Here is a 72,089-nt window from a genome sequence, read left to right as displayed (position 1 = left end):
ATCAGAGACTCCGATTCCCTCACCACATTCCAGTCCCGCCTCAAAACACATCTTTTCTCATCTGCTTACCCGTAGCCCCCTCCTTCCCCCTCCCCATCAGTCCGTGTGTATGGATGTGATTGTGCCTGTGTATGTCGCTTTTTGTCGTTCGTCTCCTGTCTGTCTGTCTCACACCGTTTTCCCCCCCGAATATGTTAAAGCGTCTTTGAGATTACTATAAAGCGCTATATAAATCCAATATATTATTATTATTATTATTCTGATCTCTCCTTCACTCAATGCAACATGTGTTATCAGCTTTACCAGAAACTCTGGTCTGTTTTGGGCCCTTTTGGGATTCTGTGATCTTTGTGTTTTGTTTGTTGAGAGTGTTGACTCCTAGTTGGGGAAACAAGTTAAGTGCCAACCAATTGTGTTACCTGCACTGGGACCTGCACTGGGACGTTTAGGTACTGTTTGTGCAGCGATCTGGCTTGCCTTACAATAGCCTAACGCCTGCAGGCTGTATTTTTGTATTCTATTCATTTGTTGATTTTCAAAGAAACCCTTTATACCCATTTCTTTTAGTGTATTTTATTTGGGAAAACTTTAAAGGGAAAACCACAAACCAATATTTCAGTTTCCTTAATTGTTTGTTAATATAGAGGCATTTGTTCATTATTATTATTAAGAAGGCATTTTATTTTATATTATTATGTGGATGGGAACTGTTTTTCAGTCGTCTGACAACTAAAGTCTGGGGAACTCAGTACTACACTCGTTTCTCTCGCTGCCAAGTTTCTACGTCAGCTCAGATCCCCATGCAGGGTTCACAGACCTCTCTCTCTCTCTGTCCTGCATCTCTACTATCTATCTGTCTCTCCGTCTCTACTATCTACGTTACCACACAGTTGGCAGTGTGACCGCTGGCTTCAGGTTATTTTAATGACTCACTTGGCAGAGCAGATGAAAAGGTTGCATGAGTTACTGCTGTGTCATAAAGCGGAGATGTGACGATGAATGAGGTGATGAAAAAATGTCCTGAACCGAACTGAAACAGATTCTAAAGATCATACGAGTGATTTTACCAACCCATTACCTCCCTTCATTTCACCAGTTGACCCACTAAGTATTTCACTTATATTTTATTACACTTTTGTAAAGTCACAACTTTACGAGAAAAAAGTCGTAATATTACCAGAATAAAGTCATAACTTTGCGAGAAAAAAAGTAATTTCCTCCTCCACAAAAGAATCAGTTTCCCCATCAGGTCCGTGTGGCTCTTTCTTCAGAATGAACTCAGTTTCTTGCACAATCTTTTCAAGGTCCTGATACTGATGATAATGTGCTGCTGATGTGCCAAAAGATGAAGTATTTGGTTATTTGTGAAACCTTAATTAATGTATAACTTCACAAGATGTTCCACGTTCCTCATTTTTACACTATTTCCCCTCTAAAATAACACGTAAAATTACTACTTTATAATATTATGACTTTATTCTCGTAATATTATGACTTTATTCTCGAAATCTCAGATTTATTTTTTCTCCTCAATGTGGCCCTTATACTCCATCGTAAGATCAGAAATCAGGCACAGTATTATTTCTTTGTACATTTCTGTCAAGTGTCACTAAACTGTCAAAAAGGCTAATGTGAATTTGGTTGTTTCTTGCCGAATTCATCAGGTTTTCTTTGTGTTTCTTGAACACACTGACTAATTTTTGAGTTAATAAATGTGACACTAATGATAAAATAATGAGTGTAAATATAGAGCACTACATATTAAATAAAGATGATGTCTCAGTGATGTGTTGGAGGCCTCAGGCAGCAGCAGGATTTTCCTCTACATCACCTGGAGTTCCCTGACAGCAGCGACCAATCACTGGCCAGCCCCGCTCCGCATCACTGCTGACATCATCCAGCGGGTGATTGTCCGACTGGACCCTCCGTGATGTCACTGTGTCACCTCTTGCAGCTGTGTAGCCCACTAAGCAAGAACACACACACACACTGATAAGCCTTCAACTTTGATGCCCGTCGACCTCTCGTTGCACAACTTCCCCTCCTGCAGCGACTCGCTTCACGCTGCAGCTGATGTTTTTCCTTTTTCCATGTGACGCATTTTGGATGTTTTCTTATCAGTGCAAACAGCCAAAAATCTGCATGTCTTGATATTTTTAAAGTAAAGTAATTTCTAAATATGGAGGACGGAAGCTGCCAAAATCCAAAATAAATGACTCGATAAATAAATAAATAAGTCATTAAATGTAGCAAAAATAATATTAAAAATAAATCTAGCCATTATTTAATTGATAAAATGTGACAAATTGTAATTTCTGTTTTAATTTTTTCTTTAATTATATAAATTTGTAATAATTCCCTTATTTATTTATTCATGTATTCATTTTTATCAATTTTTAAAACTATTTATTCATTGTTGCATGCTTATTTATTTATTTTATATCTATCTTTAAATGTATGTATTTACGCATTTATTAATTTATTCATTTCTGCATGGTTTTCCCCTTTTTATTTCACCACTTACTTATTTCCCCAAGCTTATTAATTTCTGTATTCTTTTCTTTTTACATTTCTTTATGCATTTCTGCCACATTATGCAACTGAGGGGGCTGTCACTCAAAACTCAATAAGTAAATAAAACACAAATGAATGAATACATTTTAAAATAATAAAAATAAATACATACATAAATAAGAGAAAAATTAAACAGAACAGTAAATAAATAAGGGAATTAATACAAAGATAAATACATAAAGAAGCAAATTAAAACAGAAATATCCATTTATGCCACATTTTATCAATTAATTAATGGCTACATTTTTTTTATATAGTATTTTTGCTACTTTTAATATATATTTACAGATATTATATATACATATTTATTTTATTTTTTGAATTATTTATTAATTTATTTTTGATTTTGGCAGGTTTGTCCTCCATATATAAACTCCATGAATATTTCCAGTATTAAAGTATGAGATTGATCCTGAGTGTCCGTCGTAATGTTTGAAGCTTTGTCAGTGGACAAAGCTGTGATGATAGTGATGATGTTAGCGCCGACACCCAAACAAACAGCTCTGGCACATTTTACTGCTGCTAGTGAAAGTTATCTTATATGACAGTTGGCTGGGTCACCTCAAAGTCTACGATTGTGCCTTATTTGATGCTTCTTATATGACCTTTAGTGCATGTGCTATCCACAAAGGGAAGGAAGGGAAATAATGAAACCACAGCAGAACAATATACCAGGGACTCAAGGTTAGGTCAAGGTGAATTATCTGGGTTAACCTCTATCACTCCTCGAGGGCGTTGCCGGCCGACTTTTCAAAGGCATTAGCAGGCTCAGTAACAGAGATAGAGTGAAGATACTGGTATGAAGGCTAAATAACGCTACCAAGTTAGGCTAAATTTTGGCAAGGATAGCCATTTTCACAGGGGTCCCACGAGTCTCCTCTTTACAGACATGCCCACTTTATGATAATCACATGCAGTTTTCATTCAGTATAAATGTGTTATTGTCTCCTATTCTAAAATGATGTATTTGAATATTTCTGCATACTGGGGTCCCTAAACAGTTTTAGAATTACATAAATTGTGTATCACTGTAAAGCTGAGACTCTTGTGGATCCAATGAGCCCAACTGTATTCATGTGTGATGATGTTAGTCCCCATAGGAGACATGTATTTGAAATTTGACATCACTGTTTAAAATGACCTTTAAAAAATAAAGGCAAAAATAAATAACTACATTTCAAAAATAATAGAACTAAATACATAAATAAATAAAAGTGAAATTAAACAGAATAGTTAATAAATATGGGGAATAAATAAATGAGCAAATTAAAACATTTGTATCAATTAATTAATGGCTTTATTCATTTATGTTTTATTTATTTATTAAGTGTTCAGTGACAGCCCCCTCATTTGCATAATGAGGCAGAAATGCATAAAGAAATGTAAAAAGAAATGTTAAAAGAAAAGAATACAGAAATAGTAAGTTTGGCTAAATAAGTAAGGTGAAATACAAAGGGTCGTGCAGAAATAAATAAATTAATAGATGCATAAATACATAAATAAATACATACATTCATTCAAGGAGAAATATAAAATAAATAAATGCAAAAATAAATAAATACATTTAAAAATTAATAAAAATAAATACATAAATGGGGAAATTAAAAAGAGTAAATAAATAAGGGAATTCATAGAAAAATAAAGCAAATTAAAACAGAACTAACAATTTATGTAACATTTTATAAATTAAATAATGGCTTCATTTATTTTTAATATTATTTTTGCTAGATTTAATGACATTCATTATTTATCGAGTCATTTATTTATTTATTCATTCATTATTTGGAATTTTGGCAAAAATCCGTCCTCTGCATGTTTTATGAGTCAGTTGGCAGATTTAATGAATGAAGTCTAATAAAGTTCAAATCTGACGTTTGAATGAGGTGATTAAAGAATGTAGGTCGGACTCCAAAGGTCGTTAAAAGCCAAGTTGATTAGAAATTAAGGAAGCAAGGCAGTAGGAGAGGGAGCAAGGAGGTAGGGAAGGAAGGAAGGATGAGAGAAAAGACTAAAACTTTGACCTGTTATCAGTGATATTGTGGCGGTACTGAGTTCCCCAGACTTTAGTTGTCAGACAGACGACTGAAAAACAGTTCCCATCCACATAATAATATAAAATAAAATGCCTTCTTAATAATAATAATGAACAAATGCCTCTATATTAACAAACAATTAAGGAAACTGAAATATTGGTTTGTGGTTTTCCCTTTACCCTCCTTTAAAGTTTTCCCAAATAAAATACACTAAAAGAAATGGGTATAAAGGGTTTCATTGAAAATCAACAAATGAATAGAATACAAAAATACAGCCTGCAGGCGTTAGGCTATTGTAAGGCAAGCCAGATCGCTGCACAAATAGCACCTAATCGTCCCAGTGCAGGTAACCCAATTGGTTGGCACTTAACTTGTTTCCCCAACTAGGAGTCAATACTCTCAACAAACAAAACACAAAGATCACAGAATCCCAAAAGGGCCCAAAACAGACCAGAGTTTCTGGTAAAGCTGATAATACATGTTGCATTGAGTGAAGGAGAGATCAGAATGACACTGGGTGTGCAGTTTCCCTCCTCTTTTAAGCCCTACAGAAAGGGCGTCGTTACACCCTGATTGGCCAAGAGGGGAATGCACCAAGCTGCTCTCAACTATCATTTAAGAGCCAGTCCCCACACCCTGCGCAACAGGTGAACTGAATAACCCTCTAATCACTCAGCAACTCAACCAAAAAAACACCAGGGAAAAGGGAAACAACAGCAAGCACCAGAGAATTGGCAGCTGCCACAATATTTCCTTATTGTTTAATTGGAACAGCAGCACACTAACACCTATACTGATAACAGCTGAGGTATTTTATCACCACGTACGGCTGATAAATCCTCCAGAGTCAGCGTCCTGACAGATACCAGCGCTTGTTTTCCTTCTCCAGATGAAGCTGAACCTGTTATTCGTTTTCAGTGTGACAATAAACAACCTTCACACAGTCAGATAACCTGTAAACAGGCAGGAAGGTTGTTGTTTTAACCTCATTTCATTGTGCTAAGCTGAGTGTTTTTTATTTAATGGTATTAACAGCTGAGGCTGAGGTTTATTTCAAGCTATGGTTGAGGAACAAGTTGGATGTGTTACAGTAAGACAACTTGATTTATTCCAGTTATTCCTGCAGAAGAAGTTTTTAGTCTCAGGCTTCTGCGTATGTGGGCCATTTGAGTGACTTCCTGCATTAGCATGAGTATAATTTACTGATACAGCTCGTTGCTTTACTTTTATTGGATCTAAACAAACACCAGACTTTCACCCAAGAGACCGCTGTTCACATAGATGTATATATACATAGACGCTGCATTGGACGCTTCAGCCCTTTGTGGCGATATGTCAACGTGGACGCCATATTGGACCGGGCAAGACTGGCCTGTAACCCTATACAAGTGAGCTGCCGTTTTTCTGGATAAAAAGCGCTATAACGTCACCGGTGTCATTAATAGAGAGGACTTTCTAAAAGTTAAATATAGTACCTTTAAGTACGGAAGTTATGTGACGAATAAATCAATGTTGACTTCTGGTTTCACCTGGGACATGAACGCTGGTCTCCTGGGTGAATGGGTGAATGGGTGATGAGTGTTTTTTCACCCACCCATCCACCGCAACCTCCTCCCTACATTTGTCACTCCTTATACTTCCTGATTCACAATAACGTGGATTAAATCTGCATTGATTTTGTGGGATATATACAAATTACAGTGCATTACCTTTCATAGAAATAGATACGAACAGTGTATAAGAACAACATGAGTAACATTCTTATGGTCGTTACTGTTCGTTATTATTTCAACACAAACCATGATGTTTTTTCTAACCTTAACCAAGTAGTTTTGTTGCCTAAAACTAACCAATCGTTTCACAACGTTAAAAGACCAGTGTGTAACAATGAGAGGGATCTCTTGGCAGAATTGAAATATAATATGTTTTCTTTAGTATATAATCACCTGATGATAAGAATCGTTGTGTTTGTGTTACCTTAGAATGAGTTGTTTATATCTACAGTAGCCCAGAACAGACAAACCAAACTCTGTTAACTTTTCCTGTTTGGGCCGGAGTCGATAACGTTACTCACTCCCGTCGTTCAACATGTTAGCAAACATTTGTCTACTTATGCACCCTGCAGACATGGAGCAATATTATCATTCCTTTAGAGATGTGTTTGTGTCTACCTGAAGAAAGAAAAGGCTGATGTTCACTCTCCTTTTAGCTCTGGTTTGGTCTCCACCAACTTATATAGAATATTTGGTGCTTTAGATGTTTTTTCGCCAGCTCGTTTCTCACTTTGTCAGTGTGCTGTTTGATGCTAGGGAGAAAGCGGATTTGTTAGATCTTGTTTGCAGAAAACAGCTGCAGACTGAACCATGTTCTCTAAAACCAAAACTATGAGCTAAAAAAGGCTAAAAGGCTCCGTAGAGCTGCAGAGTAAGCGATCATCCTCTGTGGGTTAAGACATATTTCATATTGCATAAAGTCAATTGATCTGTTGCTGATATAAAAATGCTTCCTGCAGATTTCTTTTCAGCGTGCAAGAAACTAACCTCATAACCAAACTTCTCACATCTATCAGACACATGGAGACCGTCATATTGTGTTGTTCTGTAATCATGTTTTCCTGCTGCAGAGACACAAAGCTTCATTGTATATAATGCATGTAAGATTTTTATTATAAATGTCATAAATATGCCTCACATGTAATAAAACAAAGTTATGAAACAAAATCATGAAACTCTGGAAAAGTAAAATGGAAGATAAGGAACAATACTGTAATGTCTTTATGGACGAACAAATAACCTGTTCAAAAAAGTTAGATAAGAAATGTGCACGAAAACAGGCGGTTTGAGACACGCAGCAGAAGCATGGCTGCATGCTCGTGAGGTAATTATTTCCTCAGACGAGGTTGATAAAAAACATTCAGATGCTCCGTGGCGTTTGCAGAACACGAGGAGTAAATGATTGTCTCAAAAGGGAGGAGTTCCTAACAACACAATCTGACAAACAACAAGAGTCAGTAACATATGAGGGTTTGTTGAGAGATTAACAGAGTTGCCGCGAACATACAGACACATATTGTTCTAGGTCATAATGTACGTAGAGGACAGGACATCCTGTCTGCATACCACTCTGTTTGTGTACGTATATCTACTTTGATTCTAAAGACTTCACTTCCCATGATTCCTGCATCATCCCTCAGACTTCTATAGGAGACAGAACTACAGATACTCATTATAGTGTTGTGTTAGTAGGCAAATTTATATAAAAAATACGAGTATACGTAGAATCACTGTTCGTAGCTATATCTATGAAAAGAAATGCACTGTTGTTTATATCCTACAAAATCAATTTGTGTACAGCAAACACCGCGTAGGGAGGAGTAAAAATAAAAAAAAAGTAAAAATTACTTGACTTTCGCCCAGTAGACCGGCATTGATTTATTTGTCATGTAAGTTACGTACTTAAGTAACACCAGTCCCGGAGTTATTTTAAGCCAAACCACGATCTTTTCCTAAACCTAACTAAGTATTTTTGTTGCCTAAACCTAAGGAGGTTTATTTTGAAAAGACTGTATGCATGTAACGTGCGGAAATTAACACGTGTTTCTGGACATTTGTAGGAAAACAAACGAAAAAGGAGGAATAACTTTTTCATAAGATATCATACGAACGGTTGCATGAGGATACGTTGGTAGAATAGAACATACACTGCCAAAACTCTGCTTCTTTTGTAGTCGTTTTTTATAAGAACTGAAGAATGAATTCTTGGAGTTTCCTTAAAACAAGTCTGCAGTAAAATAAGTAAAGTAATGAGTAAATGTCAACTTTTGCAGAAGTTCTACGTTTGTTGATTCCTTATTCTTTCTTGTTTTAGAGATTCTCATCTCTAGAAACAGGTGGAACTATTCTTTCTACATAGCAGTTTGTTTTCATGTGAAAATAAGAGGCACAAATATTTTAATAGGATAGATATTTTATGCAATGTATGAGGACTTTTCTCAATCTGTGTTCATGTCTGCATTGAACTCTACTGCACAATTTAATTAAGCTGCAGCTTGACTAATTGCATTTGTCTGCATGCTGAAGTGTATCTTTCCACAATTTTACAACTATCTGGCCTATATCATCCTACATGTTAACAGAGCCCAGAACTATCTGAACTATATCATCCTACATGTTAACAGAGCCCAGAACTATCTGAACTATATCATCCTACATGTTAACAGAGCCCAGAACTATCTGAACTATATCATCCTACATGTTAACAGAGCCCAGCCCCTCATTTCTAAGACGACATAATGAGGCTAACCTGTTAACATTTTCCTTGTTTGAACTGCTGAGCAGCTGATCTACCCCACCACCCCAGGCAGGACAACAACATCCTATGAACCCATATAACAAACTAAACAAGCTGCTGTCATCTATACACACTACTAGACAAGACAAGATCACTATCAAATCAACTGAAACATTGGACTTAAATCAACAATTAAGCACACACAAAACAGTGTTAATGTTGGGGAGCAGGGCCCAGTGAAAAAGGAGCAAGGCGACCTTAAATCAAAAGTCTTCATACATGGATATGTGCTCGACGTCATGCACGACAAATTCCTGCACAATCTGTCGTACTGATTACCAATCTGTAATTGAGATCATCCTCTGACGTAACAGTTCACCGTGTTGTTTGTGTTTCGTCGGCACCGTGGTGTTCTCAGAGGCCTTCAATAAAAAAACACGGTCCAACTTGGGGTGAACACGCAGGATTCAGATAGTGTCAAAAACAAGTAAGTGATGATTAACTTCAGTCGCCGTCATTATCTTCACGTCTTACACAACAGCTGCAGTGAACCAGTGGACAAACACATGTGGCCTCATACAGTCCAACTGATGCGTGCTGCTTATAAACGTATATTTTATGTATTTTGTATATTACAATTTGGACAATAACCACTTGCATGTCTTGCGGATCAAAGCTGAGGAGTTAGTTCTTAATGAAACTGTCGTCCTCTCCACAACTTCTAAACATTATTTTATCGTTTGAGCAGTAGACTGAAATCTGTCAGACTACATGTATATTCCATAAACGCAAAACAACCACAGTTTTGTTTTCATTGTTGTTGGGTTTTTAAAAAATTTTTATCGGCATGGAGGTCATTTTGTGGCAAATTTTCAGTTCAATATGACTTTATATGAAAGTCTGTTTATAATACATGTAACACATTACTACATGAAGAAATGTACTGCATACAAATGTGCATATTCTTTTTCTGTGTAGCTACTACAGTATTGACTTTTCCCAGTAAACTTTGACCTACTGTTGAATTGGAAATCTAAAAAGCTCAGTGTGATACACAACAGCATTCAGCAAAACACAGATTAGTATATGAGAAACATTTCCAGGGTTGATGGTGAAAAAACATTTTGACCAGTACGGCTCACACAATGACAGAATAACTTTTCATTTTGGTGGCATTGGCCAACTTACTGACACAATAACTAGCTTTTGAAGCATGAACGAAGTGTTTTGGGTGAGTTTCTACCTTTTGCAGACACACTTTAGAGTAGTGATGCCCCAAAAAACAGTTGTGACAATTTCACATTTAGAGAAAGTTAAGACAAATGAGACAAAACGACTGAGAAAAACTGTTTTCAAATTTTCCAGCATTGAGCTGCTACTAGACACAAGGCACCTGATTGGACGAATGCTTTCCCTCGTGGGCTGCTGCTCCCAGCTTTCAAACTGGAACCAACATGGCGGCTCGTTTTGAAACTTTCTTCTCTTATTTCATGAAAATAGTTCACCGAAATGTATTTCAGAAAATATTTTATGCCAGAAGTAAGCCATGAGGTTGATGAATCTGTCAGCGTTTAGGTTAAACGGTTAGTTTAAAAGTTTCTGGGAGGATCCAGGAGCGGCAATCAGGGGCCCCTGATTTGCGTAAAGTAGCCTAAACCTCGGACGACGTGACCTCTCGAATCGCGCCGCCACTCTACCAGAATGCATTACACGGCTGCTTACATAGACAATGAATGGGAAGCGTGGAAAGGATGGAGACTGTGGACACGAACCATTACTGGATTTAACATTACAGACATGACCACTGACTATTTCTGTAACAATTTAGCAACAAATTCACAGACTGACCGAACACGGTCCAGCCATGTACTCAGTTTGGACCGAGTCTTGTTTTATTGTTGCTGACAGAAATGGTAAATCTTTGATTTGGAGTTTGTTGCCTTCTCTCTGGCCATTTGTGTTGATTCAGCATTTGAGTGAATCCATTTCATGATGTATTGTATTTGATTAGCCAAGTAAGTAACATTGGAAGAAGTTTGGGGCATTTAAACCTCTAAGCTGTTTGCTTTTCTGTGAGTTTGATTCACAGTTGTTGGTATTTCCAGTAGAATTATGTGACATTTTTATCAGGAGTACATTTGATTACTGTTTGTTTGCAGTGATTTTTACAGCAGGTGATAACTCAACAGGATGTTTTGTTAATATTTGAGTTGCATCTACTCTCCATTGCAGGTTTAAATTTCAGTTTTGTCTATCAGAAATACAAATGATATGCTTCTTTAACAAAACAACAAAACTGGATCCTTGAAAATACCTTTATTGTTCAGAACCAAGAGATACCAACAGTGGTGCTTTCAAATGAAGCTGGTGAGCTCGTGTTTACATCACAGGAAGTCGTGTACACAATATGCGTGGCGTTCAAGTGGTTAAGTCGTGAGAACACTGTTGCTAAGCAACGGCAATATTAACATTACTGTCAGCGTCTAGAAGCAAACAGAGGCTAACAATCTAGCAAGCTAGCAAGTGGGTAACATAATGCAGGAAATGCAAAGACATAATGACAGAGGAAGAAGATGAGGCCGTTGGGAATATCAACATTTTCCTCAGACATATTATAAAATTTCGAAGAATTACAATATACAACTAAAACGACAATATATTAACTCATTGAAAAATGAACCTCCATGGCCTCCGCCATTTCTGAAAACATCAACAAACACGTCACAAGTCGTGAATTCGGCGCTTTCAGAAACTTAATAAAACAACAAGACTGGATCCTTGAAAATAACTTTATTGTTCAGAACCAAGAGATACCAACAGTGTATAAAAATAAATTAAAGACACAAAATAAAGACAGGAACAGAAAACATACATTTCCCCCGTGTTCGGAGGGGTCAAACAACTCTTTTGGTGCCACACAAATCCATATGGCAATGAAAGTATGATGTGCGCTTATAATAAGTTACTATTAAATAGTAGAATTCAGACGTACAGAAGGACAATACACTGGAACAACAGTGTAAGAACGTAGTGCTGTTAGGACAGCATGTGAAAGGAAACATTTCCTATTCAGATCAGCAGTCTTGACTTGGTGCCACGATGAGCACCGTGAGGAATGTTCTACGATTTCTACAAGTTCATTTACTTCATCTCAACATCGCCAGCCCAATTTAAACATTTTCAGAATAATAATCTCACAAAAATGGAAGGATTTCTAGCTAATGAAACAAAAAAAATCATGGTAGAATCAAAATCATTCAGCAGCAAAAAAATTATCAGAGGAGAATTGTTCCTCTTTCAAGAAGTCGTAAGGCTCCCCCCTCAAAGAAGGGGGTCGAGTTCATCGCTATAACAATGACGAGATGTTAGAATTACTGATATGTTGTTCTTGAATTACCAACATTCTCCTTCAGACTTTTTCTCCCCTCTTTACATCTGCTTCACCCTCTGCTCCAGCTGCTCCAGCTGCTGGGCGACCTCGTTGGGCAGGTCGACGTTCACCTGCGTGGTGAAGTATTTCCTCACCTCCTCCACCTCCTTCTGCCAGAACTCCTGATCCAGGGAGAACAGCTCTTTGAGGTCCACGTGGCCCTGCAGCCCCTGGAGGTTCAGGGAGTCGCAGCAGGGCAGGTAGCCCACGGCGGAAGGCGTGGCGCCGGCCTCACCATTCACCCGCCTGAACATCCAGTCCAGCACGCGGATGTTGTCTCCGAAACCGGGCCAGAGGAATCCGGCGGTGGGGCTCTTGCGGAACCAGTTGACGTGAAAGATCTTGGGGAGCTTGGCGCCGGGGCGGTCGGCCATGCTCAGCCAGTGAGAGAGGTACTGGCCGAAGTTGTAGCCGAAGAAGGGGCGCATGGCGAAGGGGTCGTGCATGATCATCTTGCCTGCGGAAAAGAAGGGAGGAGAGAATGGGTGAGTATCGTTTTAGTTTTATCTCCTGGGACACAAATCCAGTGTTGGTCAGGTTGCTCAGACGTAAACCAACCCGTTCTCACTCCCAACCTTACTGATGCTTGGTCAGTGCCCCTCGGCGTCTGATACCGACGCACAGAGGCACCCTTTAGCGTCTGTATGAGACGCAACTAACTCCAATGCAAACCCATCCGTGTCAGTATTAGACGGAGAGCAACTGACTTAGTATTTAACAGTGAGAAGTCTGCTAAGGGTGGGTGGGAAGTTTACGATGGATGGGACAAACAACACAGGACTTATTTGAATAATTGGGAACTTCGAGACTGAAAACTTTATACAAATGAAGTGTTGTTCGAAGGCTAATCAATGTCTTAGCGATCAATCCTTCATATTCTCAGGATGAGGAAACTCCTTAAAATCCATTGAACAAATGGTGGTTAGATTAGAAAACGAGTATCTTGTCATTGGAAAGATTAGAAAACTGACCTTTGTGTTCGGCTGCAGCGGTGGCCTCCGACCTCATGGCTGCTCCGACAAACACTCCGTGCTGCCAGCTGAAAGCCTCGTAGACCAGAGGGACACCTGAGAGGAAGCAGTCAGATTAGTATCATCTCATTATTATCTCATATTCATTGCATCTTCTTCCATTCCCTTCTCTCAGCACATTGTCTCTATCCTCTTCTCTCAGTCTACCAGTGTTCTTTCCACTCAGCTCACCTTGTGGCCTGCGCCCTCCGAAGATGATTGCCTCGATGGGGACTCCCTCCGGGGATTCCCACAGTGGGTCGATGATGGGACACTGCCCGGCCGGAGTGCAGAAACGAGAGTTGGGGTGAGCACAGGGTTCACCTGGGGGGAGAGAGAGAGACAGGAAGGTAAGCTTTATTTCAAAAGACTTTGACCTTTTGTAAACAAAGTGCATGCTCATCGCTGTATAAATTGAGAAAAAGAAGCTCTATGGATGAACAAACTCGTACCATCCTCTGAACTCCAGGGCTTGTTCTTCCAGGAGGTCAGGGTGACTCCCTCCGGCAGTGACTGGTCCATTCCCTCCCAGTACACACCGCCATCGCTGGTCTCTGCAACATTGGTGAAAATGGTGTTCTTGATGATGGTCTCCATGGCGTTGGGGTTGGTTTTGACTGAGGTGCCGGGAGCAACTCCGAAAAAGCCGTTTTCAGGGTTGATTGCACGTAGGTTGCCTAAAGCAAAAATATAAAGAACAGTTAGTTATTATTATTATTTGTAATTTGAATGTCCTCGATGGCAAATTCAACTTCACAAAGTCTCTCACCTTGGTCGTCAAACTTCATCCAGGCGATGTCGTCTCCCACACACTCGACTTTCCAGCCGGGCAGCGTGGGGCAGAGCATGGCGAGGTTGGTCTTCCCGCAGGCGCTGGGGAAGGCTGCCGCCATGTACTTCTTCTCCCCAGCAGGGTTGGTGACGCCCAGGATCTGAGTAGCAGGAACATTTGGTTTAGTCAGGTTGTTGTGGGACGTCCCTTTGATATGTTATCATATGTTACTATTATGCTCATTCCTTACCAGCATGTGCTCGGCCAGCCAGCCCTCCTCTTTGGCGATACGTGAGGCGATGCGCAGAGCGAAGCACTTCTTCCCCAGCAGGGAGTTTCCTCCGTAACCGCTACCGAATGAGACAATCTGCCTACGGTCTGGGATGTGGGCAATCAGCGTCTGCTCGGGGTTACAGGGCCAGTTGTTCATCAAGGGCGCTGAAAGACAAATGATTGATTTGAATCAGTGGAGGACGGAGGAACGTTTGAACATAGTAATCAGTAGAGTAGTAGTAGTAGTTAACTAAAAACCCATTGACTTCCAGACAAGGGAACAGGAAGTGCTAAAATGCTGACTCATTTCTGGGTTTTAGGACTCCTTCCTGTAACACTCTATACAAGTAGTAACAGTAGTGGTAGCAGTACTGACAGCATCATAATCAGTATTAGTAGTTGTATTAGAATGGTAGTAATGTTAGCTACTATGCCTTTATCATTAGTAAATACATTAATAGTAGCATTAAGTCATATTAATTTAACTAATAAGTTAGTTTGTTAACGTACTTTTGAGCGGCAGAGGACAGCCGACGGAGTGCAGACAGCGGACGAACTCGCCCGTCCCCAGAGCGGACAGCACGGTATTCCCCATACGGGTCATCACCCTCATACTGGCCACCACGTAGGGAGAGTCCGTCAGCTCCACTCCGATCTTAGAGAGGGGGGAACCTACTGGACCCATGCTGAAGGGAATCACGTACATGGTGCGACCTGAGGAGAGAGAGGGAGAGAGGCGGAGATCAGCAACGTTTAAGGCTGTTGAAACATTCATTATTGAGTTTAAATATTCTCTAAATCGAGTCGTTCTCTGCGGTACCTTTCATGCAGCCGGGGAACCGCTGAGCCATCGCTTTGTCGAACTCTTCTGGGGACATCCAGCGGCCCAGCTGGCTGACCCCGCCGTCCAGCGGCGTGGGCACCGTGTCCCTCTGGTCCCGGGTCACGATCACAGTCTTACTCTCCACGCGGGCCACGTCTCTCGGGTCGGTCCTGGCCAACCAGCTGCAGGAAGAGGAAGGAATGGAGAAATTGTCATTTTGCGAAATAGAGGGACAAGTTTAACAATGTCTTTTGTGAACCTCACATCTGTTATGCAATATTGCGCCAGCACATGTTCGTTTGACGGCTGCTGCTGCTCCGGTGTGATCTCACTGAACGAACTGGACATACTGGTTTGTCAGTATGTTGACCTTTGGCACGTATGTTGTTTATTACAACAGCTGACGACGACTAAGTGATACACTGACTGGGTTACAGTGAGTTATCACCATCTTGGTTACAGAAACAACCGCAGCTGATCCATTTAAGATCTGTTATTGTTTCACAGACCACATATGTTAATTTCCACCATCCAACCTACCAGTTCTCATATTTGTTGAGCTTCTTGATCATCCCCTGCACCTCCAGCTGGGTCAGGATGGCACGGTTCTCCTCATCGGAGCCGTCGCAGATGTGGAGGGAGTCGGGCTGGCACAGAGTCACGTTGGCGTCCACAAACTCCTTGACGGCCGGGCTGAGGGCGCTGAGATCGCCCTGCAGGATCCTGGGACCGTTCTGGTTCTGGGAGGGAATCTGAGGAGGCATGGTGGTGGTGGAGTCTGGAGAGCGAGCCGATAGGCAAGACGAGAGGAAGTTTAGGAGAGGATGAGCCTGCATGGGGAAAAAAAGAAAAAGAAAGTTTAGCACATGATTCTAATAATGTCACACCTAATAAATGTTAGATTTCACCTCCTTAATTGAATTTTGCATATTAAAGTCTACATCACATTTCAAGGAGCTGCTGCTGCCTCCAGCTCAGACAGACTCAGAGTGATGTAACAGCATCCCTGTACATGATATCCTCTATATCCCTCCTCACATTACACACTACAGAAAACAAAGAGCGTCAGGTTACCTTCAGTAGTTTGTTCGGAGCAGAGAGAGTCTTCAACTCGGCCTCATCAGTTGAGGTGTCTTTGTCGGCTGCTTTCAGAAGAGTTGTTTCTGCTTCTTGGTCAGATGTATCTGCTGTGAAAAGTTTGTTCCTTTTATATCCTGGGATGTCCCACTAGAGGAGGGAGAAGGGAGGAGGAGGAGGAGGAGGGAGGAGGAGGGAGGAGGAGGGAGGAGGTAGAGGTGGAGGCTCGTCCTCTGTGTTATTTGCATGAACCTGTTGTTCCCTGCAGATCTGAAAAACAGCGTGTTACAGGCCGCTGGCCAATCATTTATCAGCAGCGGGACGTAATGTTGTCTTCATGTAACCGGTTCCCTCTCGACGCTGATAGCCAGGCTCACATCCCAAAGAGAGAAAGACAGTTTTGTCCTCGCCAACGCCGGCACTATAATCTCGCTCTCTGGAACAAACTAGTTCCTGAGAGGGAAACGGCAGCCTGATAATGTCTGTGTGTATGTACACTTTGTTCATTCACTCTCTCAAATCAGGCTAAATTTCCGCGCAACCTGGATAAAGTCAGAACTGTACTGTAAAAATACAACATGAAGTAGACATGTTTGATGTGTTCAAACCTGTATTCTGTTCTCAGGTGTAAAAAAAAAGTACTTTTTTTTCCACTTTTCCACTGAATCGGCTCAATTAATTGCCACCAAATTCATAGATTCCTTTACCTTTTAAACTGTTTTTAATAATTAATCGTCTTTCAACGAGAGGATATCGTGGTTTAGCTGTGATCTAATGTGACGAAGCAATTATGTAATATTAATTCTGTCTGTGTGGAAACCTCCCATCCTCTCGCAGCAGCTGCTCTTGACCTTTAACCCACATTACTAAGTGATGTAAATTCAGGGTTTGACATCGTCAGGCCGCTGTGTGATGTGGGCAGAACCTCGGCTTGCCTCCCTTTTTATTGGCTGACAGGCAGAGGCTCGACCTTGTGTGGTCAAAGGTCAGCCGGTTGAATGTATGTATGTGTGTGTGTGTGTGTGTGTGTGTGTGTGTGTGTGTGTGTGTGTGTGTGTGTGTGGACTCTCTGAATGAAGACATATTTAGCCTTTAAAGGTAAAAGAGTTGCAGTGACGTTAGAAGTATTAATAGATTCACTTATCAAAGTAGTAGTGGTAGTTAATAGTAGTAGTTACAGCAGTAATAGTTCTTAAGATCGGACTGAATTAAATATTGCAAAAAAGGGCCACATAAAAAATAAGTAAAAACACAATGAATACAAGGTGTATCAAGGTGTAATAAGTAAAAAAAATCTGCCAATGGAAGAGGTAAAAATTCACTTATAAGATTTCTTGAAATAAGATGTAATATTTAGACCTTTTAAGATAAAAAAAAAATCTTGAAATTAGCTGGGAAACTCATTTTGAGCTACAGTTTATTTCACCAGTATTAGGAAGTGTTGTGTGTCAAAATAAGCCTGTAATGCAAAAAAGTAGTATTTTAAAGAGAGCATATTTCCATGTGTTCCTATTCAATTAGATTAAATTGATCCCTCCTTTATTTAAGTGTACGCATATTTATTTTATTTGTCAAACGTGAATTGAATTGAATTTTTTATTTCTTTTATTTTGAAGACTTTTCTTTCCCCTCTTGGTTTTTTCGTTTTTGATATTATCAGTTGTATTTGTTGAATGCAAATGAATGTGTGATTCTTTCATTTAAATGGAAATGAGCATTTACACAATGGTGTGCTTAACATATAATAATAATAATAATAATAATAATAATAATAAATCAATAAATATTCTTTAAAATCCTTATTATAATTGAAAAAAAAGTTTTAAAAAACTATTCTGATATATTTGAGTGTAATAATATTGTCTCAAAAGCTTTTAAAAGAAGCCATGGTGATTAATTACATATTTATTATGATTTAACTAGTATTATAATTATGCAGCACATGTTTAGTTAGTTATTTATAAATATTGTAGTAGACGTGAAGGTCTGACAGTCTGAGTATTATTATTATTTTATACTGTATAAATATATTATGTATATAATATATTTTATTTTTTGCTTTTTTCATTATGTATATATGCAGAATTATGGATCTGGTTTATATTATGTGTGGTGTTTTGTATGTTGTACTTCTAGTGGTAGCAGTAGGACAAGTAGTTGTAGTTGCAGAAGGAGATGGACAAGTGTCGTAATAGTTTTACTGTCTTGTACTGGTAGTAGCAGCAGTATTAATCCTGTACTAGTAGTAGTACCATTATAGCAGCAGCAGTAGTTGTACTACTAGTAATAGTAGGAGGAGGAGGAGTGGTGATTGTAGTTCTAATTTAGGTACAGATGTTATTTCTGAAAACAATATTAGTGTTAATACGGCAGCTTTTTGGGGATTTAAATTTCATGCTTTGTACTGCTGAGCAGGCCGATGTTGAGGTGCCTCGTTGTGGCGTTTGGACTCGACCTCGACGCCGACGCAGCAGCCAATCATAACTTCACAGAGAGTCTGACTCAACGCTGCACCAGAAGGTGAACTGACAGGAAAGCAACCTGCACAATAATGACACTTAAAGTTACACAACAGCCTCTGCTCAAGTGTTTTATTATGAACAATATTCAGTCAATGGTGCAACAGTCAGCAGTCATAAAACACAGACAGCCAGAAGATTTTTAACCCGGCCGCTAAACTTTAATGACACTCACGTTTGATAACAGAATGATGAACGCTGAAGACAGATGAGATGGTAGCAGCGACAGTATAGTGGGGGATAGTGACATTTGTGCAGAAGTACTTAGAGAACGTCCCAGATTCCCACATGCTATTTAGTATCTTTGAAACCTTAGTATGAATAGTACACAAATTCATAGAAATAGAATTTGGAGTAGAACGGACAGTCACATTCAAATCAACGTAACAGGATGGTCGGAGTTGCAGCCATTTTTATGTGTACCATTGCCATAGCGGCCGTTGTAGTGGGCTAACTACTACTACTACTATTTTGAGGTTTTGCAGTAACGACTAAAACGAGCAGTGGAATTGTAACGTTATGAAGCACAGAGAGCCGGAGGAAATCAATATTCATCCAGCGGAGGAAAGCACAGTGCTATCACCAGCTGAGTGATAACTTTGTTCGGTTCGTTTTCTGTAACGAGTGAGGCGTTGAAGCAAGCTAGTAATTTTAAGCCAAACCATGATGGTTCTTTTATTTACTAAACCTAACCAAGTAGTTTTGTTGCGTTTCTGTTTTGTTTCAATTTGTTAATCACGTGTTTAAGACCGACCCCGTTCTCACTCCCAACTCGTTAAATACCGCCGTTGATTATACGGCATTGTTGAATACTCGATTCTGATTGGTTAATCACGGCATTCTGCGGTCTGTTATTTCTTTATAACAGACCGTTGCTATGTATAACAGACCGTTGCTACGGCGCAGTTCTTAATGTAAAGAAACCCCGACAGGGGTGCAGCATCGCCCTGTCGGGGTTTCTTTCACAACAATGACCCGCTAGCTGTACATTATCCCTTACTTGGTGAGCGCCCCTCGGAATTGGAGACCGACGCACGGAGGCACCCTTTAGCATCAGTATGTGACGAACCGGGCTTTCAACTAACTCCAATATAAACCCACCCCCGGCGTTAATTAACAGTCGGAGCAACTGACGTAGTATTAATAGCGTGAGAGTCCATTCGGGGCGGGAGGAAAGGGAGGGGAGGGGAGGGGAGGGGAGGGGAGATGGATGGGTCAAACACAAGACTTTTAACCTGGATACCGCTGTTCGTGTCCCGTGCGAAACTAAAAGTAACGTTGACTTATTTTGTTACGTGACTCGTCGGTATCGTCAGTCCCGTGAGTCGCTAGTCAGTGAAGTTAACGTCAACCACGACCGTTTCATAACCCTAACTAAGTGGTTGTGATGAGTTGGGAGTGAGAACGTGTTGAATTAGTCGTATGGAAAAAAATGCCCCCCTAATTCTAGGGTAATTTCCTTGAACTATGGCATCACTTGCTTTACATTTGCATTGCATTAAAGTTGAATATGTTCTTCTAATAAAGTTAAACAGCAGGCAGCCCTTTGACCCCCCTGTATCACATACAATAAGACCTCTGTATGGACGGTTTGTCTCTCAGGATTAAAACACGATTCACTCAACAGAGATTTGAACACTTCTCAGCCTCTCTGTTGACGACTTTATCATGCAGCTAGATTAGAAGAACATCAGCTAGTCGTATGTGAGGGACCATACGAGGAAACTCCCCGCTATCTACACAACACAGATATTGCGTTCAAAGGAAATGCTTTGAAAACCGAGGAAGAGTTTATTTATTTAGCAACATGTAGGGGTTCTACTTAAGTAGGTTTACTTGAATTAGCAGCAAAAGCAAATCTTAAAATGAACACTATAAAGGCTTAAAGTGTTAATACTCAAAATCTCTCAAATAACAATTCTAACCACAATGTACTTGTTTAAAAGTACAGCTGGACTTCTACTCCTGTGGAAGACTAGTGGTGTAGAATGTAAACACTTTTGGTTTGTTTAGAAGTGGAATATGAAATTTTTGTTTTTGACCAAAAATTATGCTGAAAATTAATATTGCACAATTATGAACATTTGCCAACAAGAATACTATGCCTCACACGGGGCACCATTTGTAAGGGATTTACAAATGGGACAGGTTTGGTTATTAGCTAATTAATAAATAATATTCATAGAATTATTATTATTAGTAAGAATTATCAATAAACATTAATAATGAACGGGGCACCACCCTGGAATCAGGGACCAATAACCAAAACGTTAATCCAGTCTCATAAGGGGATTGTTCACTCCAAATGCCAGTATTTAAGCACTACTTTACATTTAGGAGATGAACGGTGAAGGGTGAATCCGAGCACTAACTCTCATAACCAGCCGTTATTACAATATGAATGTACAATAAACACAGACAACTGCTATTTAAAATAAGACCATTTATTTAAATATAGTGATCTCAATCAACAATAAACACTCTAACAACATTAATCTAAATCAATAGTTATTACAGCAGTAATTACTAATTAACAACACTTTTAATAAACAAAAGGATGTTCTACAATGCAGCTCTAAGCACTAAACTAGAATTAAACAAAACACAAAGTGAGAGAGAGAGGATGTGTGTGTGTGTGTGTGTGTGTGTGTGTGTGTGTGTGTGAGTATGAGAGGAGGTGTGAAATGGGAGCGTGTGTGTGGAGGAGGAGCAAAGGACGCTCGAGGTGGCGTCACCACGTAAGTGGCTATGTCACGTGAGGGAGGGGTTGCTCGAACGTTACAGATCACGCCCAAACGGGATGTGAAAGTCCCGCGTGATCAGTAAGGTGGGAACGTGAGGAGGCGTATCTACGTGTGTGTGTGTGGTGAGGGAGGAGGTGCTCTGGTGGCGGAAGCGCCACGGAAATTACCGACTGCGTACGAACGGGAGGTTTAAGTCCCACGTGTCGGCAAAGTGTTTGTTTGTATGTGGTAGAAGTGGAGGGAAAGAAAGGCGGGGAGCGCCTCAAAACAGTATCACAGTCAAAACAGTAAACACCGCAGCAGCAGGAATCCTAACTGCCGCACGAGAGATGTACTAGCTGGGTTATTATTACTCAGATGCTCGGCAGGCAAACTCACGTTTGTCAGCCGTGCACTGGTCTTTTAATAATAAACTACAGCTACAGATCTTCACGTTTGGCAGGAGCTAACACAAGGAGCACACAGTAATCAGACAGTCAGCAATAGTAAACAAAGCAACATAAACAAGCAAAGCAAAGCAAAGCAAGTTAAATAAACAAAGCAAACAGACGGACTCGGCGGTCCTTACGTTCAGTATAAATCAACAATAGTTATTAACTTATTGGAATATACAATTTCACTAGTCTCTGCCCAGACACAAGCCTCTTACTTGAATCGCTTCTTCGGAGCGATAGTGGAGTATATCGTCGTTAATTGGTCCGGCGGCGTCGCGCTGGCTCGGACAATAACGGGCCGTTATGATGCTCGTCAGCTGCTGAACGGCAGGCTGGACCTCCGTGTGGCAGCGGAGGGGAAAGCAGCCAGAAATGAAGGAAAAGGCAGTGCGCTCGTTTCCTTTGATGAAGAACGGTTGTCCTCGGCTTCCTTGGTGAAGCCGGGCTGTATTCTTCCTTCTGCAGGGATGTGGATCAAAGTCTGATGGACACAACAATTTCTTAAACTCGTCCAGCGAGGTCAGGAAATTGTGGCTCGAGTCTTAAGGCGAACGCCGCAGCGTTGGGTACCTCCTGTAGCAACGTGAGTCGCAGTGGAAAAAAGGGAATGAGATTCAGGTGAGCGTGCTTATATCTCCTGTGAGATAGTGGGCATTTCACCGGAAAGACCCCACATTTCCTGTTAGCCTCATCCAATGGGAGTCCTTGTTTTGGATTCAACATGAAATCTCGCATGTAGGTGAGAGATTTTCAGAGCTGGCCGTTGGGTCCCCTGCTGTGATCAGGCTTCTGGTTTCCCATGTAGGCCAAGGCTCTTTGTCTCGTGAGGTCCCTACAAACAGTAGATGTGCTGTTATACAGTAGAAGTTCAACCCTAGCTCAGTGTGGTATTAAACTGACAGTTTAGTGCTTCTATTTCACTCTTGTTTGTTCTTGATTCAATCAGTAAGAGGGACAAACTATTCCAAACCGTTTCTTTATAATATTAATATAAATATAAATATATGTAATTTCTTATATGATGAACAGCAAATTAGATTAATTTTCCTGTAAAGTCATAGCTTCACATTTCATATTCAGTCTTTTCAATCACTGGTGAAAACATGTCGTATTAAACGTCCTCTTTCCATAATCAGAAAAACATGAATGACTCCATCACAATCAACATGACCTGGTTGTGTGTGAGAGCGGACGTCGTAGGACAAAATGTTTCCGAGCTGATTACGACCTCCTCCTCCACGATATGTCTGTACTGTATATGTGTAACGTGAGTTTATATATTAGAAACGCCCACTGCGTCAAACATAAGCCAGGGTCTTGTTAAACAGAAAGATATGTTATCTCCACACTCTGCTGTTGATGTTGTTCTCCAGGTTTACAGCTGGAGAAGAAACATCAACATATTGTATCATACGCTCCCGTACGAAAAAGTAGTATACTTCAAGTTTATTTTATGAAGTATACTTAAGTAAAGTTCAAGTATATTTCCCCGAATTATACTTTATGTAGTAAGTATACTAATATCAATGTACTAGAAGTATACTTGTAAGTACTTCAATACTTATTGGGACTAAATTGTCCCACTTTTTAGTTTATAAAAGTAACTTTAAGTGTAAGAACAATAAACTTTGAGTACACGACTAGTTTACATCTAAGTTGTATTTTGTACTGCAATTATACTATGACCTATACTACAAATGAATACTGTTAGTTTAATGTAGCCCACTTTTTAATTTATGAAAGTATACTTTGTATACTTTAACTTATAGTACTAAGCCAATGATTTATGTATTACATAAAAAATACTTGCTCCTTTAGCTATTTGACTTGATGTTTTGTGATGATAAAGAAAATACATATTTTGTTCTTGCATGCCTCCGCGGTGGACGGAGAATCCAAAAATTTAGAACATTCTGGATGAATGTAAGTAAATTCATATCATTTACAAACTCTCACAAACTTTAATAGGCTACTCTGTCAAAAAGTACGCACAACTACAAACCAAGTATACCTCGATCAAAAGATTGAGTACAAGTATAAGCAAAGTATACTTAAGTATATCTCTGATAAGTGAAAGTATACTCTCTTATTTTAAGTTTAAAATAAGTATACTAATAGCACACTTGAATAAACTTCTATTTGGTAAGGGCTGCTGGGAGAAAAGACAGTCAACATTGCAAGAGGTCACGATGCAAATTTCTATGAACAAACATGTTTTTGTCTGAACTTGTTTACAACTTGAACCTGTTCACTCGGCATCACCGTTTGTTGTTTGTATGTGAGGAGCACAGTGTATTTGCTGAACATTTTCTTTAGAGTTAAAACTTTTGAGTTAGACAGTTAACTAACTGGCATGCTCATTTAAAAAAGCAAACCATGGCACGTTGACAAGCCATGAATTGCAGCGATCCGGCGGAGACGGGCTGTTGGAGCAGGGCTGCGGTCGAAAGGTGTCTTTTTCTCTTAGGAAGGTTCCTAAAGGAGTGAAATGACCCAGAAGTATCTCAGTAAGCAGCCATGATGAGAACTGTTCCAATTCTCTAAATGTTAAGCTTCAATGCTTCCTTTCTTATCTCCTTTAGCATATAGGATACACTGGACTATCCTTTTGTTTCACCACGGCAGAATAACATCCGCTGCCATCACATCATAAATACGGAGCCTACAGAGTTTGGTCGGAGTTGGCGAGTGATTGACAGCTGCTCAGAGACGGCAGATTCCAGATCAGCTCTGACTGCTTGTTTTCCTCTGGTCTGTGAAATCTTGCAGATGCCGTACTACTGTCGGGATATAGTGACCGTTTTATAAAAATAACATTTTTTAATCAGATTTGCTCCATTTCTACGCACTGCAGCTTTAACGTCACAACACTATGAATGGTGGATAATTCCCTCGGGCAAAGTATGCAGAAATGTGGACTTACGGGAAGTGTTCATAAAGGGCTCATAATGTCTGTGAGAGAGCCCTGAAGGACTTGATGGTGTGACAGTAGGACAGAACTAAACCCTCATGGCAGCTCAAAGTCGACTGAAGACACACTTGGCGTTGAAACGTTAGTCTAATAAAGTTTGTTACCTTCAATCTGTGTGATCCAGTATACTTTGGAACAAATCTCTGAAGTCTACGGAGAAATGTGTAGGACACAAAATCAAGCAATTTGTCTCATTACTGAGAATCAAGAACGTAAGAAAAGAAACAAAGAACTTAACTTAATCTTTACAAAAATAGCAACTTTAATTTTGTGAGAGGAAGTGATGCCAGATCTTTGCCAGATACTTCTGGGTTTAGTGAACTCTGCTGCTCTTCATCAGAGTGTTTGTGGAGTGACGACAGCAGCAGGTCCAAAACAGACTAAAGTGTGTCATTCAGTCTCGGCCCGAACGTTTCAACCCGTGATTCAAACCTACTGTTCAGCAAACAGCAGCGGCAGTAGAACAGGTTAAAGTACCAAGCACACTGAACCACATGCCAGGGTCTTTGTCATGAGAGTAATAATGTGATTCAGGCATACTTGCCAACCTTAAGACCTTACAAATAGGGAGGATTTCAAAACTAAATTGAGTGTCAGAGACTTTGGTTCCTGCATTCTGGTGACTTTTAAAGAATGAAAATAACGAAATAACAGGAAAGAAAACAAAATAATTCCCGACAGTTGGTGTTGCTCTATTGTCGTCAGGGTGGAAACAGTAGGGATTATACACACTGAAACAGGTTGAGATAACGAAAAGGGAAAAAAAGGTGTGAAAATTTGTCATAAATCGGAAGAAATACGTGAGAATTGTGATCTTTGGGGGGAAACCGGGAGAGGGCGATGAAAAACGTGAGTCTCCCGGTTTGCAGGTATGGATACAGGGTGCAATCTTCCTGACAGTCTGGACATCTGCACAAACATTAAAAGTGGAACCTCACAGTTCCCACCATCAGTAGAGATCCTGGATCTCCAGATCCTGGATCTCCAGGCCTGGATATTAATCTTCCAGGCCTGGAGATGTTGTGAAATGATATTTGGAGCTTTTTTAAAAGTAGGAGTAATTTGAACAAACATGACTGTGATCAGGAATCATCATAAGTTACAGAAGAACAGTACCGGACGATGCTGAGGATGTTTTATGAGTCTGTGGCGGCCGGTGTTGGATGCCAACACACTCAACAAACTGATCCGTTTTGGGGGTGGAGCTGGACGCCCTGACGGTGGCGTCCGAGAGGAGGATGCTGTCAAAGTGACATGTCATCCATTATACATCCATGATTCAGCCCGCAGGCCGTAAACTGTTTAACACCAGTCACACATCCACTCACCAACACTGACTGGCCATTTCACACATTCAGTTTATACATTTTGTTGCAATATTTGTAAATATAAATGATTGTTTGACTTTCCAACACAGCTGTGTGTCCTGACCTAAGAGTCAGGATTATGCTTTTAGAAATACAAAATCACCTTCAGACAGATCAGAGTAGTAAAGACTGACCCCTGATGGAGAACAACAAGACCTGATGTCTTTGATTAGAGCGCCACCTGGTGTCTCTTTAATATAATACAATCCAGTCCAGAGACCAGACACTCACTTTAATAAGACATAATATCCCCAAGCTATGTCTGAACTAAGAGGAATGTTTCCATGGTGACAAACAATAAGATGTCTTGTTCGAGTCTAGTAAAAAAAATTTTTTTAATTTAATTAGGATCATCATATACAGTGGAGGAAATAAGTATTTGATCCCTTGCCGATTTTGTAAGTTTGCCCATTGACAAAGAAAAGAACGGTCTATAATTTTAATGGTAGGTTTATTTTAACAGTGAGAGACAGAATATAAAACAATAATCCAGAAAATCACATCATATAAAAGTTATAAATTGATTTGTATTTTATTGTGGGAAATAAGTATTTGATCCCCTAGCAACCAACAAGAATTCTGTCCCCCGCAGACCGGTTAGATTAGTCCTCTCGCTTTAAGAAAGTACTCCGAATCTCAACTCGTGACCTGTATAAAAGACAACTGTCTCAACTCATTACCTGTATAAAAGACACCTGTCCACAATCAGATCCCAACCTGTCCACCGTTGGCAAGACCAAAGGGCTGTCTAAGGACATCAGGGACAAGATTGTAGACCTGCACAAGACTGGAATCGGCTACAAGACCATCAGCAAGTAGCTTGGTGAGAAGGAGACAACTGTTGGTGCCATTATTCGGAAATGGAAGAAACACAAAATGACCATCAATCGCCCTCGGTCTGGGGCTTCACGCAAGATTTCGTCTTGTGGGGTAACGATGATCATGAGAAAGGTGAGGGATCAGCCGAGAACTACACGGGAGGAACTTCTTAATGATCTCAAGACAGCTGGGACCACAGTCACCAAGAAAACCATTGGTAACACACTACACCATAACGGATTAAAATCCTGCAGCGCCCACAATGTCCCCCTGCTCAAGAAGGCACATGTACAGGCCCGTCTGTTTGCCAATGAACACCTGAATGATTCAGAGATGGCTTGGGAGAAGGTGATGTGGTCAGATGGGACCAAAATTAAGCTCTTTTGCATCAACTCGACCCGCCGTGTTTGGAGGAAGAGAAATGCTGACTATAACCCCAAGAACACCATCCCCACCGTCCAGCATGGAGGTGGAAACATTATGTTTTGAGGGTGTTTCTCTGCTAAGGGGACAGGACGACTTCACCGCATCGAAGGGAGGATGGACGGGGCCATGTACCGTGAAATGTTGGGCGACAACCTCCTTCCCTCAGCCAGGACACTGAAAATGGGTCGTGGATGGGTCTTCCAGCACGACAATGACCCAAAACATACGGTCAAGGCAACAAAGGAGTGGCTCAAGAGGAAGCACATTAAGGTCATGGAGTGGTCTAGTCAGTCTCCGGACTTTAATTCCATAGAAAATCTGTGGAGGGAGCTGAAGCTTCGAGTTGCAAAGCGACAGCCTCGAAACCTTAAGGATTTGGAGATGATCTGCAAAGAGGAGTGGACCAAAATCCCTCCTGAGATGTTCGCAAACCTGGTGACCAACTACAAGAAACGTCTGACCTCTGTGCTTGCCAACAACGTTTCTCCATCAAGTACTGAGTCATGTTTTGCTAGGGGATCAAATACTTATTTCCCACAATAAAATACAAATCAATTTATAACTTTTATATGATGTGATTTTCTGGATTTTTTTTTATATTCTGTCTCTCACTGTTAAAATAAACCTACCATTAAAATTATAGACCGTTCTTTTCTTTGTCGGTGGGCAAACTTACAAAATCGGCAAGGGATCAAATACTTATTTCCTCCACTGTACATACAGGTACATATTGTATATGAAGTTTACATTTACCTCATCTTTAGGAGCTGATGTGAAGCGCCAGGGAGCAACTTGGGGTTCAGGGTCTCGCTCAAGGACACTTCAACATGCTGACAGGAGGAGCTGGGGATCGAACTGCCAACCTACAGGATTAATTGGATTATCCAATCCAATTAATAATATTGATGAGGCTCATTTTGCAGCCAGTTAGTGTCACTCTGTAGCTTCCTGTTGACCCGTTTTCACACTTCATTATATCATAAATATGGATTTCTTGAATCTAATTGCCCAAAAATAACATGGATGGTTCCCTGCAATGGTCGTTGCAAAAATAAATAAATAATTAATGACCACTACTTTCGTCGAATTCTGGGTGTTTTATTCAAATTTATGGCATCTGTGGTCTTCCTGGGTCAGTTTTGACCTGGTGGTGCAATGTGTCACACTGTTGTGTTTTCCAGCAGATTTACACGCACACAAACACACGCACACGCACACGCACACACACAAACACACACACACACACACACACACACACACACACACACACACACATATGTGCACACACCCACGCACACACACACACGTGCACACACCCACACAAACACACCCACTCAACTGCAAAGCTACAGGTGTGTAAACCTTATTTCATCACTACTTTTCCCTACATGGGGACCAGAGCTTCCAGACAACACACATGCACACGCATGAAATATAGAAACATCGAGAAACTATAAGAATTAAGTATGTCAAATATGTGCATTATGCTACAATATATAACAACAATAAAAATAGAAATATATAAAAATATGTATACTACCATATATAACATCAGTGTAGATAATAATAAACCTGATAAATGAGATTTGTGTGTTAAAATGCAAGAATATAAATAAGAATATTAGTTTAAATGTACAGTGTAAATAAATGCAGTATTAATACCAGAGTAAACCAGAGTAATGCACAGTTGAATTACTGCACAACTATTTTCCACCTGGAACTAATTTTCTTCTCATTTGATAATACCATTTAAAACTTTATCAACAGCTCAACTTCATAGAAAAAGATGCAACACAATAAAAAAAATGATCAGAAAGCACATTATTAACTTAATTTTAGTTTAGTCTTTTTGTGAGTTGTTGAGATTTTTCAGCAGCGTGACTGCAAACACAAACATGTCTGAGATTGTAGGTTCCATCCCACCGTCGCCATGGTTACACACACACAGCACAGAGAGTCAGGGAACTCCGTCTCCACGGTTACACACACACAGCACAGAGAGAAGAGAGCTAGATGTGTCCAGGGAACTCCGTCTCCATGGCGACGGTAAACAGGTCTGCTCAGTGTAACTTACACACAGTTGAAACATTAGCCGGACAGCGAGAAGGAACACAAACACACTAACAGACACCCAACCAGCAGTCTGGACAGATGGCGGATTCACAGCGAACATCTGAACCAATCAACTCTGTGCATCGAGATGAAATCTGGTAAACCTGCTGTGTTTTATTTCAAACAAAGCAAGACAAAGCATTTGGAAAAGATGTTCTTAGTATTGGTGGAAGGATTCTTATCACGTTGACTGGATGTTTAACCAGATGGACCCGGTACCGGGTTCGGCTGAGCTGTGTGTTAAAACACTGCCTTTAAAAACTTCATAAAAAGCTGTGTTGGTCTTTTTTCTGAATAGTTTCTAAAAGCAGAGGCCTTAACGCTACTAAAACAACACTCCAAGTGTATTTTATCCAAACAATGTTTGTTTGTCAATGATTTCAATATTTTAGTTAGAAAATCAACGCATGAGAAATTGTATTTTTACTTTATAATATTTTTGACTGTTTTTATATTGAATGTACCTGACTTTGGATTATTTTTTCTAATCTTATTTACATTGTTATTGATCTTATTTGTTATTATCTAAGTTTTACTTGATCATATTTGATTATTATAATAAACTACTCCATTTGGAGTCAAAATTATTCAGTTTAGTTGTTTTTTATTGATTTTATACTGTGCACAATGGTAGAATGTGATGATGAACAGGGTAAATGTCCTGGCCAAAGGCTTCATTGTGTGCCTTAATAATAATTAATTGTATAAACGTAATTTATAATTGCCACCTACTGTATATTCCATCTAAATCAATTAAGTAAAATCAGTCTATCTTGATTGTGTTTTTTTTTTAACACAACATAGATTTGTGGTGTAAAGTAATGTTAATATGTTCATTCAATTATTTTTCCTTTGTAGAATGAACCGATAGGCCTTTAGGTTTTGTCTGTTATACTAATATCAATCTTGTTGAATGAACTAATATGGTTTTTAATGGTTTCACTAATATCAATCTTGTTTCAATTAGTGTTATTTTTTCAGTGTACTAGCTAAGCATTCCCTTTAATTAAATTACCAAATATCCACAGACATAGATAAAAAGACGTAAAACTATTTTGTTTTATTTAACATTTGGTACCTGTTCTTATTTGCAAAATGCAATAAAATGGACATTATTTTCGAGCCAGATTCCCTTTCAAGAGGTAGAAAACCCATTTGGCACACTTAAGGTGTCCAAGTAGGCAAATGAAGAGTCTGCCTGGTCCTATCCTGACTAAAACCTTTGTAGAATCTATGTGCTTTGTGTTATTTATATCTGTGTGTGTGTGTGTGTGTGTGTGTTTATGTTGTGTAGGAAAGCACATGTAAAAGTTGAGAAGAATTCGGCTGATATCTGGCCCAACAAGTGGGGCTTCCTAACTGAGGCCTACAAGGAGGTACACGCACACACACGCGCGCACACACGCACGCACACACACACACACACACACACACACACACACACACACACACACACACACACACACACACACACACACACACACACACACACACTGCCCTCTACTGTTGAAAAAGTACCATAGCAAGTGCATGATATAGGCAGGACACCAGACTACACCTTAGAAATACACAACAAATTAATTGTCCTCTGGAAAGAAAAAAAGAAAACAGATATTTGTTTCAAGTCTTTGCAGTCACACGAGAACACAAGTGTGTAATATCTGTGTTTCAGTACCAGAGGGAGAGTGTGAAGCTGAAGGAGGCGCTCAGAGAGGAGCATCCCCATCAACACCTGGCAGCACGACCTCCGACCCCTCAAGAAAATATCACCCAAGTACGCTATCTATCTATCTGACCATCTATTTATCTATCTATCTATCTATCTATCTATCTATCTATCTGACTGTCTATTTATCTATCTATCTATCTGACCGTCTATCTATCTATCTATCTATCTATCTATCTATCTATCTATCTGACTGTCTATTTATCTATCTATCTATCTGACCGTCTATCTATCTATCTATTTATCTATCTATCTATCTATCTATCTATCTATCTATCTGACTGTCTATTTATCTATCTATCTATCTGACCGTCTATCTATCTATCTATCTATCTATCTATCTATCTATCTATCTAATCTATCTATCTATCTATCTATGTTTCAGGTTGGCCCCTCTCCTCCAGTCCCTAAGACAACTCAAGGCCTGATTGGTTGGCGTTCAGCTCATTCGCATCTTCAGCTGGAAAAGTATGCCGCGGTGCGTCATGGGAGGCGTAGTTTTCTGAAGGAGCTGGGCTGGCCTTTAAACGCTTGCATCTGACTGGAAACCTCCATTCTGTGTCGTCCTGGCTACTACTACTGTTCTTCATTATGCATTTGCAGCTCCTTCATCAAGATAGTCTTTAGAAATACACGGAGCCATGTTTGTTCTCCAGTCTGTCCTCCAACATTCCAGTAACATCCAGTAGTTATTATTTGCTTCCTGAGCGTTGACTCAAAGCTTTGGTTGTAGTTTACATACACATACACATACATAGATGTACATTGCTTTAATGTTGCGGGTTTCTTTTTTTTTACTTGTGAATTTCACCAAGGGATCAATAAAGTCTTATCTTTATCTATACATCATAATTTATTTGTTCATCATATTTTGTATTATTAATCCGAATCTGCAAAGTAACTAGTAACTAAAGGTATTAAATAAATGCAGTGGTTTAGAAATAGAAGCATAAAATGGAAATACTCAAGTAAAGTACAAGTAGCCTACCTCAAAATTGTACTGAAGAACAGAAGGCTACTTGAGTAGATATACTTAGTTATTTTTTTTCACAGGAAACTACTGGGTACTACTACTACTACTACTACTACTACTACTACTACTACTACTACCACTAGGGTCACGCAGCAGTGCTCCTCCTCCTCAGTTAAATACAGTGTCGGCGCTAGAACAATGTTTTTATTTATGTTAGGAAACTACAGCCTACTAGTATTACTACTACTACTACTACTAAAAAATAATAACATTAATAATAATAATAATAATAATAATAATAATAATAATAATAATATAATATTACAATATATATTATATTATATTATTTATAATACAGTGTCGGCACTAGAACAATGTTTTTATTTACAGTATGTTAGGAAACTACTGCGTACTACTACTACTACTGCTACTACTACTACTACTACTGATAATAATCATAATCATAATCATAATAATAATAATAATAATAATATAATATTACAATACATAATATATTATATTATATTATATTATATCGTATTATATTATTTATAAAACAGTGTCTGCACTAGAACAATGTTTTTATTTATGTTACGAAACCACTGGGTACTACTACTACTACTACTACTAATAATAATAATAATAATAATAATATTATATTATATTACAGTATATAATACAATACAATATATTATATTATATTATATTATTTATACTACAGTGTCGGCACTAGAACAATGTTTTAATTTATGTTAGGAAACTACTAGGGTACTACTACTACTACTACTACTACTACTACTAATAATAATAATAATATAATATAATATAATATTATATTATTTATACTACAGTGTCGGCGCTAAAACAATGTTTTAATTTATGTTAGGAAACTACTAGGGTACTACTACTACTACTACTAATAATAATAATAATAATAATAAATTATTTATTATAATGATAATAATAATAATAATAATAATAATAATAATAATAATAATAATAATAATAATAATGGGCAACTTTTTTATATATATTTGGATGTAATTAATATAATTCTTATATTTAGAAATATTATTAAGTTATGTAAGTAAACGACCTCTAATAATAGTAATCACAATTTAAGAAGATATTTCTGTGAACTCATCTGTGAAATTCCCCCTGAACGTCTCACGGTGTGTGTGTGTCACGCATGAGTCACGTAATGACGTAATGACATCACGAGGCCTTTCTGGAAGACCGGAAGAAGAGAGAACAACAACAACAGCAGCGACAGCAGAGCAGTAACAGCAGTCTTCCAGCTCGGCGACGATAGTTGACGGGAAAGACAACAGACCCGTTTAACGATTACCTGTTCGGTATCACAAAGTACCGGCTGGTCGTGTACGGTAAACTCACCCGTTATAGTTTACATCTAGAGTCAACATGTCGTTGATTGCTAAGTTGTTCGGCGGCGGTAAGAGTGGGAAAGCGCCGACACCCCAGGATGCGATCCAGAGACTCCGGGAGACCGAGGAGATGCTGGCCAAGAAACAGGACTTTCTAGAGAAGAAGATCGAAGTAGAGCTCGTCACGGCGAAGAAGAACGGCACGAAAAACAAACGAGGTGAGGAAAAGCTCCTGAAGGTGTTGGTTTGGTGGATTAGTTGAACCGAGAGTTAGTGAGTGAGTTAGCCTGCGGGCTAACGACAGAGGAGGAACCAGGAAGTTGACAGTTGACAGGCTGCTCACCTGAGCACTAGTCTGGTCACACGGTCGCCTGACTCCATTTTAAACGTGTCTTTTGTCCTTAAAAGGGACTTTAAAAGTCAATTGTAAGGGACCGAGCAGTGAGGCAACGAGGAAACAGGAGTTGTTGAAGTAATTGGGCTTTTTATTTACCCAAAAAACAACTAAACATTATAAACCAAGAATTTAAAGGGACTATTTGTAACTTTCAGAAATGCTTGTTAACAGCGACACCTGTGGCCGTTAAGTCAACGAAAGTCAGCGTCGGGCTCGCGCTTGCTCGCTCTAAATAGACATGAACGAGCATCGCTCAAAACAGTGAGGCGACACACGTCAGCTAAAACCACAATATCACTCTATATTTCAGCTGCTTGGCAGTAATGTTAGCTGACCAGACGGAGGTCTCTCCATGAATCACTGCTGATCCTAGTGTTGGCTTTTCCTGCTTCAGCCCTGCTGTTTCAGCCTCCGGTGCTGAAGCAGGAAGAGAAACGTTATCGTCGACAACCGCGGCCGGAGGGAACAGGAGAGACACCGGCACCCGGACGGAGACGGTAACGTTTCTCGCTGCGGAGCCCCGTCACTTCACAAGACACGGGAAACCTCTGTTTGTCTGGAGGAGCTGCAGCATTTATTTCTGCACAAACGTCCACTGTACGTTCACTAGATATTCTCAGAGCTAAACTAACACGAGAACGCGCGTGTTGTGTGAGTGAAGACAAGCAGGCAGAGGAGCGGTCTGAACAGCATAGCTACACGCGAGCACGTATATAAGAGCACGCATATGCGAGCACACATATGCAAGCGCGCATGGGATCCCGACCCGGTAGATTTATACGTGTAAAAAGTTACAAACAGTACCTTTTAAAGCAATCAAACTATACTTATTCTCACAACTAAACAAGATGTTAACTGGACAAAACTAACCTGCACAATGACACATGAGGGCAGATATATATTGGAGCTTAGCCAAACCAAATAGCACACAAGGGGGGTAACCAAGATGGACACCAACTACAACTAAATACAAAGCAGAACTAACTAAACCCAAATCCCCCCCATGACATGGCAGCACTTGGTTTGGCCTAGAGGGCAGTTAGTACTAATGCTGTAGAATAAAATATCTAGACAGAATCATATCAGATCACGAAGAATCTGAAATAAATTGCTATATATTGTTACATACACCTGGTTGACCATTTATCATCTAAAGTCTGAGACTTTGGCAAGTACACTGACTCAATGACAACCAGCCAAAACTAAACACAAGTTTGACAAAACCAATGTTTGCATAATATTACATGTTCATACTCTATTTACTTTTTGTCATTACTGTTTCTCCATATTGTAAACATGCCACTGCTTCTTCTGTCTACTCCATATGTATAGCCCCAGCCTATCATGTATACTATAACATTCGAGTAAAAGATTAGTATTTCTGAAAGATAAAAGTTAATTTAACAATTAGGGGTGAAAAAAAAAAATTTGATTCACCTATGTATCGCAATTTTTTTATTTTATTTATCACTTTTATTGTTGTAGTCTGAGTAATGTGATATCATATCAGTTCCGTATCCGTCAACCAAAACAAACCGCAGCGAGCCGAAACGAGAAAGTATAAAACGTTGGAGGGTCTGCACGGATACGACCTGCACCCTCCCATGTTAAATCCAGCGTGGTAAACACTACACATCCAGTAAAGTATGGAAACACTAGACCCGCCTCTTAAAAGGCCCAGACACATTAAGCCGCCATCAAAGAACTAACGGCGATGAAGGCCGACTATTGCGTCGCCTCACGTTGTTTTTGTCTTGGCTGACAAGTTGCACTCGAACACACCACAAAGACGACAGCTGACGGCCAGTTAGCACGTACGTTCTGCAGGTGGCGGTAGTCTGTATTCGTCATTCATTTTAAATCCATCGTGGTAAACACTACACATCCAGTAAAGGATGGAAACACTTTGGGTTTCACACATTGCAGGAAAAGCAGAGCTAGACAGAGCAGAGCTAAAGCTGCATGCTAACTCTGTCACGGACAGGAAACGTTATCGTATCAAGGTAACATGCGGTCGGGCCGGCCGTCACTCTCATCTCCGTGGTCAAATTGGCCGATGCTACAACTGTAGAGCACCCAGATACTGACATTTATGTTAAATGCATTGAAACGGCCCCGATGGAGCTGACCATGGATGTATAAAGAGAACGGAGCTGACGGGAGAGCTAGAGACCACCTTGGAGAAGTTAGAGGAAGTAGACACGTGGGACTACGTCCGGTTTTCAAAATAAGGTGTTAGCAAAGGGAACTGCATATACAAAATACATATATGGAAATAAGATTGATTGGATTATATTCACCAGAAGTAAAAAAAAAAATTACATGTCCCTTATAAATTAAAAAGAAAATACCACTAATTTGTGAGGGAAATGTAATTCCTGACAATGACTGATATATTTGACTTCAGGACATCTCTGACTACATACATGCTGAAAATCAAATATTTTTACTGGATTCATTTAGAGATTTTCCAAAGTAAAAGTCCCTAGAAATGTATGATTCAACTTTTTTTCCATGGTCTAGTGTTAAAAAAGTAAACTCGCAATAAATGCTAATATCGAATCACAATACTTAAAATCGCGATACATATCGAATCGGCACCCAAGTATCGTGATAGTATTGAATCAGGAGATAGGTGAATCGTCCAAGCCCTATTAACAATACATACAGCTGTGTTGAACGTATTTCCAGAATCTTCAAATGGTCTTCTTACCATCAGTTCTGCTGCATGATGAAAAAACATTTTGAACCCATTTCCCCAGTATGTGACGCAACAAACAAAGATGGTGGGTAGCTGAAAATGACATATTTCCTTGCCATTTCTTTCCTTTAGGTCTATGATGAGAAGTAAAATTTACAACTTGTATTATCTGTTGAATTTGTCTATATTAATTGTACTATATGATTTAATACTTTCATCCACAATGACATGTTTTATGTTTTTCTTTTACAAATAGAGCAAGGTGACATGTCATTTCTGACTATTTCATTTCTTCTACTAATGTTTATAACACCACCAACAATGTGCTGCGACTAACCGTACTTTTAAGAGGGCTGTGAACACAGCACAGTGCTCCTGTCTTCATTAGCAGTTTTATCTTGATTAGTTACGTGGGAGCGCCGTTTTACTGGTCAAACCGAGGCAGTAATTAACCACAGCTGGACCTGCAAACTGTCAAACATTAGCTATGGGCGATATGGCTTGCTATATCAGTATTAGTCACTCAACCTCCTCAAGCATGATGACTAGCGGGTATTTCACGTAACAAGCAATGAGGAAACTGGTTTCCTCAAGATCACACGCACTGTCTTCTTTCTGCTTCAGCTCTGGCCATGGCAAAGGTTTTATTTCAGCTTTTTGGGGACCCACCACTCGCATCACCCGACTAGCAGAAGAGAACGACACCAGAGACATTTATTGTATTTGCTTAGTGCAGAGGGACGGGCAGTGTGGCTTGTTTGCATTTACACATGCCTTTTAAAAATAAATCATTTTAACCATTAACACCCAAAATAAGTCTAAATGTACGAAAAAGCACAACTTTTAACAAGCAGCCGGATCATGTTTGCTGTGTGTTTAAGTATATTTTACTGCTTTTGCAGAGTCCAACAAAATTGCATAACACAGTTCCCTATTTGTTAGGTTGGATAAGATCCAAGGCAAACATGGTGTGAAGTAATTTTACTGTTATTCAGCTCTCCTGTTTCAGGAGAGTTTTTATAATGTTGTGATAATACCATTTACCGTGATGTTTTAGGCCACAATGATACACCCTTAATAACATACGGCCAGGTGTCCAGATGTGGTTGCTGGGAGATCTGTGATGCAACCAAATCCTTTCTAAGAAAACACAACACTAACACGAGCAATGTGAGCTCGTATACTTCTGGTTTTAAAAGTCCTTTTCTTCATTACATGGTCCACCAGCTTCCACCCCTGAAACCTGATTTTCAACATAGTTGAACACAGTTCGTCAGTTAGCGTCACTAGTCGAGGGATGAATAACGACACACACAATCTATAAATTCCTCAAAGCAAACGAACCAAACCAACAACGATAACCGCATCTGCTCGATTGATGTTTGGGTTGCTGGAAAAATGTAATAAATAGTTCCTGACAATGACTGATATATTTGACTTCAGGACATCTCTGACTACATACATGCTGAAAATCAAAAAGATTTTACCGTATTAATTTAGAGATTTTCCAAAGTAAAAGTCCCTAGAAGTGTATGATTTAACTTTTTCCCATGGTCTAGTGTTAAAAAAGTTAACAAAAATCACAATAAATCGCAATATCAAATCGCAGTACATATCGAATCGGCACCCAAGTATCGTGATAGTGTTGATTCAGGATATAGGTGTATCGTTGCAGCCCTAATGTCCACTGTTTTACACACTGAAACCTGCAACAACGTTCAAATGACAGTGATGTTAACGCCAGTCAGATCATTCTCAGAGGGTTAACAGTTGGCCAAGTAAACCAAGAACTGAGGAGGAGAATAATTCCTATATGATATTCCAATTTTAAGATCATTGTTGATCAATGAGACAGGCAGAGTCTAAATAAAATAATACATATGGTTCTATTTTTCACTTTTAGATGTTAAATGATGTCAGAAATAGGCCTACCAGTAAGCTACAGTTTAATTGTTGCCCTATTCTAACAAGACTATTTCATTTAAAAGATATATATCAGGTTATCTTGTTCTTTTTTTCACTATGTTGCTGTGACTGGTGCATTCTGGTCAGATTTAATTATTATTTTTGTCTCATAATAAAGCTCAAAATGGTAGCTGTATTATAAGCAACTAGGTTAAAAGGCTATGTCAATCCTGTATGCACAAAAATATCATTGTTAAAGAACCCCCGGGCAGGGTGCACAAAATAAAGAGGTGGATGGGCAACAGCTAAAATCTGGCCTAGAGCACCAAATTGGTCAGGGTCACACTGGGTCAATAGAAAAGAGCAGGACAACAGGAATAACAAAGGGTCACAGTATCAAAGTGAGACTAAATTGGAGGGTGCGGCGGTCTGAATGCAGCTCTGTAACGGAGGTAATCTAATAATGATTTGTGTGATGTTGGGTAATGAAGTTATCGGTCCAGGAATAAAGCCGCGTGCTGATATAATCAGATGAATCTGGAGCTGTCAGCTGCTGTCTGGCTCCTGGTGGACCGGGCCGACCACATACAGTAGACTGATAAAGGTGTGTTCGTGTTTGTACGAGATAAAGCCCAGTTATTATGTATTTAAACCAGCTGTGAACAGATGTCTGTTCGGATTCGTCTTTATTCTTTATCAGTTCTAATTTTCAGTTTCAGATTTTTGAAGTTCTTGTAAAGCTGCATGTAACAATTTCACCTTGTTTGAAGTCCTGTAACGTTAGCTGCTCTGTGAGGCTGTACCTAGGCACAACAGTGCTTTTGAGCTACATGCTAACACAATGCTAACATGCTGATGTAAAGCAGGTATGATGTTAACCGTGTTCACCCTCACGATTTGGCCCAAACAGCACACACCACACACTAACAGATTCATTCATGAACAACAAGAGTCGCGAATAAATAAACGGAAATCTCTCTAAATCTCTGGCGATCAAACGTGACTTTAGTGTAAACAAACATGGCGGACGACGGGCAGGAAGAATTAGCGATGTTAGTTACTTTCACAAAGGATGGATGGATGAAGTCATGGAGACACGTTAAATAAACATTCATGTTGTTGCCACTGATCAACAAGTTGCTCCTCCATCTCTGAGCTCCGTCTTACTACTACTTTATGCTTCACGTTTAGCATTAGCTCATGCATTAGCCGTGGACGACATGACGGCGGTGGTCGTCCTTCCTTCTTCAGTCAGCTTGGTTCTCTATTGGCTATCGTTCTTTCCCGCGTGACTGCGTCATCAGCTTTACTCGGGGTTCCCCACACACAACAGGATAGCCCGTCCTGAACATGTTTAATATTTACGATTTGAAATCGGTGCAGCCAGGATGGACTTCAGAGCCGATCAGGGGTTGTAAAAAAAACTCTCTGAACATACCTCACACCACAGGAATATCAACAAAATCCGGGCTTTGCTGACGATTGTCAGGAGGAATCAGGCCCAAAATCGGCTTGATTCTCGTGTAGTGTGGACCCGGCATTGTTTTGGTGTGTTAGCATGCTAACATTTGCTAATTAGCACTAAACACAAAGCACAGCTGAGGCTGATGGGAATGTCATTGGTGTTGCAGGTTGTTTCGACATAAACCAAATTATTGAACACATTCAAATGTTGACCTGATGACGGCGCTAGATGAAAAGTCACAGAAGGGATTAGAATTCATATCGGGGGAGTCATGGATTTGTGCACCAAATGTCATGTCAATCTATCCGATAGTTGTTGAGTACCTGCCGAGATATTTCAGTCTAAAATAAAAAAAATGAATGAATCTTTGAGGTTTGTTTACATGCAGAAATCACATTTCAGAAACACACACGGTGACTTTGTTTTCAGTTTAAAGGATGAAGAACAACCCGGTTATAGAGACTTTTACTTGGAAAAACTGCTGAGTTGATCCCGTATACTCTTACCTGTGTTCCTAAAACACCTTTTAACTGTTGTTCGTACATTTGCGTGACACAGATCTTGACAAGGAAAGCATCGCTGTGGCAGCAACAAAACACAACGAAAGCAAAGTAATTGCTTATGGCTGTGCATCTTTGTATATATGTAAATATAAACCTAAAACATGCACTACTAACAGGCTGCCTTCCGCTGAATCATGTCAGCTACTTGTTGCTGCTCCAGGGGGCGACAGCAAGCGCAATATATGTTAATGCTGAACCCAAATCCTAATCTTAACTTTGATCTAAAAGATAAACCTTATGTGACTTCTATCTCGTCTTTTAATCATTACTCTAAAGTGAAGCTGTAATCCAGACACACGGCAGCACTTATCTCTTGTTACTTCATCACCCTCCTCCCTCCTCACACACATGACTCAGCGGGTTCAGGTTTTCCATGTCAGCACCAACAGGGGAATTCCCTTTGTCCTGGTTCAGATAATTCCACATGGAGAAAGGCAAGTGCCAAAACATACAGTGTCACAGTTCAAAGAGCGATACTGAAATGCTAAAGACATAATTGTCAATTGGTGAACTAATTGATTAGTTAATGACTGAATGCCAGCTGGACTCGAGTTTTAGTAGCAAAATTGCCAAATAACTGTTTTAGTCTATTAATTGTCAGAAAATAGTGAAAATGGCCAATCACAATTTCCCCAAAAATATATTCAGTTTACTATCATCGGATAATTAAAAGGTTTTTAGAACATGTTTAAATGCTTTAATGTTCAAAAACACATAAGTTCTTTCCTGCTGTCTGTCTGAATATACCTCTAGTATTCACCCTGTGTCTGGAACGCTCCGTTTTAGACCCATCTCTTAAAAGGTCCAGACACATTAAGCCGCCATCAAAGAACTAACGGCGATGAAGGCCGACTGTTGCATCGCCTCACGTCGTTTTTGTCTTGGCCGACAATTTGCACTCGAACACACCACAAAGACGACAGCCGACGGCCAGTTGGCACGTTGGCACGTTCTGCAGGAGGAGGTATTCTGTATTCGTCATTCATTTTAAATCCAGCGTGGTAAACACTACACATCCAGTAAAGGATGGAAACACTTTGGGTTTCACACATTGCAGAAAAAGCAGAGCTAGACATCACGGCTAAAGCTGCATGCTAACTCTGTCACGGACAGGAAACGTTATCGTATCGCGGTAACGTGCGGTCGGGCCGGCCGTCACTCTCATCTCCGTGGTCAAATGGGCCGACGCTACAACTGTAGAGCACCTATATACTGACATTTATGTTAAATGCATTGAAACGGCCCCGATGGAGCTGACCATGGATGAATAAAGAGAACGGAGCTGACGGGAGAGCTAGAGACGGACTTGGAGAAGATAGAGGAAGTAGACACGTGGGACTACGTCCGGTTTTCAAAATAAGGTGTTAACAAAGGGAACTGTATATACAAAATACATATATGGAAATAAGATTGTTTGGATTATATTCACCAGAAGTATAAAACATTACATGTCCCTAATAAATTAAAAAGAAAATACCACTAATCTGTGAGGGAAATGTCTTTATTCTTTGATTTTTGGGTTGCTGAATTTTTTTTAAAAATAATTCCTGACAATGACTGAGACTGATATATTTGACTTCAGGACATCTCTGATTACAGACCAAATCAAACATTTTTACTGGATTAATTTAGAGATTTTCCAAAGTAAAAGTCCCTAGAAGTGTATGATTAAATTTTTTTCCCATGGTCTAGTGTTAAAGAAGTTAACAAAAATCGCAATATCGAATCACAATACCTATCAGCACCCCAGTATTGTGATAGTATCGAATCGGGAGATAGGTGTATTGTCCCAGCACTACTTTACAATAAAATGAACATGTCTACTGTTTTCTAGACTAGACTAGTACATTTATAACCCACTTTCTGAGATGGCACTTAATATGGCGGAGCCTCCACACAAACACGCAAACTGAGAGGAAGTAGATAGGGGGAGGGTGGAGGGGGGTTGGTATGAGAAGGGCCTAAATCTTTTTCTGGCATACTAAATAGTACGATAGTATGGGTATTGAAACGCACAGTAGCTCTCAAGTTGTGGGCGACATATTCTGATGAGCCTGCATGTGACATAGGAAGCGGTTTTCTGATCTACACAGCCCACAAAAAACAAATGACTGGGTTGTCTTATTTCACAGTTTGAGGGTTGGTAGGCAGTCCAGATACCCACATGTATGAGCACAAGCACTGAAAAGGGAGTTTTTTCATAATATGTCCCTTTTAAACAATTAATCCTTTGTCAAAATAGTGTCTGACAATCGAATTAGCTAATTGTTTCAGCACTAATGCGACAAATGTCACTTTTCATAATCTACCAAAACCAGTTCGAGGTGTTCTTTGCACGTCAGGTTTTCCAAATATTACCACCCCTTATTATATTCTATAGATCTTATTTAGGTGAGAGCAGACCTCTGTGAGCTTGTTCAAGAGAGCAATAGTGAGGGGACAAACCTAAAACAACCTAACTAAAGCTTAGTGCATCTGCAGGCAGAAATTCGGCTCAGACAGGATTTTATCAGATTAACAGAGTCCTGCTCCATTAGGACAAACACTGTAATTCAACATGCAGCTCATCAGCTTCATGTGTCTCAATCACAGTTCCAATGTCCACTGGAAGTGTTATCAGAAGCACTGTGTCCTCAAGCTCTTTGTCTCTGTCTTTCTAACACTTTAATTTCACATTTTAAAACACTAATTTACCCCTGGAAGAAAAGAAAAGCCTTCTTTAAAAGTAAGAGTCTACAGCTGCTTCAGTATGGAGTATTAGCTGTCTCCTGTCCTGAATTAACGTTGTCTCACCCTGTCTCTGTCTGTCCAGCGGCTCTACAGGCTTTGAAAAGGAAAAAGCGCTACCAGCAGCAGCTCGCGCAGATCGATGGTACGCTGTCTACCATCGAGTTCCAGAGGGAGGCGCTAGAGAACTCCAACACCAACACAGAGGTGCTCAAGACCATGAGCTACGCCGCCAAGGCGATGCAGGCTGCACACCAAAACATGTAAGAGACACATTTAAGTCAGATTTGTTTGTAGTTGCCAAGGTTCTTGTAGGTGGTTATTGTAAGTACTACATATGGAGGATGGAAGCTGCCAAAAATAAATGAATGACTCGGTAAATGAATAAATAAATAAAATGTCATTAGATGCAGCAAAACTAATATAAAAAATAAATGTTGTCATTAATTAATTGATAAAATCAGACATAAATTGATATTTCTGTTTTAATTTGCTTTTTTATTTATTCATCTTTATATTAATTCCCTTATTTATGTACTCTTCTGCCACAATCCCCTCATTTGCATAATGAGGCAGAAATGTATAAAGAAAGGAATATGTTAATAAATAAGTTTGAGGAAATAAATACAGGGTGAAATGCAAAGGGAACATTGTGCAGAAATAAATAAATGCAGAAATAAATACATATATTTAAAAAGAAATATAAAATGAATTAAAAAATAAATGAATACATTTAAAAATTAATAGAATAAATGCATAAGTAAACAGAAGGGAAAATCAAACAGAAGATTAAATAAATAAAGGAATTGATACAAAGATGAAAAAAATAAAACAGAAATATCAATTTATGTCACATTTTATCAATTAATTAATGGCTACATTTATTTGTAATATTATATTTGCTAGATTTAATGACATATTTATTTATTAAGTCATTTATTTATTTTTTATTTTTGTCAGTTTCCAACCTCCATAATTATGAGTTACTGTATGCATTAACTAGTGATACTACTTCTATTTGTGTCTCATCCCTTTTTATTATCGTATTTGCTGTTTTTGTCTTTCCTTGTTTTCCTATAGTATCTAAATGGCTCGTGGTCCATCATTGGTTTATATCGAGACGTGTTTGTATTTATGCATACATTTTTTAATATCGTCTCTCTCGTTGTGTCCTTCTGTTTCACAGGGACATAAACCAAGTAGACGATCTGATGGCGGACATCACAGAACAACAGGAAGTGGCTCAAGAAATCTCAGACGTAATCTCCAGACCGATAGGTTTCGGAGAAGATTACGACGAGGTGAGAACGTAGAAATCAGGAACCTTAACCTGCGTTTGACCCGTGAACTATCCGGGGGAAGTTGTAGTCATAAACATCGCCAGCTGGCCAAACACAAATCTGACAGCTGCACCAGCTTGTTTACAGCTTCATTCACTCACCAAACAAGCACAGTAGACTCTAGTTATCAGTGTTAGGACCTCTGCATGTCCCCTCTGCATCCATTCAGAGTCCTAGGTGTTTGGAGAAGACACTTTCTACTGTGCATGTGCTGTAATATTTATCTGTACAGAGCTGTGGGACTCAGGATCGAGTCGCCAAAATAAGGACATGAGAGTTGACTTCTGAAGACTCGATTAGAAAAAAAAGTCGTTGACCATAAATAATAAAAAATGCAATATTGTGTGTAGTTGTGCCTTTTGGAGCTCAGCCCAACCGCCACGAATGATAAGTAACACAACCAACCAGGATGCACGCTAGAGACGCCCCGATCGCGTTTTTTAATATTAGTGATTAATATTTAAAAAAATTATTCCAACCGTCCCAAGGTCAGTGTAAACCGTCAAGAACTCTATATGTTATCCTTTTATTAAATTTTCCCAACGGTTAATAAACTTGTGACCACAGGGGTCTACCTGGCGCCGCTGCGCCGCACACACCGGCTGTGACCGCTCCATTTTCTTCGCGCCGATTACCTCATTAATGTTATGGTTCCCTTATAGCGTTGGGTTAAAATCTGAAATATTGCCAAATATGCGCTTTCGCTTTTCGCTTCGACACCAAATCCTCCACCATCTGTCGGTCTGTCAACTCTCTCGTACCGGGTGTGAAATCTGACTCCTGCTACTCTGAGCTCAGACTCTATACAGAGTTAGAAATAGAAATGAACTAAATGGGTTTCCATTCTGTAAAAATCGGTGTGTGCCCGACCACCGTGTTACACCGGCAACACCGACTACCGCGACAAGCCTATTAGGAAGTTAAACGGGTCATAATTCCCTCTCCATTATCTATTTTATATTAATGTGAAAACATCTCCTTCAAACAACTGGATTTATTCAATTCCTTTTCCCTGCCGTTCGATGTTTAAAAGGGACTATTTGTAACTTTCAGAAGTGCTTGTTAACAGCGACACCGTGGCCGTTAAGTCAATGAAAGTCAGTCTTTGCTCGCTCTAAATATACCTGAACGAGCATCGCTCAAAACAGTGAGGCGACACACGTCAGCTAAAACCACAATATCACTCTATATTTCAGCTGCTTGGCAGTAATGTTAGCTGTCCAGACGGAGGTCTTTCCATGAATCACTGCTGATACTAGTGTTGGCTTTTCCTGCTTCAGCAAAAGCGGGTCGGTGCCGGGGCTCCGCAAAGAGAAACGTTATCGCCTCCCAACTGCGCCCGCAGGGAAGACACCGGAACTTTACACCGGCGATAACATTTCTCGCTGCGGAGCCCCGTCACTTCACAAGACACGGAAAACCTCTGTTGGTCTGGAGGAGCTGCAGCATTTATTTCTGCACAAACGTCCACTCTACATTCACTAGATATTCTCAGAGCTAAACTAACTCTCCTGCAGTGTGTAGCATGCGCGCGTTCACGTCTAGAGGTGGAGCAAGACCGCGAAAACACGCGCTGTCTGAGTGAAGGCAAGCAGGCAGAAGAGGAGAGGCTCCGGCCACACGCGAGCGCGCATATGCGAGCGCGAATGGGATCCCGACCAGGTACATTTATACGCTTAAAAAGTTACAAACAGTCCCTTTAATATAGTTTTATATCGCCAGCTGGCGTTAATAAATGCAGTTGCAGTCTACGTTTGCCGCTCCATGCGCCTCGAACGTTACATGTGTGCATGAATAGTTTCATAATGAACCAAAAATACTTTTACACTTCTCAACGGGTGGGCTGGCTGGCCCTCACCAGGCGCGTTTCCTCCACGACCTGGTTCGACTCGGAAAGGCCCGGGGCTCGGGGTGAAAGCGGCTCGTGGCTCCCGCGGGGCCGTTGAGTGAGTGCTCGCTGTACCTCAAAATTGTATTTAAGTACAGTACTTGGAGTAGTCTACAGACCACCACTGCCAGAGCATCACATTGTTTACAAGAGCAGAAGATCTTGTCTCTTGTCCAGATTGATGCATCTAACTTTAAAATGAACAACAGTTTCTTCTGGGGCAGAGGTGGTACCATCCTGTCCTCCGACCCTCCGCCTCATCTTGAGACAGGAAAAACCCTGTTAACGTTATCAATAGCACCTTTAATTATAGGGTATGTCTGTGGTGTGCCTACACAAACCTGTTTGCTTGGTTACTTATTTACATGTGTGTGTGTGTTTGTGTGTTCAGGATGAGCTCATGGCTGAGCTGGAGGAGCTGGAACAGGAAGAGCTGGACAACAATCTTCTGGAAATCGTAGACGACGTTCCTCTACCCAGCGTACCATCTGTGGCACTACCAGGTATTATATGTCCCCGGTGCTACTCCATCCACATCACAAACATCATCTACACAATAACATCATTAAATGTCATGTTTTATCGTGCTTTTTTTTCTTTTTTTTTTTTAGCCAAGAAGAAGGTGGAAGAAGAGGAGGACGACATGGCGGACCTCGAAGCCTGGGCGGCTAACTAAGCTAGCTTGCCCTGCTAGCTAGCTAGTGTCCCTCTCCTGTCTGTCTCTGTGCTACCAGGCTGCTCCCAGACTTCTGGAAGAGAGACAGGGACTCTGGGCTGCTGAGCTGGCTGCTCCGTCTTAAAGCCTACGTCCCGATATCTAACCACAACCCGACTTTAAAGTATGCACTCGTGCTTATATTCACTGACTTAAAATGAAATGAACCCAGGCTTTTTCTCCTCTGATTAATGTTACAGTAAGAATCTCTTTGCTCCAGCTGCACACACTCCTCAGTTTCTTAAGGGCATAGAGTATGGATAACAGATGTGGCGGCCTGTGGTTCTGTATATGGAAGTTCTCTTTTTGACGAACACGAATGCGCACTTTGGGCAGGAGAGTGCAAGTGCATACTTCTAGGGGAGGGTGTGTGGAGGAACAGGACGAGGCTTGTTTCTAGGAGGAATGTGAAGAATAAACCAATGTGTGTGTGAGTGGGGGGGGGGGAAGCAAAGTCAGAAAGACATGATTCAGCCATTTTTTCTGCTTCCTGCGTTGTCATCTCTCTGCTCTTCTACAAGGATGATGACGACCCGTCGTCTACAGCGTCTCTGCTAAACTCTGCAGCTGCAAAAAAAAAGATGAATGATGAAAATGTTGGACTTGCTCTTTGAAATATCGCTGTCAAACTACAAAATACATATTACAGCAGGGGGAACATCTCGTAAAGGGAGGATCTAGGGTCTCATCCCTCTGTCAGCCATATCTCCAACTAAAGTGTCCGCGGGCGACGTCTTGGTCACTCATCAGGCTCTCTGGATCTAATCAGTTAAATTCCTCAAATGTCATGTGAGGGGAAAACAGAGTATTGTTAATAGAAAAGGGCTTTTTTCCATCACTGAATATTACAGTGGCTCCGGTGCCTGTTTAAAGGCACAATGAGGAGGATTTGTCGGTTGTAAACGCAACATTCAAAGCTGGCCCCGGCTTAGCGAGGGTTACGTTAAGGCCCAGACTCACCAACCCAACATCGAAGAACTAGCGGCGACGAAGGCCACCGTTGAGTCACATCGCGTCTCCTTTGTCTCGGCCGACAAGTTGCACTCGCACACACCACAAAGACTACAGCCGACGGCCAGATAGCACATGCGTTCTGCGCCTGCGTGAGAGGAAATAGCTCTCCACACCAGCAGGCGACGGTAGTTTGTATTCATCATTCTGAAAGGGAAACGGGAAGACCGACGACGGCGGATATACAAGCCGTTGTTATGATACGTACATGGAACAAAGCGGCGTCTGACGACCATTCTCACACCGCTCTCACTCACCGCTTAGCTCCATTCCAGATATTGATGTCACCGTGAAAATATCCGTGTGTTGGAACGATCAGATGAGATGAAGATGAAAAATGAGAAGAGCCTTCTGTGTTTTTCCTCTTGACTTTTCTCGTTGACTTGCTTTCCTCACTTCCGTTTCTCTTCTCGTGCGCTGATTGGTTTAAGCTGAACAGCCATTTTCGTAGCTTCCTCTTCAATGTGTGCTTACGATCCGGTTCATCCATGGTTTATACCAACAAGCCGATGCTAGCTTCTACTTGATACCTTATCTCCGTGATTCCTCAGTGACTCTTTAGTCGTGGAGCTCTAATATGGCTGCCAGAGGGCACATTGGAAGGCCTTCTGTTCCTCAGTTTAAAGTTACACGTGCCTGACACCTCCAGAGCCTTCTCAGTCTGTGGTTTAACAGTGATGCACTGTGAGAAAGTCCTACATTGGTTGAATTTAAAGATAGTGTGTGTGTGTGTGTGTGTGTGTGTGTGTGAGTGTGTGACTGTGTGACTGTGTGTGTGTGTGTGGAGTTTTCAGCCTTTTGACACAGTGACCTCTTGTGCATATTTAGTCAAATTGAGATGGTGAGCTGGATTCTTTTTTTTTTTTGCTCTTGACTCACCTGTAGTGCAAAACTGATTCAAACATTGAGAATCCATGTTGGTCTTCTTGATCTGCTCACTGCCTCGTTCCTCACGGCTGTAGCTACACTTCCTTCCTCCTATCAGCAGACACTGTTATGCACGGACGGATTGGGGTCGGCCCACAATCAATCGGATGGTTGTAATCAAAGCCTTTAAATAAATGAATCTAATGAAGTAGTGATTTGAAACTTGTGCTCATTTTTGTAACGCAAAAAAATCACTTTATTTGGTGAGCGGATCGACCCCAGTCCTGATATTTATAGACAAACTAATGAAAAGAAACTTGCATATGCCAATAGTTTGTTTTTCTTCCTCTCTGTTTACCTCCGATATCACTCATGTTCTATGTGGCTGTACAGAAACACAGCGTGACCTGTAGCCCGTTCCGCTCAGAGCTCTACGAAGACGTTGGACACTGGAGATTTTCCGTGTGGAGGCCATGTTGCTCTGTAACTGGCGTTGTATACAGTTCATCTTAATAAAGTTGGGGTTCGATGCAACTAGTGTCTTTGTTGTGTCTGTTCATACAGAAATAAGTTCATCAGCGATCATCTGGAGCGTTGTTCTGTGAGTACTCTGGTATTCAAACATCTTCATAACCACCTCTTAACCATCTCAAGTACTATACTTGAGTAAGATTTTGAGGCACTTGTACTTTACTTGAGTATTTCCACTTTATGCTACTTTATCCTTCTACTCCATTACATTTAAGAAGGAGGGAAATGTGTTTTTTACTCTACTAGGTGGTGTCTGTATCTACAGAGACCTTGCAGCCCTCTGCCTGGATTGTTTCTTTTCTTCTTATTTTGCTGTGTTCGGGACGTTTCTGGGCTTCAACAATAACGTTTTACTCACTAACGCCGCTCGCTCTCTTCATTCACTCTGTAGCTCGCTCCACCATCGCTACTCTTTCTCTCTCGCTCTGTGGAGGAGGGGTCAACTTTGTTTGTGTTGACCAACAGCAACCAACAACTGTTACATATTCTACCTTTAACAGGATCTGCATTTTTGCGCAAGGTGTTAAAGATGCTGCTGTTCTGACCTTTTAACCACATTACATGTTTTTTTAGTTGTCATGGAGATTTAACATTGGTGCTCACTGTAACCTGAAGAACTAAATATATTATTATTTAGACTTCAATAGTGAACCTATCTGTTTTGTATGTAATTTAGAAATCTTTAGGCAAATCTGAATTTTTTTTTTACATTGTAGATATTAATTTAATGCTCCCTTATTATACACATAAAAACACTTTTTACTCAATTCTTTAATACTTTAGTTCACATATAGCGCGGATGCAGTTTTAATGGCACAACAATGTAGTGCCACCTGTGGTTTGCACCAGCAGTTGTATTACTCACTGCATTCATAATAATAATAATATAGTTATAAAGGGAAAAATAACAATCCTACTGAATAAATAATCCTATTTACGAGGAAAAACATAATTCCCAAAATCGGAAAAAAATTAACTGTAGTAATTTGGTGACAGTGGAATGATATATACTTGAGTACTCTGAGTGTTTAACTAGAATTTAAACTCAAACCTGCAACACTTGAGACTGTTAGGGTGACCAGTTTAACCAGGCTCTTAAATTAGCTGTAGTATAATGTTTCTACCAGTGGGCTCAGTTTAGCCCCTTCAGCTTGAGGTAGTGAGTCTGGCACTTCCTCTATATCTAGGCTTAAGGTATATTTTACAGCCATATATATTTCTTATTTTCAGGACAAATTAGGCTTCTCAGAAAAGGCGTCTTTTAGCGTGTGAATAGTACTGTACATATTCTAGAATATTTTCTTTGAAAAGAGTATTTGATCTGCCTCAGGCTGTTTGTGAATATCTCATATCCGTGACGTCCTCCCTGAACAAAACTAGGGTGAAACAGGAGAAACCAAGTCACATTTTCATATTATATCAGTCAGTCATTTGTAATGCTAATTTTCAGCTACATTACGCCAGTTAAATTCCTCATTTAGGTTGACATGTATCTCTGATTCTTCTTGTAAGGGGCATAGTTTATGTGTGTGTAGAAAAAAACATTCAAATTCTTTGCTAAAGAAAAAGATTCACATTAATTAAAAGCACAAGTCCTGCTTCAAATGTTTAAGTAAAAATAAAACATCAACATCACGGCTTCGTTGAATACTCGATTCTGATTGGTCAATCACGACGTTCTACGGTCTGTTATTTCATTATAGCAGGACGCTGCTATGAATAACAGACCGCTGGAATGGATGCAGTTCTGATCTCCGTACACAGCAAGAGGACTACTTTTTGAGCAGAAGCAATAAATACATTTTTAAATCAATAAAAAAGTTTTAAATCTCTAAAATATTTTTAAACCAATAAGATCATTTTTAAATCAATAAAATAATTTTTAAATCATTCAAATATTTTTTAAACAAATAAAATCATTTTAAATCAATGAAATATCTTTTAAACCAATATTTTTTGTCAAATTATTGATTTCTTTAGTAAGTAGCCATAAAATAAGTGGGGTGAGCGGGTCAATATTGTGAAATGGGTTCATTTCGCAATAATGACTGTCTCGCTGTACATTATCCCGTACTTATTACACGGCTTTGGGGAATATTCGATTCTGATTGGTCAATCACGGCGTTCTATTATTTCTTTATAGCAGACCGTCGCTATGTACAGTAAAACAGACCAATGCTATGGACGCAGTTCTGATGTTGGACTCTGGAGGACCGTTTTTGTGTCAAATTATTGATTTCTTCAGTAAGTAGCCGTGTCATAAATGGAATAATGTACAGCTAGCGGGTCAGTGTTGTGAAATATACCTCGACAGGGCGATGCCGCACAATGACCGGCTTGCTGTACATTATCCCGTCCGTAGTCCATACAGAAAATAAAGCTGGTTGGTTTGGACTCTTAACACTGCATCACATTTCAACTGGTTTTTGTACATTTTACAGTAATATGTAGTGTCAGCAGAACAGCATATCCTTCTAAAGATGAGTCACACAAAATATGCTGACTAACTTTCCTCCTCTTCATCACGTTGATTTTTAGTCTCCCATGATTCAAATGTAAAAATACTGAATGTTGTTGAAAACAATGTCAGTGTGTGAGGACCTTTACACTCAGTGACTGAGACAAGGTCCAGTATAGAGAAGATACTGGAGCAGAGGCCACGGCCAGGGTTAGAGTTAAGATTGGGCAACGGCTATTATTAGTACACACACACACACACACAGATGTGTATAAGACATCCATTTATTGCTGCGTTCTGTGTATAAAAGGTGCTTTACAAATAAAGGTTTCTACATTATTAATACATATACATTACATTATTATTTATGGCTGTCAATCAATTGAAATATTTAATCGTGATCAATCGCATGATTGTCCATAGTTAAACGTGATTAATTGCAAATTAATCACACAGTTTTTATCTGTTCAAAATGTACCTTAAAGGGAGATTTGTCAAGTATTTGATACTCTTATCAACATAGGAGTGGACAAATATGCAGCTTTATGCAAATGTATGTATACATTTATTATTGGAAATCATTAACAACACAAAACAATGACAGATATTGTCCAGAAACCCTCACAGGTACTGCATTTAGCATAAAAAATATGCTCCAATCATAACATGGCAAACTGCAGCCCAACAGGCAACAACAGCTGTCAGTGTGTCAGTGTGCTGACTTGACTATGACTTGCCCCAAACTGCATGTGATTATCATAAAGTGGGCATGTCTGTAAAGGGGAGACTCGTGGGTAGCCATAGAACTCATTTACATTCACATATCTGGAGGTCGGAGGTCAAGGGACCTCTTTGAAAATGGCCATGACAGTTTTTCCTCACCAACATTTTGCATAAGTTTGGAGCGTTATTTAGCTTCCTTCATAACAAGCTAGTATGACATGGGGACATTCCTTAGGTTTTTCTAGTTTCATATGATACCAGTATCTTCACTCTAAACTGAGCCGCTACAACCTATAAATTGCAAGTTGTGTTAATGCGTTTAAGAAATTAAACAAATCAAACGAATTTGAGTTAACGCGTCATTATCACATTACAAGCAAAGAGCAGATACTTGGCTATGTAACAACACCTTATGTCATCATTGTCTGCTTAGGGCTGAACTGCACTGACTGGCCCCACACTGGCTTCATGCAGTTTCATCTGAACGTCAGGCATACTCCAGCTCCAGCTGTCATTCCTGCATGCTTATATACAACACTAGTCTTATGTAAAGCCACTAATTATGAGAACATTTTCCACTTCATTATCTGACTAAAGATACTGACTAAACATAAATTAATTGACTAAACATGCCTTTAATTAACTGACTAAACATTAAACTGCCTTTTCTGCCAAAGCAAAGAGCAGATACTCGGCTGCCTTTTATCTACATTGTATTTGCTTAGACTGAATGCTCCGGTATGTCGCCCCAGGTCTTCTGTGTGTCAATTGGTTTGTGGTAATTTTATTAAACACACCTTTATATGAGGATATGAACCTTGTGATCACAGTGTAAACTAAAATAATTACAAAGTAGATTTTGACACAGGGCTCATACAGTATAAGATAAAGCCATAAGATCAGGTTAAAATGCAAGCCTTGCTTTAGTTGATACTGAACTCTGGTGATACAAATTCTTAAAACAATAAATAAAAGCAATTAATAAATTCACCAAGCAGTTACCATGAACACACAGTCCACTCAGGGTTTTTGCAGTAGTAGCAGCCATTCAGTAATTGATAAAATGTGACATAAATTCATATTTCTGTTTTAATTTGCTTCTTTATTTATCTAGCTTTGTATTAATTCCCTTTTTTTATTTACTCTTCTGTTTAATTTCCCCTTTTATTTATTTAGTTTTGCATTTATTTTGTGACAATATAATTATTAGCCAATTCGGAAAGCACCATATTCCAGGCAAAAATTGCTCCAAACACTCATCGTGTCTAGAAGGGAGCCCTCGAACTGCGAAATCTAATCCGAGATCTGCAAACACGTGCAAATAGTCTCGCGAGACTTTCTTTCCGACGACCTATCCTAACCTTAACTATTCCATATCAATGCCTAACCTTAACTAATCGAGATCAACGCCTAACCTTAACTATTTGACGTCAATGCCTAACCTTAATTTATCGAGATCAACGCCTAACTTTAACAATCTCGCGAGAGTTTCCCCCAGTTTGCTGGCTCCCCTTCTAATCCACTACTACTCACCGCCCCTCACTGCACCTCGAGTTACCATTGGCTGGCTGTCCCACATCACCCGTTAACCAATCAGATCGCTCAGACGCGGGGCGGGCTCTGCCGCAGCCAATAGGAATCCAGAGTGGAGGTGTGTGTCAACCGCCCCCGTCGTGTAAACCGGTTTGAATGTGGCGTCGAGGATAAAAAGCGAGCCGTCATGTTCTCGTCCCTCCCTCTCTGCCTCTGTCCGTCGGCTAGGCTGCTGCTACACTCAACCTGCCCGCAACACAACACCAGAAAACAGCCATGTCTGAGAAACTTCCCTACAAAGTCGGTCAGTGTGAACAGTTATCATTTTAACCGTTGCTAAGGGGACGAGCGGTTTCGTCGAGCTAGCGGGTTGCTAGGTAGCATGTGGTAAATTATATGTCGTTTATGTTGTTGTTATTTAGCAAAGTGTTTAGCATAAAGTGTTGTTCTTTACAGTCATTTTAGCTTCAAACTTGTTAATGTCCACTTTTCGATACTCGCAGTTTGTTTAAATCTGAGAATGAATCGATATGTAACAGTCGTGTATTAGCGCCCAGCATGGTGAACAGAAACGACGTTTTAAAGCCTCTGGATGTTGTAGTTTATTAGCGGAGCCGCAGGCGTCACGTCATTATGCCACAACTGTGTTTACAAACTACAATTCCCGTGATGCCTGGCGCCTCCCTCGCCGCCAGTTTTTATTTTTTTTATTTACATGAGTGACAGGAGCAGGTAGAGACAGAGCTGCACTTAACATTCTCATGTGCAATATCACTGTTCATTGTGTGCAATATTAATGTCCTGCATGTGCAATATTACTTATTTTTCTGTTTGTTAGCTTACTTTACCTTTTTTATTTTACTTACTTTACCTTTTTTATTTTACTTATCTTATCTTATTTACTCATTTTACTAAATGTATCTTAGTTAATTGTTATTCTATTAGGCACTAGTGCTAGAAATAGTACTTTATTTTTTTTTTTATACACTTGAACTTGTTGTAATTGAGCATTCTCTGGCAATCTCTTTCCTTTGGGATTAATACAGTTATATCTTATCTTATGTAGTAATGCTGGGACTACACGTGGTGCTCCTATTTTGCAGTTGTGAGGAAAAATCAGAATCGGAAAAATCTTAGATGCTCAATAAATTGATTGCAAAATACTTGGGGAAAAATACAGAAGTGAAATAGGCTACTAGCTTTGCATTGAGGAATAGAGGGTATTATCCATTAACACTGCAGTTGTAACATTGCAATCATTATCTGCCAAACGAGACATTTGTTCACCTGCTGTGAAGCAGCTGGTTGGTGCAGGAGAAGTTGCACAATGTCCCACTGACTAAGGGATAGCTCTGGGGGCAAAGTACACATTCTCCATTAACTACATGCTGTCAAGTGTCAGAGAGTTCCTGACGTGTTAATTTCATTTAAATTCTCATTTACTTGAAGCAGTCATACAGTGCCACATTTTGTCATTAAAATGTACATTTTGTACTAGTTTGATGATTTAGGTTAGTGGGTTTGCAGCACATGATCAGTACAGTATACTAATGGAGTGTATGTTGTCATTTTGATATAGTCACTAGGGATGCACCGATACCGGATCGGATATTGGGCCAATACTGACTCAAATGGCAGGATCAGGTATCGGTGACAATGGATCTGATCTATTCAATTATTATGTTTATATATTATACATTATAAACTGGGATTTTAATTCCTGTTTAAATTTTGAATATTTTTTACCAAGTTACTGGTATATCATTTATTATTTTAATAATAAATAAGAAAGTCTTACTTTTGAAGATTTTTTACCAAATTGCTGGTGTATGATTTATAAATTTTAATAATAAATAAAAATTCCATTTGTATAAATGTATTTATTTGTTACATTTTGTTTTATAAAGTTAAGAAAACAATGTTTAAATAAAGCCTATGTCTTACACCTAAAAGAACAGTCACGTCCACATAGTGAGGCATACAGCTTATTCATTAAACACTGGTATCGGATCGGTACTTGGTATCGGCTAATAACCAAAGCCCACGTTTCTGTATCGGGACTTAAAAAGTGGGATCGGTGCATCTCTAATGATCAATAGTGCTGCAGTGTGTTATTCCATTATAGCTGCAATGATCAGTTGATCTTCATATGTACTGGCAGCAATAACTTTTTTTCCAACATTTTCTGGTAGTTTTATAGGATAAGGGTTGAATTGATTCATTGAGGAAATAATGTGCAGATGGATTTATAATAAAAAATAATTGTTAGGTGTTTTTTTAATTCTTAAAGTAAATTGCTGGTTGGTTTCAACAGAGCAAAATATATTGAGTAATACATACAGGTCTGGCTTTGCTCTCTTCAAATGACTGGCCTGATTTGAGCTGTTGCACAAAGTTCATTGAGGTCATGAGGGAACGTGTACCTGGTTAATAGCTGTACTTCAAATGTTAATGCTGTACTGATGGGATTTGAACCACAATGCCTGTCAGTATTGTTGCTCTGCTCATGTGGCTATGCAGGATCACACAATGATCTGATGATGATAGTAGTTAACTGCCTTTGACCTCAGTGTGAACTTGTGTTCCTAATCCTGTGTCTGGCTGGTCATTCAGGCCAGTTCTGGTCTGGTGCAGTTAGCCCAGAGGTGTGTTTGCACAGACTGCAGCCTCTGGTGGTGAAGGGTGGGGGTTTGTACTTTGGGACTTCCACCCTGCATCCTTCTGGTTTACCTGCAGCATTTTAGAGCCTGCAGCTTAGAGCTGAGTGCTTCACTTCCTGTTTAGTCGCTTTCTGTTGTATCATGATGATCTCTAAATTGAAGTGTAGAGATTAGTGGTGTCAAAAGTTGAAGCTGTAGATCTGTGCTCTTCATATCTGGTAAACTGTGGGTCCGGCTGGTGATTATCAAATTACATTTAGCCCAGTGTTAAACCTGCAGCACTTGTTGCGCTCCCCTGCTTTGTGTTCTCTCCAACAGTACAAAAACACACATTGTACAAAGCACCATATTATAATAATAATATGGACAACAAGAAGAAGTCAGTGCTGTGTGCTTTTCATGTAAAATCGTGACAGTTATCTTTAAGTATGAATCAAGGTCAGATGGTTTAGCAACCTTACTTGTTCATTGTTCAAAAATACAAGTTGTTGTAGCTAATGCTGTCAAAAGGTAGTAAGATTAGGGCTGTCAATCAATTAAAATATTTAATCGCACATTTTTTATCTGTTCAAAATGTACCTTAAAGGGAGATTTGTCAAGTATTTAATACTTATATCAACATGGAGTGGGCAAATATGCTGCTTTATCTAAATATATGTATATATTTATTATTGTAAATCAATTAACACAAAACAACGACAAATATTGTCCAGAAACCCTTACAGGTACTGCATTTACTTTGGAACTTTGACAGCCTTATTTCATAACAGTAATAAAGTTGTAAAGTGAAAAAATAATAATCTGTAAAAATAATCCTATTTAAAAGGCAAAACATTATTCCCATTGAGTTAAATATTTCAGATTTCCCTGTTTCATATGATGCCAGTATCTTCACTTTACAACTAAGCCCGCTACAAACTGATTGCTTTAATGCGTAAAAAAAATAAGTGGCGTTAAAACAAATTTGCATTAACATGTTATCGCGTTAACTTTGACAGCTAATTAAGATACATTTTTGCTTATTTTCAGTGTCTTGTTTTGAATGTATAGGTACACTTCTGTTAGATTCATTGTAGAGAGATCATGTTCTCCTCTCTCCAGTAAAGCTTAAACAGAAAAAAAAACTGCACATGTACAGCACCAGCAGCTGTCTGCAAATGAAAGGAGTGACTGTGCAGTGTACAGACTGTACAGCTGTGGTTGTGTGGATTTTCACAGTACATCAACAACTCAGTCTGCAAATAGACGGCTATAATCTCACATACTACAAAATGACAGTATTTTACATGCATCAGTAAAAACATTAGCAGATATCCTCATCGGGTTTCTCAAAACTACAGCACATTTCCAAATACCACATCCTGATTAGTTTTCAGGAAGCGATTTAACAAGTGCAGAAGAACGTGAAATGAATCTCATCCATGTTGTGAGTCAGTTTAAATCATGTTGAGAGTTGTGCCAATCCTCCAGCAAATATGGACATGTTTAGTGCCCTTTGCAAGCATTTAATATTGGCAATTGAAATTGAAAAAATGTGTCCACTGTGTATAGAAAGTTTCTTAACATCCTGTTTTCTCTCCTAGCTGACATCACCCTGGCCGAATGGGGGCGCAAGGCCATCGATATTGCAGAGAATGAGATGCCCGGTCTGATGAAGATGAGGGAGATGTACGGCAAGACCAAGCCGCTGAAGGGCGCCCGCATCGCCGGCTGCCTCCACATGACCCTGCAGACCGCCGTGCTCATCGAGACCCTCACCGATCTCGGAGCTGAGGTGACATTTACCAGCTGCTTATTAATATTTATCCTTCGAGAGAGAACATCCGCTGATCATTCATGACTTTCAGAAAAACACTGTTCCTGCTGTAACAACACCGTAGTGACATTTAATGTGCCGGCTGCAACTGCAGGAGGAGTTTACTCACAAGAGTTTTATTAAACTTTTGCCAGATTCTGAAAAACTTTTTAAACAGGTAGCCATATTGATCAATCTGCCGTTTTCAATAGATTTGCGAACCCTAGCAGTGAAACATACAGTGCAGTGTGTTTTTCAAAAGCTTTTTTGGATTTGATAAAATCACCCTAGATGTGATGCACTAGAAACTGGTCTTAATGACCTGAATTTACACATATTAAATATCTTATGCTGTGTTCAGACCAAGAGTGAAGCAAATCTTTGCTTTGCTTTATTCATGTGAATTGGACCGCTGGTATCATTTGTGTTCATTCGCACTAGAGGCACCAGAGAGGAGGAGGAGCTTGTCTCCACAGATACCAACAACTTTTCTTTCTGTCATTTCCGCCACCAGCCATGGAAGAAATAAGCACTGTTGCTGCTTTGCACATGTTGTGGAAATACCAAAAGCCGTCGTGTCTGGGTTCATAACATCACCCGGCGGCGAGCTGTATTCACATACAGTGCCATTGCACTGACCATCTAGCAAGCCACACGTCGCTACTGCGGTATGAACCCAAAATAAACCGCCTGTGCTGTGATTTTATTGCAATAAACAGATCAAAAGAATGCAAAAACAACAACAACGTAATGATGCTGAATTTGTTAAAAGTCTGAAATCATGCTTTGTCAGGTCTGTCTGCAAGACGACAAGCAATCAACTTTTAAAATGCTTCTTTTCTGAATGGAGTTTGGATGGATCAGTGCCAGGCTATGCAGCTGCTCCATCAACACTCAACATAAAGTCATCTAGGCATAAATACGGCAGCGACGTTGTTGTTTCTACCGTAGACAGTCTGTGGTTTATTCAGAGTTTGGTCCGGTCTCTGTACAGATATGATGTACTATCGTAGCTCTGGGAATGGAGACGCCTACAAGATTTATTTCCTTCATTTCTGATTCAACAACGTCAGGACGTCGGTGACGTCAGGAGGAGAATCTGAACGCTGAAAGGCTTTCACGACACAGCGTCACGCGAAGTTCTCGCTCGAGTTTAAATATTTAAAATTTAGCGTCATTCGCCTCTTTGACTGTAATCGTGGCGTGCGAAAAGTTTGCTTCGCTCTTGGTGTGAACACACCATAAGGCTTGAAGATGCTGTGATCTGGTGCAGTTCCAGAAAATCCAGAAAAGGCGCATTACAGATCCAAAAACTGAAAATAATCTTTTTTCATTTCTCCTGCACCGTGGTGAGCGCAGACTTTGTTTCCACTCGGTTCCATTAACATCTTTTGGTTATACATTTTCAAGTCCAGTTAAACTTTTCTAGGAGACAAAACACTCACTACCAGATCTGTGATTGGCTCGGTTAGTCTTTATGGTCGCTTGGTTTCTTCGTGCATAAGCTGGCCAGTATAACCTCCGTCTTCTGCCTTTCTAAAGTGCACTACAGCAGCAGTTCCAGAGAGGACATGTTTATTGATTCATTTATCTGAACAAACTGTCTCAGTGAGTCTGGGATTTTCCTCTCTCCCTCTGTCTGCCTCAAGGCCGCTGTGTTCTGTTATCATGTTGGTTTTTATCTGTCTGACCAGGACTGGTTTCATCCTGCGGGAACCTGCACCCTGAGAACCAACAGAGAATGAATAACAACCTCCTCTCCGCTTTCGCCCCACAATCAATTATACTTCTCTCTCAGTGCTGGTGATACTCTGTAATTCTGAGTCAATCTACCTCCCATACAACCAAAGTTGGTGGTTCTTGTTTGGTCTTTATATTCTAAAAGGGCAATTTTACATTTAAATGAACCGTGGCTTGAGTTTTACTTTACAGTGGTTTATTGGGAGGAAACTGACTGTAAAACACACTTTTACTCTGCATCTGGACGGCATTTAGATTTCACTGTGAGCCTGTGACGCTTCTTTTAAGCTGCAGTTGAGAATTCTGGTCACTAGATGGCAGCAGAGTGTGTTCACAAGGCCAGTTCATTCATTCCTGCTTTCATAAATCTATAATTGAAAGAGTTTGATCATTAACAATGATGATGCTATAATATATTTTATCTTGATGTTAACACAGTCAACATGCCTAACTTTCTTTTCTCAAAGATGCTCTCTGATCATTTAGTTAGACTTCATAAAAACAAGGCCAAGCACATTCACTAAAGCCTCAAAAGGCCTTGATAAAAATTATAGGCTAAGGTTTTCATACTGTGTCCAGCAAGGTTAAGATATTTTTTAATAATAATCAGAAATTGGTTGTTAACAGTGACACCTGTGGCCGTTAAGTCAGCGTCCTGTTGGTTGCACTACGTACCCGCAAGCGAGCATTGGTCAAAACAGTGAGGCGACACACACGAGACTGAGCGTGATTGACAGGCATCAAGTTGATTAACGTTGGCAACCTCTCTCTCATCTCATCTTCAACCGCTTATCCGGGGTCGGGTCATGGGGGCAACAGCTCCAGCAGGGGACCTGACTTATAACACCTCGAGGAATGATCGCTCCACTCAGCCCCTTTGCTCAGTCATATGTAGAAACCCTGTCAGCAACCCAGTTATACATCGCCAAGAAATATTATTTATTAACGTGTAGTTTACATGTTCTTTATAAAATGAGCTTACTGCAGAAATAACCAGGTTCCCTAAGTTCATATAAATGTGCTTAAAAATTCCATGTATTCTGGTGATTGCTGTGTGTCAAATGAATTTATTGCTTCAATTCATTCTAGTAAATTATAGAATATTAGAGAGATTAATTCACTCTTCCTGACGCTCTCTCTTCCTCCTCAGGTTCAGTGGTCGAGCTGTAACATCTTCTCAACTCAGGATCACGCTGCTTCTGCCATCGCCAAGACTGGCGTTCCAGGTAATGCACCACCACCTCATGTGAATTATAAGATGACCAGCTGTGTATTATGACTTTCTAGCTTTCTGGCAAAAGATACTTTCTATGTTGCTCACCAGATATTGTATGTGAGATGGTTTAATGCCCCTGAGGCGTTGCAGCCCAACTGCCGTGTTGCAGCTGTGTCACAAGGTGGCAGAGAGAGATCGGTGGTAGTCTGCACTGAGACTCAGCAACATATTGAGGACTCGGAGTGATACTCTCACCGACAGTTTAGATTCGCTGCCAGTGGGAAGAGTACGGTCTAGACATGCTCTATATAAAAATAAATTGAAATAATCAAATGTGTCCATCTCTTTGTGTAGTGTACGCGTGGAAAGGTGAGACCGACGAGGAATACGTGTGGTGCATCGAACAGACTCTGTACTTCAAGGACGGCAAGCCCCTCAACATGATCCTGGATGACGGAGGAGACCTCACCAACATGGTCCACACAAAGTATCCCAAACTGCTGGCAGGTTGGTTGCTGTTTATTCCCACCCTCCCCCTGTTCCCTAGTTTAAAGCCCTCTCCAGACAGTTTTATGTCCTGTTTTTAGTTAATGTTCTTTCTCAAACAGAGAATGGGGGGTGTGGTTAATAGTCAGACGTAATTCACCCATTCACCGCACACACGAATACCATGGTGAAAATAAACACACTAAACTAAGGTGGAGGAAACAAAAAAATTAAATGAAACTCCTCAGTTAGCTGCAACAAGTTGGGCTAGCTAACTACAGCTAACGAACTAGAAAGACAAACTGACAGACAGATAAACAGATTTATCAGTTTGCTGCTGCTCAGACTCAAACGATCATGAGTGAACCTGCAGCTTGGAGGATGACCTTTGACCTGCAGTTATATGACATATTCCCATTTTAGCAAAAACCGTCTTTATTTCGAGCACAAAATTAAGTTATTTTTGTGGCTAATCAACTTAGTCCGGAAATGACTCAAATGAATATGAAATATCATAGAAATGCCAAAATACACTGGAGGGACGCTTAAAGTGGGATTTAGAAAAAGGCTTGACGTCACAGGATTCTGGTTAGGTTTCACTATTTTCCCTGTTAACCAGACTTAAGTTTTGGGTCCTGCTGCAGGGAACTAACTTTGACCAGAAGATGTCCCAGGATTCAGTGGCTGGTGATGGATTTTCCCACTCTGTAATATTATATTAACTGGTTAAAGCTGTAGAGAAGAGTTTTGGACACTTGATGGCGGCAGTGGTCTGACACAAGCTGGTTCATAGGGCAACTTCACTCATGTTACATCATTTTGAACTTAGAATTCACAGCAAATATTTTCAAACTTAAACTACTTCATACTTAGAGCTTCTCAAGATTGTTAGTTCTTTCCTCCTTCCTTCCTATTACAAAAGTTTTGCTCTGGATCAGGGATGTCATAATACCAGAAATGTAGTATTCTATACCAATACCAGTGAAATTCCACGATTCTTGATACCAATTACTACGGTAAAAAACAATAGTAAAGCAATAAATCCCCTGTACTCCAACATACACACCCTTTATTACCGTTTGTATACTGGTTTCTGTTAGGAAGTTAAACAGGTCATAATTACTTTCCTAATATATATTTTATTGCTGTGAAAACATCTCCTTCAAACAAATGGATTTATTCAAGTTTCTCAACAAAAACTACATTGAACAAGATTACATTTGAACACGTCATGATAACGTTAGAATTTACCTTAGCGCACGGCGCTAACAGCTAACGTTAACTAGCTCTCGTCCTGCTGATTTCAACACAGATTCGTTGTTCACAATGTAGCACTATCAGACAAAAATTAGGGTGCGTCAATAGTGAGTTTACTGCGTCCCAAACACATCTTCTATCGACGACAAAGGCTTTAACTTTGAGCCCTGACGGTACCTGCAGTACTGTATGAAAAACAAGTACCATCACATTTTCAGAATTTGGGCATTCTGACTTGTTACCAGTATACATAAAGGTTGTTGTAACCACCCTACTCTGGATATTGTGATTGTGAGACTTGTGTCTTTCCACATTTCCCCACCTTGTCCACCGAGGGAAAAAATACTAAGATCATTTCAAATTTTTTTAAAAGCAGCCCAACTGTCGTGTTGCAGCTGTGTCACAAGGTGGCAGAGAGAGACCGGTGGTAGTCTGCACTGAGACTCTACAACACCCCGAGGACTCGGGAGTGATTCTCACCACCAACAGTTTAGATTCACTGTCATTGGGAATCTTCTCACCTGGCTCTCAGAAAGAAGTTAAATAAGTTTATAGAGCACGGTCTAGACCTGCTCTATATAAAAAGCATCTGGAGATAACTCCTGTTATGATTTGACACTCTATAAAAGACCGGTGGTAGTCTGCACTGAGACTACAACACCCCGAGGACTCGGGAGTGATTCTCACCACCAACAGTTTAAACACACATCGTGTCGTTGTATTTACATGCATAAAGTCAGTTCTTGGATTACTCAGTAATTTAAGAGAAACCATCTAGTTGCAGTGACGTCTCGCATAGTTTTTAAAACATAAAACATCTTATTCGGCTCACTTTTGCTTTATGCACAGTGTTATGAGTACCCTTACGTTGGAAAAAACATCAGGAGAACTATTTCTGTAAATATGTTTTCCATAATTAGGTGACCTTGTGTTTTCAGGTATCCGTGGCGTATCAGAGGAGACGACTACCGGCGTCCACAACCTGTACAAGATGTTGAAAAAGGGCGAGCTGAAAATAACCGCCATCAATGTCAACGACTCCGTCACAAAGGTGAGCAGCCTCGACCTTTAACCCTCTCCAGCTGCATCCTGTGCAGTGTGAATTAGATGAAGGTGGAGAAAAATCCCTAATAATCCGCATTCATTAATGAAAGAATAGTGTGTTAAATATCCCCTTTAAGAATGTTTGTTGAATGAATACTGAGAGTTTGTTTGTAAAATGTGACCTCACAGGTCAGTATGGTGTAATAATATCCAGAGTATGTCTTGGTTTTCTTCATGTAGGATTCAAACTGACTTCTAGTAGACCTTTTGACATAATCTCTGCTGTTTGTATTGAATAACTGCACAGCTTAACTGAATATCTCTGAACTAGAGGTCATGAAAATGCTGTGACTTATGGAAATTTATGGATCTATAAATCTGACAACAGGCCCACTGTGGGAAGTCGTCTATCCCTCCAGATAAAGCTCCATGCATCCCGCTGAATACTCTGTAATAATATATTTCCTGTCTCTGTCCGTCCCTGCAGAGTAAGTTTGACAACTTGTACGGCTGCAGGGAGAGCCTGATCGATGGCATCAAGAGAGCCACCGATGTGATGATCGCTGGTAAAGTTGCCGTGGTGGCGGGCTATGGTGACGTTGGCAAAGGCTGCGTCCAGGCTCTGCGTGGGTTCGGAGCTCGCGTCATCGTCACCGAGATCGACCCCATCAATGCCCTGCAGGCGGCCATGGAGGGTAGGTGATCATGGCCAAAGGGACAGCATATTAATGCCACCAACACTTTTTTTCAAACATCATGGAGAGAGAAAAAAACTTGAGTTGACTGTGTAGTTGGTTAGGATTTAAGATTCAAATCGTGCCTCTGCAGCTGCCAAGATTGTACCAAACACCTGCAGTCTGCAGAAATTATTAATAAGAAAAAAATAAGTCAAACTTACTTATTATGTAGTAACTTAGAAGTTTGTTTAAAAATAAAAAAGACAGGGTTCTCCCTTCAAAACACCACCCATTATTTGAGAACAACCTAAATTATCAGTCCACAGTATATAACCCTTTCTCCTTTGTTGCTCTGTAGGTTATGAGGTCACCACCATGGACGAGGCTTCTAAGGAAGGAAACATCTTCGTCACCACCACCGGCTGTGAGGACATCATCCTGGGACAGTAAGTTGGACCAGTTTAAAGGGTTGCATCATATTGTGGGGGAAAACTGACATCGTAAGAAAAAATACAGGAATTTCCACCCTCTATGGGGGTCTGGGGGCACGCTCCCCTGGACAATTTTGTATGTTTTTAAAACTTTGAGAACAAAATGAAGAATATTATTATTATTATTATTAGAAGAAGAATGTGCTCCAGTAAACAATTTAATCATAAACCCACTGGTTGTATAGATATTAATGGTGATGACACGGCAAAAAACTCACACCCACAAAGCATGGTAAACGGTTGACAATCGCGCCGGGAGCCACAGCGAGCACTAAGTCCACGGGCCCGGGAAGCGGCAGAGCGGTGCTGAAAAGCTCACAGTCAGGGCAGCGAGCCACCTTCACCCAGAGCCGACCTAGAGCCGGTTGTTGCGCACCGCTACGGAAAGTTAGAATGTCAAATGTTGGTACAACACCAAGCTGCATGGTAATTATTGTGTGTGTGTGTGTTCCCTTCAGTCACTTTGAGAACATGAAGGACGATGCCATTGTTTGTAACATCGGACACTTTGACTGTGAGATCGACATGGCCTGGCTCAAAAAAAACGCTGCAGAGAACGTCAACATCAAGCCTCAGGTAGGAAAACTTAGACTTCATTTTTACATGCTGAAACCAAGTTCACTTTTCCATTTTATATTCAGAGTTTGGCATCTGTTCTCTTGGTTTTCTCTTCTGTGTTCCCACTCGGTCGACGCTCTGAGTTCTGTATCTGAACTGTCACAGAAGCAGTAATCCTCCTCCCTCTCCTCCTTCAGGTCGATCGCTATCGTCTGAAGAGCGGCCGTCACATCATCATCCTGGCCGAGGGCAGACTGGTCAACCTGGGCTGTGCCATGGGACACCCGTCCTTCGTCATGAGCAACTCCTTCACCAATCAGGTACTGTGAGCCAGAGAAGAGTAACGGGAGTCATGAGCAGCAAGATTTTAATTTAAGTCCTAGACATACTGACATAATGATGCTGCATCCAATCTGAGTCTCACCACCTGTCCTCCCCTCTAGGTTCTGGCTCAGATCGAGTTGTGGACCAACACCTCCAAATACCCCCTCGGAGTCTACTTCTTGCCCAAGCAGGTCAGAACAATGTTTTTTATGCAGTACATCACTTACACGGCATTAAAACTGATCTTGGACATTAGGGCATATTGTCTTTTAATCTGTTGATTATTTTCTAGATTAATCAGTTAGTTGTTTGGTCTATAAAATCCTAAAATGGTGAAAAATGTGGATCAACGTTTCCCAAAGTCTAAGATAACGTCCTCAAATGTCTCAAAGATATTTAGTTTACCGTCATAGAGGAGGAAAGAAACCAGAAAATATTCACATTTAAGAAGCTGGAATCAGAATTTAAACTTTTTTTTCTTAAAAAAATGACTCAAACCAATTGATCTATTATCAAAATAGTTGGCGAACCCATTTTCGTTCACATATCTCAACGTCAGACGTCAAGGGACCCCTTTGAAAATGGCCATGACAGTTTTTCCTCGCTAAAATGTAAAGTTTGGAGTGTTATTTAAACTCCTTTGTGACAAACTAGCATGACATGGTTGGTACCAATGGATTCATTGGGTTTTCTAGTTTCATATGATACCAGTATCTTCACTATAGCTTTAAAACTGAGCTACAAAACTTGGAAAGATTGGTTGCATTAATACGTTAAAGAAATTAGTGGCCTTAAAACAAATTTGCGTTAATGTGTTATCGCATCAACTTTGACAGCCCTAAAAAAATAAAAAGACATTTGATACAGCCCTATCTGCTGACCAATTCAGTTGATCAGGAGAGAACCAGACTGACTGTTGAACACAGCTGCTGAAAGAGGAAGTGGTGGCAGGCGGCGACCGGGAGAACGCGGAAGTGAGTCAGGAGCGACTGATGAGTTCAGACCAGAGTGGAGAGCATATATCCGTTAATAACATGTTTAACCAACTAGTATGCCGACTAGCGGGGGTAGCAACGTTTAATCGCCTGGTCGACTAATTGCGTCCATCCATAATAAATATCCACTTCTAGTCTGTAGAATAAAATGAAATGCCACCAGATTAATGATGCCATTTATTCACACCCTGCACCAAAACCTACCAGACAATGATTTCCCTTTTTGGAGAAGCCAGACTGTTCTCTTCTCTTCGTTTGTTGAGGGGTCTGAAAACTTGACTCGCGGCCAGCTGTCTTCAGCTGAAGCTGAGTCTTCACTTGCCAGATTTTATTTCCGCCCCTGATAATCATCTAAGACCTCGAGGGAAGGGTCGTTTTGAAATGATGAAAACAATGTGCAGTTGGTGTGGTCGCAGATAAGCGTCTTCTCTTTTAATGCAAGAGTTGAACTCTTAGATGTCTATTCAGGATGGAACGGATACATTTAAGATATAGATCAAGCTGGGTGACTTTAAAAAGAGGGATGATCTCATCTCAGTTCCTTAGACAGTGATCTTGGCATGAAGTCTATTTCACTTAAGCCTGAAAACCACAGTGAAAAAATGAAAGCAGGAAATCCCAGATGTGATGTTTTTACAGTGATAGAGAGCGGTTACATCAAAGGGAGCAGGGTTCATAAGACGGGCTAGAATTGGAAGATTAAAAAAATGAAACAGGAAGCTGCTGTTGACTGCAACAGATGTATTTGGTGCTGAACAGTAAAAAGCCAAGCGATGATGTGGAGATTTAAGGAGCGGGGTTATGCCCTCAGAACATCTCCCTCCATCCAAGACGACCCTTCATATAAGTCCTTCATATCCACTCCCTGTCTAACAGAATACACCAGATTTCTTACACAGCTGGATCGCTGTACAAATCCATTAAGGCCGCTCTGAAATACAGTTTAATACATCAGAGCATCAAGAGAGATGTTTGGTTAATCATCTGTGGGCTCAGATAAGGGTCAATACGACTCTGAGCTTGAGAAATGGTGTCTTGAAGTCTGTAAATGTGTAGAAAAATATATGTAGTTGTAGAACTAAAATGTGAGCGTCGAAATAAAAATTTGTGCAAAGAATCGGATGTTGACAAAAGCAATTTCTCAAATCAGAAAAGTTACGAGTACATTAGGGCTGCAAGCAACAATTATTTTCATTGCTGACTAATCTGTCGTTGTTTGGTCTATAAAATGGTGAAAAATGTGGATCAGTGTTTCCCAAAGCCCAAGATGACGTCCTCAAATATCTTGTTTTGTCCACAACTCAAAGATATTCAGTTTACTGTCACGGAGGAGGAAAGAAACCAGAAAATATTCACATTTAAGAAGCTGGAATCAGAATTTAGACTTTTCTTCTTAAAAGATTACTAATCGATTATCACAGTAGTTTAATACTTTTAATTTGCTGCTTCAGTTCTCAAGATACAAGGCAGAGCAATATTTAACAAAACATCTAATAAACCAACTTCTGTTCAAGTTAAATGAACAGTGGTTTAACCTGCTGCTTCTGTCCTCATTTTCAATATAAACAGTAGAGCAATAATACAGAGATCAACAGCTGATAGTGATCAAACAGCTTTGGACAGAATCATTCCTACAAACGCTGTTTAAATAGAGTTCACTTATAGTAATCAAGCTGTCCTCTTACAGTGTTCAGTTTGGGTCTTTTCAAACATGAAAACATACGGAAAAAACATTTAAAAACTATTTTAGACTAACGTTACTTGAATTTCTGTTTTGTTTTTTACTTCACTCCCGTGATAATTTGCCTCGCGGACCGTCTGCTTTCCGGCTGGATACGTGAGGCTGATGCTGCGTGCACGTTGATATCATGACGGGAAAAAGGTCATTTTCTCTGAATAAAAAACAAAATGTTTACGGGGAAAGCACCTGTGGGTGAAGCCACCCTAGTCAAGTTGATTGATAATACCTCGTCACGTAAGGCCACCAAAGTGAAACGCTACGGGGTGACAGAGCGAGGAGTCCCGGCGAAGGGGCGCCGTTCATCTGCATAGATATAGATATAGATAAAATTGACTTGACTCTCTCCCATTTCTCTCTGTGTCTCAACAGCTGGATGAGCAGGTGGCAGCTGCCCACCTGGACAAACTGGGGGTGAAGCTGACCAAGCTGACAGACAAGCAGGCCAAGTACCTGGGTCTGCCCACTGAGGGGCCCTTCAAACCGGACCACTATCGCTACTGAGCACCCTGTCCAGCTGAGGAGGAGGAGGAGAAGAAGAAGAAGAAGAAGAAAGAGGACGAGGAGGTGTGGCTAGAACAGTTTTGGTGTTTAGGTGTAGCAGGGTTTGGTGGGTGGGAGCTCAGAGATGGGCCAGGTTGCACTCTGAGCACCACTTTAGGTTTTGGACTTCCAAATCTCAACGTTTCAGGGACTCTGAGAGACAATTTTCTGTTTGTTTCTTCCCTTTTAAATAACCTTCCATACAGCTGCTGTTGAATCACTCATTTCTGGTTTGAAAACATGAGACATTTGAGCTCAAACTGCTGCCCCAGACAACTACCCAAAGCTTCCATCTGGAGCTTTATTTGTGTAGGAGTTTATCACATCAGGAGGGTGCAGAAACATCCAGCCCTGTGTTTCAACTGAAAACCATCTCATTTAACACCAATATCTTCAGTCGTCCACCGTCTCTCCTCTTTCTTTGTCATCAATACTCTTCTGAAAGTGCCACTGTGGCTGATAAAGAGAATTCCTCTTGTTGTTCGTCATTCCCTCTCCATTTATGGAATAAAATAAACCCTTTTCTACCTTAGCTCTTCTCTCCGTCTCGTCACGGCTCCAGGTGGAAGGTGACCGAACTGGTTCTTCTGCGTCTTTTAATGAATCGAGGCAAACGGTTTAGTGTACAGCGGCCTTATTCCAGTATGTTTACACATATTTGCTGCCCTGGGTCAGCGCTTAATGGAAACTACCTGACAAGATGCTCATGAAGCGCTTAGTGTGTTTTACTAATAATCCAGGTCGATCGGTAAAGAGGAGCTCTGATGCCAAAGGAACCACCAAAGCGCATCATCTGATTTCTAAAGTCTTATTCTTTCTGTCTTCCTTTTTTTATTGTGATTTATTTCATTTGACTTTAAGGGCCAAAACATGTGCAACGCCCCTCCCCTCCCCACCGCTGCTTTTATTTCTCACTGTAGCCAATCATGGTGACGTTAAAGCGGGGGTCACGGTTCTCAACGGTTACAGCCTGAAATGGAGTTCAACTGCTTGTAAACGATGGATTGAAAGTGTCAGTTGTGACAATGGAGAATAAAAGAAAAACATGTTGACTCTGAATTGTTTCTCCTCCATATGGTCGTGTGATAAAACACATTTTTATGACAAAGTGGAAGTCCTGCTCCTGACAGTTAGACATGAGAATTGCACATTCTGGTATCCTTGAAGGACGGGTCCATTATTTTGGATTTGAATACATGAGGAACAGAATGATATAAAAACCTCAAACATTCACATTTTGGTCAAAGTACATATGTTTTAGAGTCAAAATTATATTTTCCCCAAGCCCTTCTAAAACATTTTCCCACGTTACCTGATGTAGGTTTCTGCATGACGACGTTCTACATATATACATAATATATCCTTATTAGGGCTGACCCAAATGCTTCTAAGCTTCGACCATTGTACCATCGTACTACTTACCCACATCTCTGGTGCTTATAGCGACTGATGACGCCTATTTAATGGCCTTATAAAAGTTGAGTCAGGTTAAAAAAGAGGTCGGAGGTATAATAATAAAGGCCCTGCTGGTTAAAGCCATACATACTGTAATTACAACATTCCTGGTTTGAACCCAGCTGTGGACCTTCGAGGAGCGCCGTTCTCCTCTTCTCTCCCCTCATTTCCGGTAACCTCTTCGGTCTTCTGGTGAATGAAGGCATTTAACATTTAAATAAACACAGGTGTGTAGCTACCAGGTCCCTCCGTCTCTCATCTCATGTACAGTAGTAGAGGCCTAAACCATAGTCACACTAATTCATTAGTGGAATTAGCTTTGCGTTATAATACCTGAATGTTGATGATGTAATTGATTTTGTTTTATGTCAGCAGAGATGGTCTTTGTTCCAGGGCAGTGGTCTACATCTGCTATAAAACAGGATGAAAAAACATAAATAGAATAGAAAATAATCTAGCTTTGTTTTCTTTGGTAACAATTTCTATGATGCCCATGTCTATAATGAATTATAAACATACTTATGTGTT

General features: G+C 40.1%; 4 protein-coding genes and 1 non-coding gene across 6 annotated transcripts; 4 read left to right on the top strand and 1 right to left on the bottom strand.

The window, feature by feature from the left end:
• Positions 1-11,672: 11,672 nt before the first annotated feature.
• Positions 11,673-16,430, bottom strand: pck1 (phosphoenolpyruvate carboxykinase 1 (soluble)). The gene is made up of 10 exons (XM_074647654.1): positions 16,280-16,430; positions 15,746-16,035; positions 15,203-15,387; positions 14,893-15,096; positions 14,360-14,547; positions 14,107-14,269; positions 13,790-14,014; positions 13,530-13,661; positions 13,299-13,394; positions 11,673-12,784 (listed from the first exon to the last, which is right to left on the bottom strand). The coding sequence occupies exons 2-10, from the start codon at positions 15,967-15,969 to the stop codon at positions 12,327-12,329; spliced, it is 1,875 nt and encodes a 624-aa protein (XP_074503755.1). The 5' UTR covers positions 15,970-16,035; positions 16,280-16,430; the 3' UTR covers positions 11,673-12,326.
• Positions 16,431-29,556: 13,126 nt separating this feature from the next.
• LOC141774869 (ciliary microtubule inner protein 1-like) lies at positions 29,557-32,244 on the top strand. The gene is made up of 4 exons (XM_074647682.1): positions 29,557-29,772; positions 30,969-31,050; positions 31,347-31,448; positions 31,786-32,244. Exons 1-4 carry the CDS (start codon positions 29,714-29,716, stop codon positions 31,939-31,941), a joined length of 399 nt encoding a protein of 132 aa, XP_074503783.1. The 5' UTR covers positions 29,557-29,713; the 3' UTR covers positions 31,942-32,244.
• Positions 32,245-33,581: 1,337 nt separating this feature from the next.
• chmp4ba (charged multivesicular body protein 4Ba) lies at positions 33,582-49,871 on the top strand. The gene is made up of 5 exons (XM_074647675.1): positions 33,582-33,976; positions 43,602-43,779; positions 44,703-44,817; positions 47,136-47,247; positions 47,356-49,871. Exons 1-5 carry the CDS (start codon positions 33,796-33,798, stop codon positions 47,418-47,420), a joined length of 651 nt encoding a protein of 216 aa, XP_074503776.1. The 5' UTR covers positions 33,582-33,795; the 3' UTR covers positions 47,421-49,871.
• A 4,855-nt stretch (positions 49,872-54,726) lies between these two features.
• On the top strand, positions 54,727-71,165 carry ahcy (adenosylhomocysteinase). Of its 2 annotated transcripts, none has more exons than XR_012595481.1 (11): positions 54,727-54,886; positions 58,826-59,016; positions 61,928-62,003; positions 62,348-62,500; positions 64,675-64,787; positions 65,268-65,475; positions 65,816-65,903; positions 66,407-66,524; positions 66,704-66,826; positions 66,950-68,672; positions 68,794-69,075. XR_012595481.1 is itself a non-coding variant. In XM_074647662.1 (11 exons), exons 1-11 carry the CDS (start codon positions 54,859-54,861, stop codon positions 70,065-70,067), a joined length of 1,302 nt encoding a protein of 433 aa, XP_074503763.1. In that variant the 5' UTR covers positions 54,727-54,858; the 3' UTR covers positions 70,068-71,165. The 2 variants fall into 2 exon arrangements, 1 of the variants encoding a protein (XP_074503763.1); XM_074647662.1 differs by lacking the exon at positions 68,794-69,075 and adding an exon at positions 69,936-71,165 and having other exon boundaries at positions 66,950-67,021.
• On the top strand, positions 62,123-62,255 carry LOC141780502 (small nucleolar RNA SNORA17). The gene has a single exon (XR_012596680.1). It is a non-coding gene; the product is annotated as a small nucleolar RNA SNORA17 (small nucleolar RNA).
• Positions 71,166-72,089: the final 924 nt, after the last annotated feature.

This window comes from Sebastes fasciatus, chromosome 1 (assembly GCF_043250625.1).
Source record: "Sebastes fasciatus isolate fSebFas1 chromosome 1, fSebFas1.pri, whole genome shotgun sequence".
NCBI lineage: Eukaryota > Metazoa > Chordata > Actinopteri > Perciformes > Sebastidae > Sebastes > Sebastes fasciatus.
Note: the sequence above shows the minus strand (reverse complement) of the source record. Positions and strands in the feature narration are given on the sequence as shown.

Excerpts from the sequence above, each read along its gene's own strand:
- pck1 (XM_074647654.1), bottom strand. The coding sequence starts at position 15,969 with ATGCCTCCTCAGATTCCCTCCCAGAACCAGAACGGTCCCAGGATCCTG. Across the intron at positions 14,015-14,106 it reads GATGAAGTTTGACGACCAAG|GCAACCTACGTGCAATCAAC; the intron begins GTGAGAGACTTT and ends TTTTTGCTTTAG. Across the intron at positions 13,395-13,529 it reads CGGAGGGCGCAGGCCACAAG|GTGTCCCTCTGGTCTACGAG; the intron begins GTGAGCTGAGTG and ends GCTTCCTCTCAG.
- LOC141774869 (XM_074647682.1), top strand. The coding sequence starts at position 29,714 with ATGGCGGATTCACAGCGAACATCTGAACCAATCAACTCTGTGCATCGA. Across the intron at positions 31,051-31,346 it reads TAACTGAGGCCTACAAGGAG|TACCAGAGGGAGAGTGTGAA; the intron begins GTACACGCACAC and ends TCTGTGTTTCAG. Across the intron at positions 31,449-31,785 it reads CTCAAGAAAATATCACCCAA|GTTGGCCCCTCTCCTCCAGT; the intron begins GTACGCTATCTA and ends TCTATGTTTCAG.
- chmp4ba (XM_074647675.1), top strand. The coding sequence starts at position 33,796 with ATGTCGTTGATTGCTAAGTTGTTCGGCGGCGGTAAGAGTGGGAAAGCG. Across the intron at positions 33,977-43,601 it reads CGGCACGAAAAACAAACGAG|CGGCTCTACAGGCTTTGAAA; the intron begins GTGAGGAAAAGC and ends CTGTCTGTCCAG. Across the intron at positions 43,780-44,702 it reads CAGGCTGCACACCAAAACAT|GGACATAAACCAAGTAGACG; the intron begins GTAAGAGACACA and ends TCTGTTTCACAG.
- ahcy (XM_074647662.1), top strand. The coding sequence starts at position 54,859 with ATGTCTGAGAAACTTCCCTACAAAGTCG. Across the intron at positions 65,476-65,815 it reads CCTGCAGGCGGCCATGGAGG|GTTATGAGGTCACCACCATG; the intron begins GTAGGTGATCAT and ends GTTGCTCTGTAG. Across the intron at positions 67,022-69,935 it reads TCTACTTCTTGCCCAAGCAG|CTGGATGAGCAGGTGGCAGC; the intron begins GTCAGAACAATG and ends GTGTCTCAACAG.